General features: G+C 33.5%; 4 protein-coding genes and 1 pseudogene across 4 annotated transcripts; all 5 read left to right on the forward strand.

Annotated features, from left to right (window-relative positions):
• The first annotated feature begins 38 nt into the window (after nt 1–38).
• LOC134246174 (receptor-type tyrosine-protein phosphatase T-like) lies at nt 39–4,720 on the forward strand. Its single transcript, XM_062728503.1, has 10 exons — nt 39–240; nt 402–715; nt 1,293–1,380; nt 1,812–1,888; nt 2,032–2,068; nt 3,130–3,230; nt 3,554–3,670; nt 3,889–4,037; nt 4,176–4,311; nt 4,478–4,720. The coding sequence occupies exons 1-10, from the start codon at nt 39–41 to the stop codon at nt 4,565–4,567; spliced, it is 1,311 nt and encodes a 436-aa protein (XP_062584487.1). The 3' UTR covers nt 4,568–4,720.
• Nucleotides 4,721–12,725: 8,005 nt separating this feature from the next.
• On the forward strand, nt 12,726–13,778 carry LOC134246170 (3-[(3aS,4S,7aS)-7a-methyl-1,5-dioxo-octahydro-1H-inden-4-yl]propanoyl:CoA ligase-like; the record flags this gene model as incomplete). The annotated part of the gene is made up of 1 exon (XM_062728500.1): nt 12,726–13,778. A coding segment is annotated over one exon (636 nt), but the record flags the coding sequence as incomplete, so codon positions are not given.
• Nucleotides 13,506–14,210, forward strand: LOC134246171 (uncharacterized). Its single transcript, XM_062728501.1, has one exon. The coding sequence runs from the start codon at nt 13,506–13,508 to the stop codon at nt 14,208–14,210; it is 705 nt and encodes a 234-aa protein (XP_062584485.1).
• Nucleotides 14,211–16,737: 2,527 nt separating this feature from the next.
• Nucleotides 16,738–25,164, forward strand: LOC134246172 (receptor-type tyrosine-protein phosphatase T-like). Its single transcript, XM_062728502.1, has 11 exons — nt 16,738–16,786; nt 17,612–17,708; nt 18,044–18,317; nt 18,445–18,532; nt 18,647–18,723; nt 19,095–19,131; nt 19,285–19,385; nt 19,561–19,689; nt 24,027–24,175; nt 24,656–24,791; nt 24,902–25,164. The coding sequence occupies exons 1-11, from the start codon at nt 16,738–16,740 to the stop codon at nt 24,977–24,979; spliced, it is 1,215 nt and encodes a 404-aa protein (XP_062584486.1). The 3' UTR covers nt 24,980–25,164.
• A 35,800-nt stretch (nt 25,165–60,964) lies between these two features.
• On the forward strand, nt 60,965–69,495 carry LOC134246173 (receptor-type tyrosine-protein phosphatase alpha-like; annotated as a pseudogene).
• Nucleotides 69,496–72,089: the final 2,594 nt, after the last annotated feature.

The raw sequence follows: 72,089 nt of genomic DNA on the forward strand, positions 1-72,089 counted from the left end.
TGTTTTGTTCAAATGAATCTTACTGTGACGACTGTCACATGGATTGGGAGGGACCACTCTGTCGGTGTAGTGTTCACTGTGAGGGAGAATGCTCTTACCAGGGACACTGCTCTGGGAATTGTTCTGAGGGATGGTTCGGCTCTAGCTGCCATCAGAAATGTTCTTCCCATTGCAAGCGATGTGAGGAGTCGCCATACAACTGTACAGAATGTTATCATGGATACCCTCCCCTTTGCTCGAGTAAGCATGCGCGTATCTTTTGAAATTCGAATAGTATATTCTTTTCCATTAAGTAAACTTTACATTCTTATATAACCTTCTTAACATCTTTTATCAAAGTCTTCATTTTTAAAACCCTTTTAGATATGAATAGTGTTGATGTTGATATACTTCATTTTAAGGCGAGAAGCTGTATATTTCTGAAGAAACAATGACCATGATGATGGCAGGAGGAGGGATAATCCTTGTACTGGTGCTCATAACCATCTGTATCATCATCATAATCAGAAAACTGTGTCAATCTTCCAATCAAGGAGACACATATGGTTTCATTGAGACTCAAGATATAGAATTGGAACCGATGTCACAGACCAATCCCTACGCCGACCTGGAATCAGCCCAGTACATAAATGATTCCAACAGAATGACAGTAGATGAATTCATACTAAATGTACATCATAAGAAACTTAATCATGCATTTCGAAGAGAATTCAAGGTATTTTGTTAAATACATTATCGATCCCTATATAATTTTTATTGTCCAACTTATTTTTGTGCAAACAACTGCGAAATAAAAAAGCAATTGCATTTTAGTTTGAAAACTTGATAATGAAACATAAAAGTTAATAGAAATTTAAAGATCAAGACAAGAAAGGATGAGTACCTATTTGGTTCCAGGGATTTTTGTGTCTCAAATGATGATACACTGTACAATAGCTACTTATAAGAAACATGTAGCTCTTGTTAAAGAATCGGTACTGATAATCAGTTATTGGATTCAAAGACACCAGAAGAAGATCAAAACGTTTTTTTTTATTGGATTTTTTCTCTTTTTAAAAATGTTCTTATATTTTTAATAACATTTATTTCTAAGAAACATAAAGCATAAGCTTACATTTTTACTAATTCTACATTTGCCATGCATTTGTTTTACATGTAACGTTCGGAAGGTATATCGTTATGTGTGTTGAATATACTGAGCTGGGGTTAAAAGAAAAAGGAGTAGAGTAATTTGAATAGGAAAAAACACAATTGTCGTATAATAATGAATACATGTAACTTCTTTATTTCAGAAAATTCCATACCGAATGAACGAGTCATATTATGCAGCTATTGATCCGAAGAATAAATCTAGAAATAGATATAAAAAAGTATATCCATGTAAGTAGATGTTTAAATATGTGTTTTATTGGATTTCTTTAAATCTTTTGGAAATATTTTCCTTTTTGTTTAAGTATCATAAATAAAGATAACTTTCACAAGTGCATAAATTTATGAGACGGAAATTTTGAGGATATGAATTTGAACGAGTAAGATTTCTGAGCAAATACAGTGCATTTTTTATATATAGAACTGAATACGTATGGTGTTTCCTCTTACATGTACATGTTTAATTAGCATTTTTGTAAAATCTACAGGAAATAGCAGGATTAGCTATGCAGAATTTTTATCTTTCCCATAATTAATTGAATACTTATAATATCTATATTCACTTCCAATTCTTTCAATAAAACCTGAGATTTGTATCAGTTGTAGAGATCAATGGTACGAGAAATAACCCCACATGTATGCTATTCTGATTGTTTTTGTAGATGATTCCAGTCGTGTGGTCCTTGATACTTCCGATTTTCCAGGAAGTTCTGATTACATTAATGCCTGTTTTGTACATGTACGTTTCAAGCTTCATTAAAAATATTTATTTACCATATAAATGAAAGTTTTATCTAGAAACAGATTTGATCGTTGTACAAAACCTAAATCTGTGACAAATTCCTTCCCTGTGATATGTTTATTGTCTGTTTTCATTTACAGGGTTTTCACAAACAACGGGCATACATAGCTTCACAAGGTATCAAATGTGTTAACTTAAAAAAATGTATATAGCCTAAAAATGATTTTTTTTTTCATTGACACCACTTTTATTCATCCATTTCAATTTAAAGATCATTTGAATACATTTTAAAAACAGAATCACAGAATGCAAGTTCGTCCAATAATTTAATAAGTTTTTTTCTTTAAATTCATATATCTATTTGTTCATCTTATTATAAACATATTACAGTGTGAAGTATTTCTTTTAACATGCCATTCGCTCTCAATTTCTCACTCAAACACATTCATTTTGATACGTGGAGGCAAATTTGTTCTTATATTTCAAAATAAAAAAGTGAAAAAAGAATATAGCCCAAATTAGTGTTTCATATTATAACAGATTAAAGGCTTGAACGAAATTGCGTTTCCAAAAGCAAAATGTTGATTTGATGATGAAATATGTGGCGATAACGAACGTATTCTAGCTCAAGAATTAAAAGTACAAAATAGGAGCAGAGCGAACAAGGACCTTCAAAACATCAAAGATGGGAACATGTTGCCATTGAGAAGTGAGCATCCCCTGCCGATCGGCCACATCCGCCATGTGCTCCTTATTATGTTCGGGAAAAGAAAATAAACGAAAAAATCCGCGGAAAGCTCGGTGTATAAATAATGGCCTAATAATCAGTATGAAAAAGTCAGCAAGCATTTGACTTACTGATAAAATGTATTTGCTTATATGGATGAATGAATTAAATTTTCTTTGATAAGCTGTCGTAAAGCGATATTTCGTTACTAGAAAAAGTGAATGCACATAGCATTCACATATGTGAAGGGTTCTTTTAACAAATTACTGATAAAAGATAGAGGATGCTTATTTTGTATGCCGGAGACTTTGAAGATTCTAACTGGAAAAAGCATCTCTGCAGTAAATAAAAAAGATAATTGCGCATACGAAGTCACTAGTTTTTGGACTTTTGAGCATGAATATTGTTCGAAATGCATGTCCAATACATGAAAAATTGTATCGTATAATATTTATAATCAATATAAACCTACATTTCCTACTTTTTGCTAAAGAAATTAATTAACTTCTAGGTCCGTTTACTGAGGAGACAGTTTTAGATTTTTGGAGGATGGTGTGGCAGATGAGAAGTGTGAAGATCGTCATGTTAACAAATCTTACAGAAGAAGGAAATGTAAAATAACTTAAATACTACATATAGGAGAAATATTTTTAAGCTTTATTGCATCATTGTAAATGTATTTATGAATATTCTGGTTAATTATAATTTAGTTACGCATTATATTTATTGAGGTTGTTATTTTCACCAAAATTTAGAGATGCGTAAAATATATATTGTACACCAACTTATTGAAAAATTGAATAAACTCACACATATTATACATTTGCAGTACCTGTTTTTTTGGGATTTTTTTTTTTTTTTTTTTTTTTTTTTTTTTTTACATTTTATAACATTATGAATGAAAAATAATAAAATATATGCATATATTTTTTCAGATGAAATGTTTAAAATATTGGCCAAATACCGAGGCTTTAATAGGACCTTTCCTGATCAAGACTGAGAGACAAAACACCTGCAGAAGATACATAATAAGACATATCAAACTTAAATTGGTAACGTAACAATCCATTTTACAGATTTCGTGTTTGAAAACAGACATGCCATTGATAAAAATTAAACGTTAAACATTTCTCAACAATTTGCATTTGGGTTCTAGAATAGAAAGGATTTTTTTTTTACATTTTAGCAAACTTTAAGGTAAGGTCTATCAGCACTACAGGAAGTTCTTATGTGCATTTTTTATGAAATAAAGTATATTTGAACATTTCAGGGCATTGAAGAGAGAGTGGTAAAACAATATCAGTATACAGCGTGGTACACAACAAGGGTACCCAATAACGTCGACTCTCTCCTCCTCTTTAGAAATCTCGTCATGAGCGATGTTTCTGATGATGACGGTCCTATCATCGTCCATTGCAGGTAAAGAGTCTTTAAATGAAGGTTTACTGACATATATAATACAGAAAAATACTATATCTACCATATGTCATAACCCTGAAGCAGAAACTTTATTATGTTGTTAACTAGTGTTATTCTATTGCACCTTTTACTCATCAGTGCGGGGGTGGGGCGCACGGGGACATTTATTGCCCTGGATTACCTCCTAGATGAGGGAATATCGACTGGTTACCTAGATGTTGTTGGCTATATCCAGATATTGAGGCAGCAGCGGGCCTATGCTGTACAATCTACAGTATGTCCTCTCTCTTTCTCTTTCTCTCTCTCGCGCGCAGACATACATAATTACACTCATTTTACCTAAGTGTCAATAACGAGAGAAAAAATGTATCTTTGATACGAATTGTCTTAAAGTGATTTAAAACAATTGAATTTACTTTAAATTCTTTTTTCTCATATAGGATGAGTACATTTTCCTACACGACGCCCTTGTGGAGGGATTTACGAGTAAGCATGAGAACAGGTCTATAGAAATTGCCGACGAATTGTGAACAAGTGTTTGCAAAACAAATGTTATATTTCATATGCCATGGAAAATGCTTTGAGTTATTCATTTGTTATTAAAATTTCAATCAAACTTTATCATGCGATGTTTAATATTTATTTTAAGTTTAATATTTAAAGTTCTGCTATGACTAAGACATAGGCTGTGAAATTTTTTAATATATTCTAAGTTGTACAATTTAAGTTTGATTTCAATTACATGTATACAAATTCAGTAACAATTAAAATCTCTACAATATATTTCATTACATTGAATAACCATTAACACTGTTTTTTTTTCATTCTTATGTCGATACGATATATCTTAGTGAGCTCCAGATAAAATATACCACAGATATACCGCAGAGTCTGACACATCTGTTTCGCATTTGGATATTTTACTTGCAAAAGACGTTAATGGTGATTTTACACGTGATGACTTTTCAAGTGCATGTTCTACACATGTACAATTTCTAAAACGATGTAAATTATTGACAAACAAGTTGATGAAACAAGAATATCAGCAGTCTTGTTTAAAGTCATCATTTCGTAAGTTTTATGGTCGATACAATGACGTTGTCAGCAAATACAATTTATCATTGAGTCAAATGCTGACTGACGTTTTTCATTCCAATTCTTAGGCCATCAATTTTAAAGTGGATTGACGACGGATGCTCTGTTATTTCCAGATCATGACAAGGAGCGCACGGCGGGTGTGACCGGTCGGCAGGGGATTCTCATCCCTACATTGTACCTGGTCCCACCTCTGATGTCTCGGAGGTCAGAGTTAGCTCTGCTCCGATTTTGTATTGTTAAATGTACTTCTGAGCTTGAATACTGTTCGTTATATTCTTATATTTCATTGATTTGCTACATACAGTGTCTCAAAAAATACTTTGTATAGAAATTCCACGAAATTCTTGATCAGTTTGATTTCTATATTAGTATTTGTAATTTGTCATAACTTTAAGCATGAAAGTGCTTGATAAAAAAATCTACAAACAACACAAACTTGTTACCAGAGCATCTACACAGTCCCCGTGAAAATCCAGAGATTAGATGTTATAGCATGAGTAATCATCTCCTGCTGACAGACTGGTAATACCTCCGTGAGCAAGGTTTTGATCAATTTGAGGGAACATTTCATAGTCGAATTAAAAGTAAAAAAAAACCATCATGCTTTCAATAAAAGCCTCTCAGAGACCATTCACGTCCAACTTGCCCTTCATTGATAAACTTGTATTATTTCTACAATGATGGTTTTCACTAAAAGTACAGCACAAAACAGATGAATTTTTTAAAACAACAATATCCAAATTTTTTTTTATATATATAATATTATTTACTTTAAAAATATGCACTTAAAGTAATTGTTTTCTTAATATACTTTCTTTCTGTTAATTAATGATATATTTATACAATGTAAAAGTTTTAACTTTATACCTCACATAGTTGTGGAGAAGGGTATGGAGATAACGAACAGTATTCAATCTCAAAGTCCATAAAACAATACAAAATAAGAGCAGAGCAAACACGGACCTCCGAAACATCAGAGGTGGGATCAGAGTGCCATGGAGGAGTGAGCATCCCCTGCCGACCGGTCACCCCCGCCGTGTGCTCCTTGTCATGATCAGGAAATAACGGGAAAATTCGTAGTCAATTCAGTAATGGACTAACAATTAGTATGAAAAACGTCAGTCAGCATTTGACTCAATGATAAACTGTTTTTGCTGACAAGGTCATTGTATCGACCATAGAACTTACGAAATGATGACTTTAAACGAGACTGCTGATATTCTTGTTTCGTCAACTTGCTTGTCAATAATTTACCTCGTTTTAGAAATTGTTCATACGTAGAGCATGCTCTTGCGTATCGAATCAACTGAGATATATATACCGGTACTCCGTATGCAGGTGATGAAGGTATATTATTGCATAAGTAAGGGAAGTTGACAATAGAAAAGTTAAAGTCATCACGTTTATCATATAGCTTGGTTGTTAGATTACCATTAGTGTCTTTTTCAAGTAAAATATCCAAGTATGAAACAGATGTGTCGGACTCTGTGGTATCTTTTATCTCAAGCTCACCAGGATATATTGTATCGACGTAGGAATGGAAATTACCATTATTAATTGAAAATACGTCGTCGATATATCTAAATGTCGAGTTGAAGGCCACAACAAGTGTTTTCTTCTTTTCACGCATAAGATTTTGCATAAATTCTGCTTCATATGAATATAAAAACAAGTCTGCTAATAAGGGAGCGCAATTTGTACCCATTGGAATTCCAATAGACTGTTGGAATAAGTGGTCTCCATAAACCACATAGATGTTGTCAATCAGAAACTCACGCATCTTCTTGATGTCAACTTCAGAGTACTTATGTGTGCAATCAGAATCTGTTTTAACAAAATAATTTTGCAAATGACCAATGACGAGATAAGTAAATTTACGAGTTCCATTTTTATTGAAGAAACAGCTGTCAATGATATCAAAAAGCCTGGATTTTGAATTGTCGTTTGAAATTGTTGTGTATAAAGTTGAAAAGTCATAAGTTTTTAAGCTGTTGATTTTTGTAAAGTCTTGTGATTTCAAAGTGTCCAAAAGCTCTTTAGATTTTTTTAGTATCTAGGAGCTATTGTAAAAATAATTTTTTGATATGCTGACCTTCTGTGAAACCTTAAAGTATTTATTTACATATTTACATAATCCAAAAAGAAACACAAAAATACATCTGAAAGTTGAATTTATGAAAAGGAGAGAGAGAGAGAGAGAGAGAGTATTTAGAAGATAGTGAGTGTGCGATGAATGCTTATTACAAGTTATGAAATACAACATATCATATTTGTTCTTCAAGTTTTATTAAAGATAAATGATATTTCTACTAAATTATTTGTTGATTAAAGGAATATTCTGTGGTCAAATTTAGTGCAAAAACAAAAAAAAAACTATCAATAGGTATGAAAAATATCAGCCAAAATACAAACAACGAAATGTGTTTGTAAACATGGCCATTATTACACCCATATTATACAATTAATTACCCCTTGTGAGGTCAACATGGTGAAATAAGGACCCGAGACCTGGCCCACGAGGTGACCTGGCCTGACCGAGGCCGCGAAAAGTATAAATCTCTTATCATTATAAATTCTTTCTTTGATCGGGATCGGGATTCGCTACAGACCGGATAGTGAATTTGTTTACATTGACGTCTGCAAGTCGTGTAAGTTTTTGCATTGACATGATTTACTGATTAAAACAATATTTAGTTGATAGCGACATACATTGTTATAACTAACGATTACTTTTCCTCTACACAGTCAAAATCTAACACAGAATTCATCTCTTTAAAGAGCCGCCTCTACATTCTATTGAACTGAATTGTAACGATATATTGAAGCGATAGATATTTTACCGTATTCTGTATGGTAATGCAAAACAGACCACGCACAATTTTAAAACATGCTGTTTTTTTTCGAATAATTATTATTTCATGCATTAACTTCACTCAAAATCGAATTTTTGATTAAGCGGTCATTTTTAGCGATCATTTAAAATAATGACCGGGTTATTATATCCCACACGCAACGATTCCTAGGTCAGTATTGCTGTAAACAGTACCATTTGGAGTCATTGTTGTGTTTTAAAGTTTTCTTACCAGCCAATCAAATTCAAGTATTATCAATAGAGGTATAATAAAGAATTTTAATGATGCTGACTTTAAATGCGGTTGCTGAAATCCCAGTAGTATATGAGTATGTTGTCCAAACCAATCGGAGAAATTGTCGGATACATAACAAGTATTAGAGATAAGGAGCGGGACTTTGGCTCCAATGATAGAATTCCCTCAAAGGAATATTAGTATTCCAGAGTATTGCGAGGAGGAAGCCGGTGTAACAACGAAAAGTGACCCCAATACAATATTGACCAGGGGGTCATTTTTCTACGTAGGAAAATGACCCTCGGTCAATATTCTACGACAAATAGGGTCATTTTTCGACTGTAGAAAAACATTCCAGACCAGTAATTCCACGACTCCACACACGTTGAAAAATGAGTCCTACAGAATTTTGACCCCCTACTTTTTTATACAATAAAACCTTATATATGTGTCTCCTGATATTCTTTCATACTTTCTAATGCAAGTAGGGGGAATTTTTTTTATGCACTTTAATCCTTTCCAACATATATTTGATTGCATATCTTAATAAAAGCATCATTATCAATGTATCTGGTATGGATTTATTTTTGGCTTGCAGAATCCCAATGAATAATTATTCATTGAGAAGCATAAATGTATTCTTATATTTTTGATTGTTTTTTATCATTCAAAGGTTTTGTTCCGAAAATGGCATGATATGTTTTCGATAACTATAAACTTTTTTTTACAAATCCAAAAACATAGCATAGAAGCACGAAAAGCAAACGTTATCTAACTATATAAATTCAATTCCCTTAGCTCTCACATTTAAACTTAAATTTACATCTGTATGAAAGAAGGATATGGAGATAACGAACAGTATTCTATATCAATGCAAAGTCCATAAAACAATACAAAATAGGAGCAGAGCAAACACGGACCTCCAAAACATCCATCGTCAATTCAATGTAAAAATAATGGACTAACCATTAGCACGAAAAAAGTCAGTCAGCATTTGACTTAATGATAAATTGTATTTGCTGACAAGGTCATTGTATCTACCATAGAACTTACGAAATGATGACTTTAAACGAATATTCTTGTTTCATCAACTTGCTTGTCAATGATTTACCTCGTTGAAGAAAATGTTCATATGTAGATCATGCCCTTGCGTATCGAATCAACTGAGAGATAATTACACACTTCGTATGCAGGTGATTAAGGTTTATTGCTGCGTGAGTAAGGGAAGTTGACGATAGAAAAGTTAAAGTCATCACGTTTATCATATAGCTTGGTTGTGAGATTATCATTAACGTCTTTTTCAAGTAAAATATCCAAGTATGAAACAGATGTATCAGACTATGTGGTATCTTTTATCTCAAGCTCTTCCGGATATATCGTATTGAAGTAGGAATGTTAATTGCCATTGTTAATTGAAAATACGTCGTCGATATATCTAAATGTCGAGTTGAAGGCCACAACAAGTGTTTTCTTCTTTTCACGCATAAGATCTGCATCATATGCACAAATTCTGCATCATATGAATACAAAAATAGGTCTGCTAATAAGGGAGCGCAATTGGTACCCATGGAAATTCCAATAGATTGTTTGAAGACCTGGTCTCCAAAAATCACATGGATTTTTTCAATCAGAAACTTAAGCATCTTTTTAATGTCAACTTCAGAGTACTTGTGTGTGTAGTTAGAGTGTGTTTTAACAAAATAATTTTTCAAATGACCAATTACCAGGTAAGAGAATTTACGAGTTCTATTTTTACTGAAAAAGCAGCTGTCTATGATATCAAAAAGTCTGGACATTAATTTATCGCGGGGAATGGTTGTGTATGAAATTGAAAAGTCGTAAGTTTTTAAGCTGATGATTTTGGTAAAATCTTGTGATTTCAAATTGTTCAAAAGTTCCTTGGAATTTTTATAGTATCCGCGTCTGATTCACACTACTTCTTAACTAGTATATTGTTGCACAGTACTCGAAGTTTTTTCTTCATTTCTGTCAATATCTTAGTGAGATGTTACGAAAGAGAGGCATGGTTGAACATTTACGGGAACCCGCAATGTATCTTTGTTTGTAAGGATTCTTATGAAGTTTCGGGATTCAATATATATATAGGGAGTTCAAATTCATTTTGGCTCTGCGGAATATTAAAAATATTCAAAACTTACATATTGTTCAATAATATGATTTTGAAGAAGGGAAGTATGAGTATAAGAAGGATTACCACTTGTAGAATTAAATCCAAGTTCTTCTAATATATAATTTGCATAATGAGTCTTACAAACGAAGACAATATTGTTACCTGCTTTGTCGGCAGGGACCAGTACGTACTGATCATGTAATCTATCTATTTCTTTTTTCACGTCTGAATTATTGAACACAGACGGATAGATGGTTTTCATATTGCCCCTCAGTCTTTTAATACGCGACTTAAATATGGATCTGATACATTTAATCCATTCTGACAAAGTGTCAACGTCTTCTTTTTCATATCTGTTCCATTGTCTGGCGTAATTTTCAACAGATCTGTTGAATCCATAATATTTATGAAATTTCAACGCCAGTTGAAGGAGCAGGGTTATGCATTCTGCTTTAAAATACACACTTTTTAACTACCTGATATAAAGTACTAAATTTTTTCATGTATATACAGGAAATACCATACACATCGAGAACATTCTTATGATGATATTAAAAAATCCTCCAAAACTGGCAAAAATTTACATCTGCGTGAATAACAGTTGAACCTTCAGAGATATCTATAAATTCAAAAAAATACTTTCCTTTTCCCTGACCAATGGTGCTGTTACACCCCCTTTCTTCTGAGATTTTATAGACATTACCTTTGCAAATCAATGAACTCTATTAGTCTATCATGCCGTACTTCGATATAGAGTCCTAGCACATACCGCCCAAAAGTTAATGCTAACGTAAAAGTGTGGAATTTGGGGTAAAAGTGTCTCAAACTCCAAGGTCAATGTCATAAGGTCAAAGTTGGTTGTACACAAAAAAAGGGTCTTATCATAAAGTTACAACTGTGAAATATGAAAGCCCTAGTCCCACTTGTTTCAGGAATTCATATACCTATGTACAGACAACACTGTTTAATTAATCAGTTTTTGAGGTCTATTGATTGATTGTGGAGAATAATTTTTGAATTATTGAAAGGAACTGAATGTGAAATTCGATGATAAAGAATTTAAATGAAGCTCAAGTGTCCATTTAACCCCCTTCCCCGCATTCACGCATTTTAACGCACATACCATTTTCTATTTCTAACGCAAAATCATGCATCTACTGTTTCCCGGCAATCACTCATTTTCACGCACTTTCAAAAGTATATTTAATTTTTAATTTAATCACAGTTCCCTTCCATTTTATACTTAATAAAATCTCATTCAAAAAGAAAGCTATATTCCTATCAAAATATTACACGTCATAATTATTAATGCTATACTTTTGAGGAACGTGTGTATCACGCTATAGGGTGCTTGCGGGGAAACGGTAACGTCATATTTCTATGACATGAACATAAAATGTATGTTGCGTCGCAGTTCAGTAAGTTGTAAAAAGTTAAAGGATAGAAAAATTACAAACTTCTATAAACATGAGAGCTGGATTAGGCACCATTGAGGAGTAAACAGCCCTTGTTGACCACTCATATCCGCCTCATGTTTCTTCCTATTATAACGAACAGAAAAAATCGTAGAAAAATTCAGTGAATAAAATGTCTTAACAATTTGTGTGAAAAATGTCTGTCAACATTCGATATATTTTTCTCTTTTTTTAATCTTCAAACTCACTTCAAACTGACTAAAAATATGTTTCTTCATTTCAAATAAACATGGACTGTAAGATTCAAACACCCGATAGGGGTCCCAAGGAATGTCGATGCCATCTTTGTAGCTCTCAAAATTTTGTATCTTTTGTACGCGTTTAAATTTATCATCAAACAAACTCGAAGGTCGTCTGTTCACGGGAATTCTTTTAAAAAATGTTTTACAGTAATTAAGGATGGTTTTCAAAATGATTTATGTTTGGTATCAATATCTTTTGAACTCTTTCCGTAACCTATAGCAGAATCAAAGTTTAAATTGTCATTACCACACTCACCACTCATATACTTCACATTCTTTGTCTACTTCATCAATTAGAGAGATTTTTAACGAATTTTTTTGTTTTTATTTAGTCTTCAAACATTCACGTTTCTTTTCTTTTTTTAGAAATATTTAGTTTGATTTCGAGTTAAAGTGAATACAATGTACGCACCCGTTTTATCTCTTACTTCCAATTTCAATTGCAATTTTTAGCGTTCGACACTTGTTGGCTTCCATACTCAATATAACAGTAAAAGAATTCGAAGGCAAAGATTAAATTCCTGTACATAAAGTTGTGTCGAGGCACGTACCTTTGGGAAATAAGTGTGAGATCATGGAGGTGTCAGAAATGAATTTGGACCAAAGCTATCTCAGATCTAAAGTAACCCCAGGAGCACCGTAAACGACACTGACTAAACTTCTACAAAAGTGGGCAATTGAAGTGCCAGAACAAGAAGCGTGTGTTTTTTTATAACTTTGGCAAGCCAAGAACTTCTATCACCTATGAAAAACTGTACCAGGATGCAGTATTGCTGGCAAAAGGACTTTTGCAGCTTGGAATAAATAAGGGCGACGTAATAGGAATAGGTGGAAACAACACTATTGAATGGCTAGTGAGTACGTTTGGTGCACAGCTTGCAGGGGCGTGTCCCTTACACTTCAATTTTCATGACAAGTCTGGGGAGAGCAGAAAAAGAATTATCAGCAAAGTTGGAGGCCGTAAAATGCAAATTTTTGATCCTGGAGACAATGACGTTCACTGGGAAATATATCAAAAATTCCTACAAGTGGATCCCAAAATTGGTGTTGTCGGCTCTGATCTACCATCTGTAAAATGGGTCGTGTTACAGACACCTCTGCAGTCTTCTGACGCTTGTTTTACGAAAGAAGATGTTTATGCCACGGAGAATATGAAGTTACCAGAAGTAGACCCAGATGACACAGGTGCTAGTATTCTTACATTCGGGAGTACAGGATTACCAAAGGCTGTACAATATAGTCATCATCGTATTATTGAATATGTATATAATCTACTACATGCAGGTGGCTGAGATGGTAAGGAAGATGGACAGTTTTCATTGTACAATGATCGGCCATTTTATTGGATAGGGGGATACCCGAGTGTAGCTCTTGTAAGAGGAGGAAAACTTATAACCCAGCAGAATACTCTTCTATTCCCAAGTATTGCAAAGGCTATGGAATACACCTCAAGTATAATAGAGGAAGCAAGGCCCAAAATCGCTGTTATTGTCGTTCCTTTCCTTATGGAACTACTAATGACAGAAGATGTTTCTTGGAAAATTCCAACAGTTTTCACGGGAGGTCAGCCTGTCCCGGCCTCTTGCTTATCAGCCATCGGGAAAAGATGCGACGCCCTTTTAGTTCTGTACGGCTCAACAGAAACTAGTTTTACAGCTGGAAGGCTGTATACCTCGCCTAATGACAAATGCATTGGTCTATCGCCGTTACCTGGGGTGGAAATGAAAATTGTAGGGAAGAACGTAATGACGGTTCCCCTTGGAACAAAAGGAGAAGTGCTTACGCGCAGCTGTTTACCATTCCCAGGTTACATCAATGAAGTCGAAAAAACCGCGGTTGTTATTACTCCTGTTGGATGGTATAAAACAGATGATTTCGGACAAATTAATTCTTCTTGTTACCTTGAAGTATTTGGCAGAGTGTCTGACGTTATGGAAATCCCTGGAGCTAAGGTTCTGCCATCCTTTCTCGAAGAAATTATTAAAAGGAATCTCGGTGTTAAGGAAGTGGTGGTCTTCTCCATAAAAGACGAAGTACACGCTGACGACATTCCTTGTGCAGCTGTTGTTAAGAAGGACGGGATGACCTTGACTGAAGAATCCCTCAAAGATTTTATCAAACAAGAGCTCAATGTTTCTTAGGAAGCTATATTCATGGAATATAAATATTTAAACTCATTTTCAGTCAACTTATGTAAAAAAAAAGTTTCTTCTTTTTGGAATTGGATAATATTTTATCTACTTTTTTTTTACTAACTTTCTGCATAATTGTTTTTATAGATTTGCACGCAGAATTAAAGCATTTTAATACTAGTAATAACTGGTTATATATTTTTTGTGTGTGTTTTCAAAGGTTTTTGATTTCCTTATATACAATGAAGGATATGGAGATAACGGACAGTATTCAATATCAACGTCCATAAAACAATACAAAATAGGAGCACAGCAAACACGGACCTTCAAAACATCAGAGGTAGGATCAGATGCCATGGAGGAGTGAGCATCCCCTGTTGATCGGTCACATCGGCTGTGTGCTCCTTGTCATAATCCGGAAGTAACGGGAAAATCTGTCGTCAATTCAGTGTATAAATAGTGGACTAACAATTAGTATGAAAAACTCTAGTCAACATTTCGTTAAGTTGTATGGTAGATACATTGATATTGTCAGCAAATAAAATTTATCATTGAGTCAAATGCTGACAAACGTTTTTCATGCTAGTTGATACTGACAAAGGCATTGGACAAATAAATCCTTACAAAGACGCACAGCGGGTTTGGTGTTCTACCAAGTCCTTAGTCTTCGAAAAATATTAACAGCAGTAAAGGAGACACTTCAGGGATACTATTCTACAATATATTCGAGAAGTGTTGTGAATCAGTTATGGATGCTTAAGTTAGAAATCACAAATTTTACCAAAATCAATAACATCAACATGTATGACTTTTAAACACTTTATTATGAAATTAATCATTCCCCACGATGTTTAAATAAAAGTTCGGGCCCTTAGACGTCCCATACAAGTCATTTTTCAATAAAACATCTCTTTAATCTCTTTCAAATGACACCAAGATCATCGACCTTGAAACCTTGACTGTGATCTATATACTTCATATGCATACTCCAAGTTCTTTCAAATGACATCAAGGTCAATGGCCTTGTGACCTTTACTGACCAATATTCTAAAAATACCTTTTTCGAACTTTTTTGCCGCCGAGCGCATAGTATTTCACAAAAACATCATGTTATTCTTGAAAATAGTCGTTTTAGTCCCCGGTTGGTTCGCACTCAGAATGAGAATGCAATATTCTAAATATACTGCATGTCTCCGATACACCATCACAATTTTATGCGCCAGGATCGATAGATCGGAGGCATACTGTGTTTTTGTCTTGACTCAGTTTGTCTGTCTGTTGTCAACGTTAACCTTCACCATAACTGTTGAAATGTAAGAGATAGAAACTTCATATTCGGTATGCATACTCCACCAATTAATTATTTTTAAATGACACCAAAGTCAATGACCTTTTGATCTTGACTGTGGCCTATATGCTAAAAATAGCTTTTTTCGAACTTTCGCCATAACTTTTGAACCATGTATGACAGAGACTTCATGTTTGGCATGCATACTCCACTAATTAAGCATTTTTATGAGACAACAAGGTCAATGAGCTTGTGACCTTGACTGTGAACTATATGCTAAAAATGGCTTTTTCGAACTTTGTTGCCGCCGGGCGCATAGTGTTTCACAAACACATATTGTTTATTATTCTTTAGGATGATTTTCTCCTGATACTATCCATAAACCCTATACATGCACTTAAAGTAAATAAATGGTATTCTAATATATACTTTTTGTAAGTGGTAAATCCTAGGGGAACTTTGGAACCACACTATGATTGATTGATTGATTGTATACTGTTTAACGTCCCTCTCCAGAATATTTCACTGATATGGAGACGTCACCATTGCCGATGAAGGGCTGCAAATTTGGGCCTATGCTCGGCACTCAGGGCCATTGAGCAGGGAGGGATCTTTATCGTGCCACACCTGCTATGACACGGGGCCTCGGTTTATACGGTCTCATCCGAAGGACCGCCCCATTTAGTCGCCTTTTACGACAAGCAAGGGGGTACTGAGGACCTATTCTAACCCGGATCTCCACGGGACGGAACCACACTATGAAGGCGAAGAAGGGGACTAAGGATTAAATTGTCCATTCCAATCAATTATTTATAATTCACATCAGAAGCGTTACCTTTCATAGAGGGTTATCTCTATAATTTCTTTATCTTTTGTATTTATAAAGTAAAATGTGCTTCAATTTAGTTCTGATATCTGATCGTTGTATAAATGATCCCATCTCTGATGTTTCGGAGGTCCGTGCTTGCTCTGATCCAATGTTTTATTGTCTATTGGACGTTTGAGCTTGAATACTGTTCGTTATGTCTATATATTTTATGTATATTCGACTATTTAGTCTACTACATAGTATACTACCTTGTAATTTTACATATTGAAGTATACGTACTCACAAATACTTTATCTAGCGCCAGAATCAATGCATGACTTCCGCATTGATGGATTGTAACTTTAAGAGGAAACAATCGCAGCTATGTGTAATGGCTACACATTCTGAACGTTTATACAAAGAACAAGATTATTATGACAATGAGTAGTACCATTAATTCTTCAGAAAGCACAACGCTACCGTGTCCAGGTAAGAAGACTTTAAACACCTTGTGTGTTACTTTGTTATTCAAACATATTGTCATAGGCGTCGGAGAAAGGGGGAAGGGGGTATGCCTTAGCAAAGATAAATGTAATGCAGGCATCAAAAATTAGAGGTTTGCCCCCTCCCAAATTGTTTTTTAATGTGAAATTACTTTAGTATCCCTTCAATATAATTTTTGTGGGTTGTTGTTTTGCTCCTTAAAGAATATCTCATTAAAGCAAATGATCAGCAACATGTTAAATACATGAAAGTGCAAAAAAAAGAGGGGGGATGATCTTGTGTGGAGAGATTTAGAAACATTGTAAACGTTATCAGGAGATGTAGACTACTTATGACATACATATATCTAATTATATAAACACAAATATATCTTAGTGAACAGTAATATTCGTTTTAAGCTATACAATGAGGCAATCTAATTTGCCTACAATGAGGTAAAATTTTGACCAAAAGTATGAAGAAAATAATGGAAAACAACCTATTACAAAAACGACTTTTTATTATACATGTTCATCTCATTCCTCACTTTTCATTTTATCATATCTCTATTGATTTTCTTTGCAAATTATCTACATTTATAATCTTCATTATTTTTTGTGATTGACACTTTATGGAAGAAAATAGGTATGAAAGCTAAAATTTGTACTACAATGTAGTCTCTATCTAAAATAATCGACAGACAAAAACCTATCCAGAGGCCATAAAAGAGATTGAAAGAGACATGAATTAAAGTTACTTTATGATGGAACCTAACCGAGTCCCGGGTTGTAAGCGTTTTCTAACGATAAGATTTCATTATATTTAATTCAGTAACTGATGCACCTTCCCAAGATGAGACTCCGCTGGTAGTGTTCTTGGTCATATCTTCTATTCTAGTTCTTATTTCTGGGGCTCTGCTACTTCACAAGTAAGTACCATTGAATACAGCCTCAAATGAGAATCAAATCTAGCACTTTCAGAAAAGCGCAAATCAGATCTATACTGTTGAAAATATATTTACAGTATTGGCGAAGTGTCAAAAATTTTATAACATCTAAACTGTAATCTGATCAATTCTTTTTTATGGAACTGATATACTTCAGTTGAATTTGATATTGAAACAACAAAATTGTAACTTATTTTTCCTAATTTCTTACTTTTTAAAAAGTGCATTAGTTAGAATATTTTCTTATTACATTGACTTTGGATATGATTGTCAAAATGCTTCTTATCATCAGACAACACTTTTCACATTGTATACAGATTATGGAGTCTAAGAGTGCTGAGGAAAAGCGAGATAGACATGGTTGTGACCTATGCTTCTGCAGAGGAGGGCTCCATTATCGATCTTCTCCCGGAAAATCTTAGGAATGGTAACGTTATCTATGAAGAAGAATTGGGCGATAATGATGTAGAGGAAGAGGAGAATATAACAGTAGAGTATTCGAACCTTCAATCAATGAGGATTTCTGTGGAGGAATTCATACGGGGCTTTCCAGAGAAGAAATCAAACCATTCCTTGGAAAAGGAGTTTAAAGTAAACAAAGACATAATTTTACACACAATGAAAGATTATTTTGAAATATTTTGGCATATGAATACAAAACTGTTGAAATTGAATCATCTTTTGTTTTCAAATGGACTATGTTAAAATTTATTGATAGGATTTGCCTGACGGTTTATTGGAACCCTACTCAGAGGCTCTGAAACTTGTCAACAGAAAGAAAAATAGATATAAAACCATCTACCCTTGTAAGCATTCATCGTTACCTTAGATTTAAGAGGCTTAACTCAATGAACTTTTGAGTACAAAACTTTTATATTTTGTAATGAATAAAAAATGTTATTATTTTATCTTTGGTACAGATGATCACAGCCGAGTGGTACTGGACAGAACGGACGACCCAGAGAAATCCGATTACATCAACGCTTCCTACATAGCTGTAGGCTTTTTCTGAAATCCACTTTAAAATGTATATAACAAGGAAGGATTAAATTTATAAATAACTTGTTTAATTGACTTTTGAACTATAGAGAAATAATTAATTATTGAAATTGTTATTTCCGATATGTAGAGAAGAGTTTGCTTTTAATTTATATTTTTAGATTTTCGTTTCCGTTGAGATAAAGTCAATTTCAAATACGAAAAAGGACAAATTGTCAAATTCATGAAGTCGAAATAGTTTCAATTACTATTCATACTATGCATATTTACAATTATCCACAAGGTTAACTATACATGTATCTAAATCAATATTGCTCGATTAAAACAATATCAAAAATTATTATGAAATATTAATCTATTATAAACAAGGGATACAAGAAAGAAAAGGCCTACATAGCAGCACAAGGTAGTGTCTTTTCTTAAAATAAACTTCTTTCAAAAATTACATACGAGTATCTAAAATATAGAATAGTCTAGCACGGATAGAGTGATATTTCTTTCTTATTAAATTGCCATGACTAAGATAAATCAATGGCCTACCTGTTTTAAATATCTATAGGCCCCTTTACAATGGAAACTATAGAAGATTTTTGGACGCTCATCTGGCAAACCGATTGTACTAGGATCGTAATGTTAACAAACTTATATGAGGGAGAAAAGGTACTTATGCCATGTGTTCGATTGCATGCTTCTCAAAGGGAAAAAATACAGAGAAACCATATAATTTGTATCATGTTTTGCTTAATACTCTTCAAATACATTTTACAACTGGCTTTCCAAGTAATATATAATAATAATGATCCTTTCTATTTGTTTTTGATCTGATAATTTTCAGATGAAGTGTCTGAGGTACTGGACAGAAGACACAGAAACAGAAATAGACATCGGGCCTTATCACATCAAACTGGACACATTGGATGAATATGATCGCTATACTATAAGATATCTTATTGTCTCTAAAGATGTAGGTGACACATCATTTTCTGCCTTTTCAAAAAGTCAAAATCAGTATATATTATTTTAGATTTCTTTTGAATATTCATAAGCCTACAGTGAATGTAAGTTGTTCTTATCACTACCAAAAAGCAAAGGGCACAGTTAATTCATACATTATACATCTTAGACAATTTTTTGACCATCATTGAATTATATCAAACGCATGCATTTTTATCCAAGATATTTTACTTGAAAAAGACGTTAAGGTAACCTAACAACCAAGCTATATGATAAACGTAATGACTTTAACTTTTCTGTCGTCAACTTCTCTTTCTTATGCAGCAATATACCTTCATCACTTGCATACGGAGATTATATATCTCAGTTGATTTGATCCGCAAGAGCATGCTTTACGTATGAACAATTTCTAAAACGAGGTAAATTATTGACAAACAAGTTGATGAAACAAAAAATTTCAGCAGTCTCGTTTAAAGTCATCATTTCGTAAGTTCTATGGTCCATACAATGACCTTGTCAGCAAGTACATTTTATCATTGAGTCAAATACTGACTGACGTTTTTCATACTAATTGTTAGTCCATTATCTATACACTGAATTGATGACAGATTTTTCCGTTATTTTCCGATCATGACAAGGAGCACACGGCAGGTATGGCCGGTCAGCTGGGGATGCTCACTCCTCTATTGCACCTGATCCCACTTCTGATGTTTTGGAGGTCCGTGTTTGCTCTGCTCTTATTTTGTATTGTTGTATGGACTTTTGATCTGGAATACTGTTCGTTTTCTGTATATATTTCCATTTGCAAATGTTTTCCTTTATATAACACTACTGAAAGCAAAGCATATCTAAAACCTATAAATACAGGTTTCTCGAACGTCATAAACGTTCGACGTAATTTCTTATTCACCCATTCTCAATATAAGGGCGCAAATGCCTCTCTGATTTTTAAAAAAATCAGTTCAAGATAACAATTTTTCTATCAATTACCTTTGAAAGAAAGTATCTGAAGATTTTGTTTCCAGATTTTTTTCATCAAATTATAATACATGAAATAATGACAAGACGATAAAGTAGAGGGTAATTTTATTTAGAAATGTAGCTTGAAATGTACGTTACTCTTTCTTCAATGTCCAAAAAAATATGTCAAAAAAATGTAGTCATTAAAATCACAATTGGAATATCTCATCTTAACACCAGCACATCCTACCAACTTTGTCAGCAACATATTTTCTCGGCATACGAACGTGCGTTTGATTTTTCCTTTCAAAAAACAAAGGTTACTTTTTGATCCAGATGTGTAAAAACATTTTTTAAATATATGCTTTAAATTCTTCTCTCTGTTTTGTTAAGAGCGATCAGTTTGGAATCTTGTCATTTTTAATACTGTTCGTTATTTCCATATCCTTATACTGGAACTTAATATGTACATGTAGTAAAATTCTATTTTGTAGTTACTATCTTTTTTAACATATATCCATGCCGATTTAGAAAACTATGTAAATGTAACGTACATTTCAAGATATATTTCTGTTTAATGAAAAGCTTAAAATTCATCTAAAATTCATCTAAAAATTCATCGTTTTGTTTCAGTTTATTCCAAAAAAGATTCTCTATGTAATCACATTGTGTTATATGTCACAATCACCACTATAAAGACACGATTGCCTCAGAATATGAGTAGGTAACGTACATTTCAAGCTTGTAATAATATGTTAATTAGTAATAAGAAAATATTGAAAAAAGCAATTTTTGACATAAAAATCATATCAATGAAGCGTTTTAAGGCAGTAATATAAGAAATCATAATGTAACAAACGAGGTTATTGTCATCAACTACATGAATGTCACGTCACTTCGGTAACGTTCATTTCACATATTATTGGGGAGTCCCCTCCACCTCAGTTCATAACCATTCTTTTGTGCTGTTTCGCTGAAATTGACACCGGTCGTAGCCTAGTTACTTCTAACTGTGTGAAAGGTTACAGACAAAAAAATATAAGAGTCAGATGTATTTTGCTATGATCTAACAAATGTTCGTGTTTGGCCATTGAAACTTAACATAAATCTATTCCGAATATATCCATCGACAGTCTTGTTAACAATTTCATTTAGTATGTTGCAACATCGTTTTTCAAAACACAAACATACGTGCTTTTCAGCAGATCTGGAAAAATATAACCAAAAATGCAATGATTCAAACAAAACTGAGTATTCAGTATTTGAAATGTACGTGACCGTCTTGTCTTCTGGGTTTATTTGTTTTGTTTCTTTTTCTTTTCTTTTTTGTTCTGTTTTGTTTTTTTTACCAATTATAAGCCTATGCATACCTTGTTTTAAATTATCAACAACAATTCAATTAATATTGACGAAAAGTCGCACATGAAAAGTAAACAAACTGCAAAAAGGTTGCCAAAGATGAATTTAAGACACTTAGAAATAAATTTTCTAGCATGTGGTAACAGTTTAAAACATTTATGGGGATTGGGGTGCATTTAGATGTGGCCAGTTGTCAAATGGATTGTAACGATAATTTTGTTTCGCTCGTGTAAACGCAATTCATTGACTAAATAAAAAAAAATGTCAGTTAGAAATACATATTATGTACGTTACCATACGTAACGTACATTTCAAATATAAAAATCAATTCTCTTCCACAAGCACACGTTAGACGCGCAATATATTGATACTATTTGAACCTGCATATCATAAGAAATGCATCATACAGGTTTCGTATTCAGAAATATATACCAGGTATCAAAATTATATTACATAATAATTGACCTTAATATATTTTCTTCCTCAGCAGAGACGTTTCTTTTCATTAATTTTGGGATTTAGCCGACCTCCAACCTTTGAAACTTTCCTTTGTGTACACATTCGAGTGTGTGAAAGTATTAGAATACATGAAAATTCGTGCGAGATTCACTTAATTCGAATTTCATGGTAACGTACATTTCAGTCACGTACATTTCAAATGATCACTTTTCATGTAAAAAATAATTTTTAATTGTGTTAAGCAAAACGTCTTTGCCAGTTTACAGGATACAAGGGGTTGCTTATTCAGAGTCGTCTCATATTTTCTACTTAGTATGTATTCTTAATGGAAGAATATAGGTAACGTACATTTCTTTCTTATCTCTACGATTGAAAATGTCTTTCATTCCGAAAGCATATTTATAAAAGTTGCTCAAGTTGTTCAATTTCATGTTACATTATCTAAGTAGGAGTAATTAATCCTCTGAAATTTCAAATTTAGCCCATCAGTAAATAAAGGAGAACAAAACTATCAGGTGTATAATCTTTGTGTTTGCTTGTAATGTGGTTGAAATAGAATTAAGCGACAGGGACATTGCACAATAAAAATTATTTATTATCACAAAGAAAATGTATTTATTGTTATAAAAAGAAATATATATGATACAAGGTTTAACTTATCAGAAAATTTTTACTTGAGAATCAAAACTATATATTACACAGAGGGGATTCAGAATAATATTTGCCTCGGCGACAGTAACGTACATTTCAAATAGGCTACTATATTTGAATTTGGAACTCCTTAAATACCCTTTCAGATCGATAATTATATGAATTCTTATTCATTGTTATATGACTATTTATAATGTTGATTTAAAAATTACATCAGTGGTATTTCTTTTAAATGAAAATGAGGCGACATCATTTGAGCCCTTATATTGAGAATGGGTGATTGACGTCATTAAGGGTCAATATGCAATCAATGGATTTCATACATTTCGTTGGGTTTGAAAAATAAAACATTTATTCGTTAAAAGTCATAATCAGACAAATATTAAATATGAATAAGTCACAAATGTAAATATAAGTAATAAGGTATACTTTTAAAACATTTATCTGGCTATAAATACGGGTTGGTACGAGATCAAATTCAATATTAAAGCCGTTCGGTCGTCATGGAATTTGATCTCGTGACCAACCTGTATTTATAGCCCGATAGATGTTTTGAAATGATACCTTATTTCTTAAATGTTTCATTGATTGATAATAATGTTTAACGTCCCTCTCGAGAATTTTTCACTCATATGGAGACGCCACCACTTGCCAGTGGAGAGCTGCAAATTTTGTCCTAAACTCGGCACTCAGAGCCATTGATCAGGGAGGGATCTTTTTCGTGCCAGCTCCTACTATGACATGGGACCTCTGTTTATACGGTCTCATCCGAAGGACCGGTCTCCATGTCCCACAATGGGATTCGAACCCGCGACGAAAGGATCAGCTCCTTTCTTCGCGACTTTAGAACAGACGCTCTAACCACTGCGCCACGGGTTTTAAATTTCTATGCAAATGAAATTTCTTTTTATTACTTAGAATGATGAGGTGAAGCGAGTGACACAGTTCCATTTCACGACGTGGTCTGATAACTCCGTTCCAGAGGACTTGGCCTCTCTAATTTGTTTCCGGAACTTGGTGCGAAATGGACTGACAACATCTGATGGTCCTATTGTCGTCCATTGCAGGTAACAGAAAATTCTTCATTTAGGAAACTTTAAAAGTAATCTTGAGAAAAATACACTAATATTTGCTCTGTTTAAACAGGAATTTCAATTCATGTGTTGTTGAATTAAGCCTACAATTCAATTTTGATCAAGAGTTTGAAGATAATTTAGTTCTATGAAGAAAATAAATTAATGTATTCTATAACTGTAATATTTCTAGCTCTCTGATTGGCTGAGATCCAATATTCCAGAAACCATACTAAGTTATGTTCACCTGCACCAAATCTTTTAAATCAACAGAAAAAAATATCTTCATTAGATAAAGAACTAAACTGATATATGCATTAAAGAAAATTTATTTCACCATTACCCTACACTTTTAGGTGAACAAAATATTATTTGCAATCTTGAGCTCAATGAATATTTTACTTCTCTGGTGGGTTATATATTAATCATCGCATTAACCTTTTATTTAACAAGGTATTAAACTTTATTTTCCAGCGCTGGGATCGGACGTACGGGGACCTTTATAGCGCTGGACTACATGTTAGATGAGGGGACAGTGGATAATTACGTCGACGTCAAGTCGTACGTCGCCTCCCTTCGCCAGCAAAGAGCAAAGTGTGTTCAAACATATGTAAGTGTGTTATTAGATTTGATGTTTTACTTTCTCCTTATCCCTATGACATTTTTCTGATTTTCAATTAAACGAAGAATTTACGTAGAATCATTGTTTTTCATTTTTAGGAACAGTACGTTTTTCTTCATGAAGCTCTTATCGAAGGATTGCAAAATTCCAGACAAAGTTGTTTATCAATATTGTAAAACATCATCAACATGAAATGGACATTAAACTTCAATAAAAAAAATTGTAAAATACATATCAAACTGTAAAGACAAATAATTATTCCTGTAGAAATATGACTGGGAGTCATTTATTCGACGTCCATAACGACATTTCAGCTGTAGAAAAATATGAATACAGTAAACAGTTGGTAAAGTTAAATCAAAAACTAGTTTTAAAAAAAAAACCCTAAACAGCTATTTCTTCTATCATAAACTGGAATTCCATTTTAACATCTTGTGATTGTTTTCAAAGAAATTACTTCGCTAATGTCTCCCTTTTGTATAATTATAACTCTGAGGTTAATTTTAAAAGTATGCTGGAGTTCCTGATTGACAACATTTATGCAGTCGTCGGAGACACAAGTATTCCAATAAACCGTTTAAATGCTATGGGCACTTATTGTGCTTCTTTAAAGGGCGATTTTTTTTTCATATTTCTATGAAGCAGAATTTATTAAAAAACACTTGCATTGGCCTTCATCTCGATATTAAGGTCAGGCGATATGTTCCCCCAATATCTGTTTTGTATATCTCCATTAAGTATGAAAAATACACAAAATTTTAATATCTTTATGATTTCTAAAGTGGTTCCTAATTGTGTTTAAAAATTTGAAGCAATGAATATGTGATTTTGGCAAACTAATTTTTTTTCCCTAAAGAATTATATAAGAAATGTCATCCTCTTGAATCTCGCACAAATGCCTGGTAAGGTAATTTTTTTGTGAGTAAAAATGCTAAAGTAGAAATTGTTCAATGGCAAAATCTTGGACAAAATTATATATTATTGAGGAACGTCTCGATTGTCCTTGATATATTGACGAAGTTCATATATCGACCCCATTTTATTATTTCAGTTATTTTGAAATAACAGACAAAACAGAATCTACCATACTTGCTTCGATTTTCCATGTGTTAGTGGCTATATTCGACAACGGCCAGCTTACAACAACATTTTTTGACAATTGAGATGACTTCAGCTTTTTAACGTCATTTATCTAGTCTATTCCGCCATTACCTGCATATTATGCCTCGCAACTTATTCACAACTCCGTGTTCTGAGTACACACAATTTTTTTTTAAATAGAGGCGGTCTACTCACAAATACGTTGATTTTAAAGGCATTTCAAAAATTTTGTTCAAATTCAAAGTCCTCGTTTCGTTGATTTAATGGTTTTTATAAGGACCTTTTTAGGAAAGGAAATCTATCACTGGGTCGTATTTTGACTTACTTGTTTCGTACAATTTGCTCACCCTTAAAGGCCTTTGATTGGTACTTAATTTGACCACTAGCAGCGCTAAAGGGATGGGATTACCTCACAAACTTTTCCTCATAAATCATTTATGTAAAAATATATCATAATCACCTTCAACTTTAACTGTTATCATTAATATAATGGTCTCTGTTGAAAATTGTACAAGGCGAAGCGCAAAACATGAAAAAGAAGACCTTGACATGTTGTCAGAATGAATAAAGAGTATCAGATGCATGTTTATGTTCTCCAGTGTAATTTAACTAATTTTACAAGTTCACTGAAGCTAGTTATTTGCACACATTTCTAAATTTATGTATTTATTATTTATTTAATTGAATATTTTTCCGAAAAAATAACAAAACATGTTTTTTGGATGATAAAGGCCACAGCTTTAATAATTGTTTCAATGACAAATGTCAGACAAGAATTTAACAATCATTGGGTGCCACACACCTAAATCGGTAACGGGCGTTATGGCACCTCGCCTTCTAGGGTAATCCATAGCAAGGCGTAACAATATGTATAAATCGACTCCTAGGGTACCCCTTAGCGAGTCAGCTGGGATATGTAATTGCCTCCTAGGGGATTCCTTAGCGAGGCACCTGTTATACCCGTTATACCGAACAGGTAAGCCCACTATACAGAGTAGGGCAAAAATAACCACCGTTATACCGAACGGGGTACGAGGTTACTGTTATACCAAACAGATCCCTCACACAAGCTTCTAGTGCACTCCATAGCAAGCTTGTATTGGCTCCTAGGGTAGCCTTAGCGAGCCACCACATGCTCTACAAATCACGTAAAATAGATAATCATACATAACAATAATTAATATAATGATGACAAATGTCTCTGCTTGTCTGACATATCCGTAAAGCTGCGACAGCAACATATCGTCAGTCCTCAGTCCCATTGCCTGTAGATCACAATCTTGCGCAGATTAAAATGAAACATCCATAGTTAATTGTAACCTGAAAAATACAAATAAACAGCAGAAACAACAGCATCTCAAATTCTTAACATGTTTAAGGTAGCAATCTATCAACAACTAAGATTTAATTTCTCATTAAGTGGGAGTGGGGGGTGGGAAACAATTATCAAAAGTGCAGAAACGCTGGGAAAGCTATCGAGCGAGAGGAGAAAAACGCCACGTGCGCCCCTCTTTTATACTCGCGGCAATCGGGGAAAGTGTCAAAAGACCTACCCCCTGTGTTTTTCGGAAATCAATTAAATGCGTTTAATTAGCGATTGCTTTAAACGACCTTAATTGAATATTTTTCCGAAAAAATAACAAAACATGTTTTTTGGATGATAAAGGCCACAGCTTTAATAATTGTTTCAATGACAAATGTCAGACAAGCATTTAACAATCATTGGGTGCCACACACCTAAATCGGTAACGGGCGTTATGGCACCTCGCCTTCTAGGGTAATCCATAGCAAGGCGTAACAATATGTATAAATCGACTCCTAGGGTACCCCTTAGCGAGTCAGCTGGGATATGTAATTGCCTCCTAGGGGATTCCTTAGCGAGGCACCTGTTATACCGAACAGGTAAGCCCACTATACCGAGTAGGGCAAAAATAACCACCCGTTATACCGAACAGGTAAGCCCACTATACAGAGTAGGGCAAAAATAACCACCGTTATACCGAACGGGGTACGAGGTTACTGTTATACCAAACAGATCCCTCACACAAGCTTCTAGTGCACTCCATAGCAAGCTTGTATTGGCTCCTAGGGTAGCCTTAGCGAGCCACCACATGCTCTACAAATCACGTAAAATAGATAATCATACATAACAATAATTAATATAATGATGACAAATGTCTCTGCTTGTCTGACATATCCGCCACTCAGAGATGTCTATACATCTCTGCCACCCAACAAATAAAATTTAAGATGAGATAAAGCTTCTATAGCTGATTAAAAAGTGTTTGTTGTAAGTCAGACATATGGACTCCGTCAGCGCGGTAAAGCCCCTCCTCCGAAAACTCAATATCAGGGTGATTAATAACTCTGCCGTTTACTGATGCGACTGCCCTATGAGCAGCTCTATCAACTCTTTTTCGCTTCCGTTCGACGGAACATATGTCACGACCCCCTATCCCTTTTCAGCGCGGGAGTATATCAGACCATATCATTTTGCAACTTGGTAATCTGTTTGTCATTAAACATATGTCGTGCTCTATTCTGGTACATAATACCTCGCTCTTAATTGATGTGATATCATTCCCCCCTAGGTGTATAATTAAATATGCGGGAGGACTTTTGCTCGATAGAGTCAATGAGCTCCCCCCCCCCCCAATTCCATGCCCCTTTTGCCAATCCAGGTTACCTGAACGCCTAAATTTTACAAGCGTAAGTTAGTAGTCAGATTTGTAGCCGCCTATCTACATGCCTAGTAAACAATTGAAGATCCCACAATCCATACAAGGTGCTCTAAGGAAGCAATAAATAATATGGTAAATACAACTCATCCACAAAGCTTTTATCATATCTATTCTGATATACTTTAGGAATGCGCTTGATTTCCAGCGTCCCAATAATTGGATTTTGTCATGTGATACCGCTTTTAAGGCAGGACACGCTGCACCTCCAATTCTAAAAGAATGTGATTTGTAAGCAGAAATTGGGTGATTAATTTTCGAAAGGGTTTTTCTCAAGACTGCGTTAAACTGATATCTAGTTAGCGGGGATTTATTGCTATGCACGAATAATGAACTCTCAACACGTGGTCTCACTGCAAAAAATTTCTTCAAGTTATTAAATGGGCAAATGTTTCTTTGATGAATAGATGGTAATAAAATATTGATACCTTTTCCTGTTTGATCAGTTTTAGAGAATCGTACAGAAATAGAGGCGCAAGTAACGCTCATTGACGTACAAAATTTTATATCCTTAATAGTTAAGGGTACGTGGGCACAATTCTCCCAGGTATAAGCTAATTCCCCTACCCTAAATAGGGCTTGGTGTAAAATGCGGAGGATGGAGTCTCCACAAAACTCCAAAATGGAGGGTCAGAGAGTGCAAGGGGTGGAGCCTCTTGTGTTAGATGATGCAGGAGGTGGAGCATAGTGCTTGTCGTAAATTTAGCACGTGCTTATTAGATCTGTCATCTCATTTTCTGATACTCCGTGAGAATGTGTTAGAGTGTTACATTACCCAAACAATTAAAAAAAATAATTTCATTGAAGTTGAGTGAATGAAACTCAGTTATATCTCGATCCAACCTGATTTTGTGATGACCATTTGACAGTATCTGATGACATTTGTTTATAAAGTCCATAAAATACTAAATGAGAAACAAAGAAACAGGAAACAGTAAAAAAAAAAAATAATGAACACCACATTTCAACGAGGGGAACAGCTTTGCTGATTATTTAATTTTTAACGATAACAGAGACTGACTGAAACAGAATAGCATCAAAATTATTATCTTTTGGTGATATTATATACAGATATATATAAATAGACTGATATGTATATAAAGGTGTCAAGGAATATCGGCCTCATTACAAAACACCTATTACCATCTGAAATCTGATTGCTGTCGAAGACACTGTCCGATGTTGGAAATGTGCCGTGATGTCATTATTCACTCAGAAATATTATCCCATTTTAGAAAAATTAAAAATAATTAAATAATAGATTCAGTAAATGAACTGATTGTTTTATTAGAGAACTCTGGCCATTAACTGTTTTTATTTTATTTTATTTTTTTTTTTATTTTTTTTTTTTTTTGCTCTAAAAAGAATGAGAAACAAGCATCATGATAAAGAGACAACAAAATGAGAATCGAAATGACCTACAGATATGAGAAACAAATGAGGGGCATGCAGCCCGTGCTTGTGATTTAAATTTTGTTTTGCGATATCACAGATGCTAAGTGCAATGGAAACTGTCTGATTCACACTGCTATCTCGCAGTAACCCATGAGGTCTTGACAGATTTTATTAGTATAGGTATCAAATATCTGAAGGGCCAAATGTTAAAATTGCTAAGGGCTAGATTACCTAAACTTCTAGGGAAAGATGACAAAAAATTGTCCCCTCATTTGTTGTTGATATAATTGAAAGTCATGTTATCTTTTTTTGTGCTAAATTTCATTTTCAGTTGTAATTTAATTGTATCTTCTTTTTGTGGTTTACACATACAGAAGCTTTTGCAGCTTTTACAGCAATGTGAAATATACTTTTAATTGTTGATAATTTGCAGACAAAGTGATCTGCGATGTGTTATGCATGCATGACATAATTATCTGCAATAAAATTTTTGGGACATACCAGTATCTAGACTCAGTAATTAATTCTGACAGGCACTTTTTATCACTGATGGAGAGCTCTACAAGCAACCCAGTTGTATCCAGCTTCTAAAATGATTGAAAGATAAAACGGGCAAATGTATAAAAATTGACACAAGAGGCTCCACCCCTTGCACTCTCTGACCCTCCATTTTGGAGTTTTGTGGAGACTCCATCCTCCGCATTTTACACCAAGCCCCCTAAATAGGCCGTAAAAGGCGAAGGTAAAAACTGATCTAAACAAGAATGTTTCATATTCCGAATAACACACTTGATTTAGAACGCCACAGATTTTAGCGAGAAGCTCCTCCGAAATAGGTGCTCTTTTGTCTTTTGTTCTATTTAATCTTCGCAACCCTTCTAAAGATTTCCTAACTATGAATAAATCTGCCGGATCGGTCCATTGTCTCAGTTTATGTACAAAGCTAATACCCGAAATATAGGATGAAACTGTTGAAGCTGCTGAGCCCTTGCCTGAATAATATGCTATATATAACAGAATATGGTTTGAAGGGACTGGTCATTTATCAGGTAGTTTTGTCAATATTCTGAAATCTTTAAAATTCTTTAAGGCTTGTAAGTATACAGCCCTGGTGTTTGCTGAAATGCTTGCATCTAACAATCGAGTGATTTCGTCTTGAAAATAACCCAAAGTGCCCCTGAAAATGGTGTCGGCTGACTGTCTGCGTCCGGAGACAACTTGTGAAATCGCTGATATTGTAAACGTAACAAACTGTCCGTCAATAAGTTCTGAACGCCCAAGACGTGCTGCGCTTTAAATGAAATGTTCAACTGCAAGCGTTTTAAAACGATTTTGCGCAACATGATCATTACTAATTCTGATTTTGATGTCATCGAATTTACAATATGTACCACTGATTGATTATCGGATCTAACAAAACTTTTTTGTTGCGCAGCTTTTCTCCCCATAAAAATACTGAAACAAGCAAGGGAAAAAAATCCAACACAGTGATATCCTTAGTATAGCCCTTATTGAACCAAAACTCTGGCCATACACCGTAGGTCCATGCACCGCTAAAATAAATTCCCAAACCATTTCCTCGACGCGCCGAGCTATCTGTAAAAAAAAATTCTAAATCTATGTTAGTTACTCAAAACATTTCTTGGAATACCACAAAGCCGTTAAATTTGTCAAAAAATTCCAGCCATACAAGTAAAACCGCTTTTATCTCTTTTGTTACTCTTAAATGATGATAGGGTTGAGAGAAACCATGCGTTGCATTCGACAGCCGCCTGCAGAAAGTGCGACCTGGAGGAATTGCTCTGCAGGCAAAATTTAGATATCCTATAAGAGATTGCATGGTTTTCAAGTTGGTTTTCGATTTCTTCAATATGCCTTCAATAATCGTAAAATCGTTGACGGAGTTATTGGTAGGGTATGAGAGGTGATGAATTACCCTGAATTCCCCCTCCGCTTTCTTGGGCACTACTCCCAGTGGCGAAACTCGCAAATTTGACATAGGTCGTGATTTAAATGGGCCAGCCATCCTTCCTTTATCAATTTCTTTTTTGATATTGACTCTAGCGACATCTGCATGTTTATAAAAAAGAGGTCAAATTAGGGGCTTCTGTTTTTTCTCGAGGACCCCAGTAATACAATCGAAAACCAAATTGAACACCATTTATAAGTTCTTTTGCTACTTCCAAATTCGAATAATTTGTAAGAGAATTTTTTAAAACTGCAGTGTTTATAGAGGAATTTGTTAATTTAAACGTTTTGACCTTTATTGGTTGCAGCGGTGCTGTTTGAGGCTTTTGAGGTACGAAAAGTATCATTTTTTGCATAACTTGATTTTGGGTGCTTTTCTTTACAAAGAGAACCTAAATGCGCATACTTGCAATTGGCTGTAATGCAAGGGCCCTGGCTGTAATGCAGCAGCCTCTATTGTAACTGAAGCAGACAAAAGTTTGGTTTGGTGCATGCGGTGCAGCGAGGCTAAATTCCGTCCTGGGTGGGACAGCGATCAAGCGTAGCCATAAATTTAATTCTTACCAATTTCGGTAAGAGATTGCTTGACAAACTCTAAACTGCTCGTCGTAATTTCTCCATCCCATGCCCGGAAATTTCCTCGCTACATCGCGATTGACAAACACATATTACTAAACCAATTCAGCTGCCCTCACTGGGTGCCTTTGAATATATATGTGCATAAATAACAGAAAAACATCAGTCCATCTATCGATGATTGTTATCTTGATTCAAAACTTTGGGCTTAGCCTCGAGTTCCCCCTATCATTTTAGACAAAATTACTACCCGCAGTGAACTGCTGCAGTTCAGCGCTTCCCTTTGTAAGCAGGGCTAAGTTTATATAGTTCCCCGCCCAATTTTTTTTGTTTTAAAGCGGTTGGAACATGATTGGAACATGGGCACCTATAATTATCGTCCCCAGCGCAAACCTCCATGTTTGGCATCGCCCCGAAATTAACTGCCGGTGACAGGGCAACTTCCGAAGTAGAAAAAACTAATTGCCTACCCTTATAGTTAGTAGTGAGCGGCACATGCTCCTCTGCCATTCCCGTGGAGGCATGAATATCCTCCCAGGTCTGGGTACTTGTACCAATCGCAACCCGCTCGATCTCAGGGTCTGCCCTGGTGTCAGCGTGGTGGACAGCGGTTAGGTTTCGTCTCCCCCCCTCTGCCCTGCTGCTGCCTGGCTCCCTTGGTCCGCCTGCTTGCCTTGGTGGACTTAGCATTGGCTTGGGACTTTCTGGCTCTAATGGATGGCATGATTTCCGATTTTTGCTGAACCGTTCTCGGAGGCTTAAGTACTTCAAAACAATTATCAAAGTGCAGAAACGCTGGGAAAGCTATCGAGCGAGAGGAGAAAAACGCCACGTGCGCCCCTCTTTTATACTCGCGGCAATCGGGGAAAGTGTCAAAAGACCTACCCCCTGTGTTTTTCGGAAATCAATTAAATGCGTTTAATTAGCGATTGCTTTAAACGACCTTATTTTACCAGATTTATATACCACTTTTTTCATAGACATGTTCAAGAGTGCTTTACAACAAACAAGATATAGCAATACAATACAGTGATAAAATTAAAAACAATAACTCTAAGTAAGACTAACATACACAAATATATATATTTAAAATTACCAGTCATAAAAATCTAATAAGACTATAGGAATTAATTAAGCACAGATATAACATAAAATAAGATTAAGACTACTTAATACAAGTTTAGATGAGTTTGTAATTAAAAAAATTATATTCCTTTAAATTGGAAAATTATAAGAACGATAAGAAATTAGGTTATGAAGTTTACATGAAAAAACAACATAGCAGAAAGTAAAAACTTAAAGAATATCACATTTTAGCAACATTTTCTACTCAATATATCCAATGTCTTATGATTGTTAATACCTCCAGTTACTCAACATAATAGGAGCGGAAAAGGTATGTTTTAAGCTGTCTTTTGAAAGCGTTAAGTGTCTGGGCGTTTCTAACTGAGTCTGGCAGTGCGTTCCATAACCTTGGTGCAGCGTGGCTAAACCTACGGTTTCCAAATGTCACAAGTGTTAAAGAACTGCTAGAACGAAGGTCTCTAGATGGTCGGTACACACACAATAAGTCTATAATGTACTGTGGGCACCGTCCATGGAGAGCCTTGTAAGTGTACAGTAGGACCTTGTAATCGATCCGTTGACATATTGGTAGCCAATGAAGTTCATTGAGCACTGGTGTTATATGGTCATGACGAGGAGTTTTTGTGATGATTCTGGCAGCTGTGTTCTGAGCTCGTTGTAGTTTATTCACTGTCAATTTTGGAATACCGAAGAGCAGCGAATTACAATAGTCAAGCTTTGATGTTACTAGACAATTAACTAATGTTTTTGTGGCATCGGTTGTAAGGTATTTCCGTATGCGTCCGATGTTTCTCAGCTGGTGGTAGGCAGATCTACAAACAGTGTTGACGTGTTTCTCCATGCCCATTTGTGGTGTGAAGTGAGCACCAAGATTTCTGATGCAGTCATTTGATGCTAAAATAGATGTCTTACCAACCGTTATAGTCATATTTTCGACATGTTTGAGATTATTTTTGGAAGAAAACAACATCACTTCTGTTTTCTCAGCGTTCAGTTTTAGCATGTTTCCATTCATCCACATAATGATTTCCGTTAGACAGGACTCTACGCGGTTTATTGCTTCAGATGTTTTAACACAATGTCTATGGGTTTAAACGAAATGTACAGTTGTGAATCATCAGCATAAAAGTGATGCATTAGACCATGTTTACCACAAATAGCACCTACTGGCTTGGTATACATTGTAAAGTATTTCGGCCCCAATACGGATCCCTGTGGAACACCAAAATTCATAGTAACTGGATCAGATAGCTCTCCTTCAACACAAACAGTTTGTTGTCTACCATTAAGGTGTGCTGAAATCCAGGAAAGGGCGTTATCTTTGATTCCGTATAGGTTTTCCAAACGGCTCAGTAGTGTGGTATGATCTATCGTATCAAATGCTGCTGATAGGTCAAGCAACACAAGAACAGTGACACAGTTATTGTCTATTGACTGAAGGATATCGTTAGTACCTTTAATTGAAGGATATGTAGACCATATCACATCCATATTAAAGTAACGCAAACATGTTTAACATCTCGCATTAAGCAATTGAGGGGCAAAATAAAAACCAACTATCCTTCTGAGTTCAGTAACTCGGAAGTGAAAAAAATAATTAAATAGATATCACTTTCATATGTCATTGTCCTTGCAGACAAAGCAGGTAACAACATTGTCTCTGTTTGTAAGGCTGAATATTTTTTAAGTGTATTTTAGAGGAAATGGTACTTAAGCTACTAATTGTATACTCACTAGTAAATTCTTCAATTTTTTAAAGATAAACTAATTTCTGGTTTTATACTAGGCACAGTGCTCAGTTGAGCGATATGGCTCATGGGCCTCTTGTTTTTTTTTTTTTTTGGTTTTTTTTTTTTTTTTTTGGTTTTTTTTTTTTTTGTTGTTGGGATATTTAGATATTTGTTACACTTTAAAAAAGTAAAATAACCAGTTAGACTGTGCAAATTCAGTTTCAGTTGCAAAAATAAAATATACATATTTTTAAAGTTTTATTTCTTAAGTGCAATATGTGACCTTTTTTGACATCTTGTTTAGGAAAATTTTCGGTTGCCATGGTAATGAAAAAAATTTCAATATTATTAGTTAACAGGAAAAAAATAATTGTGTATTCTATGCTTTTAAAATTTGATTGGTATTTAATGATTACAATTGGAAAAAAAATTAGATTTACTTTCGAATTTTGCTTACTTGTGCCCATATTATACAGACTTTGTCCAAAACGTATTAGCTTTTAGCCTCGGTCAATCAATACCTCACCAGGTCTGCATCGTCAAAAGTACAGGGGTATTCCTCATCAAAATTATATATATCTTTTTTATAACCAGATTGCTATATTATTTAAACTTGTAGAAATAAGACTGCTCAGTTTTGTTGCAGATATTGGTAATGATACAAAAATTTCAGGAATTGGCAAAATTTTGACGGCTCAAGAGTCTCAGTGACTTGCAGTTACTAGCATGAAAAGTAGGTCAATGATTAACTATTTGAGAGTGATAAAAAAAATAAATACTACAGACATAAGTAAAGTAATTGATTTTTCATTTCAATAAGTGTATTGTAGAATGGTTTGTTTTTTTTTAACAAGTTAACTAGTTAACATCCAAAAAGACACAGCTTTATGTTGAGAAATTGATATATACTGATTCTATTTAAAGGTATTTGTTGCTATGTAGAAAACTTCTGTTGCTATGGATATACTAACTTAAAATAATTTTAAAACCTGGTTTGACAATGCTAATCCCGAGAAATAGGAATAAGAATCAAATGATCTTTTAAAAACATCGATAATTATGTATTAAAAATAACTTACAATACCTCGTTGCTAAGGAAAATTTACTGTTGCCATGGAGATAGCTTATTGTAAAATAGTCATAGGTACACAAGGAAGACTATTTTATATTTTATTTTTTTTAATTGATTTTGGTACTCAGTGATTACAATTTATATGATTTTTTTACCAATGCTTTAGACTTTCACCATTTTCAATTTATCAAACCATCCATTTTTGTTGCCTAGCAACAGGTAGTAAATTTCAAATTTGCAAAACTTTTTATTTTAAATTCTAAGAAAGCCTTTCCTGTAGTTTTACAGGAAATAGATTAAACATTTGTACTAAGGTAGTGAAACGAATAATATTGACTTGATTTTTGCTAAAAATCAAGCAAAATGCTGAATCAGCAAAAAACGGGAAACATGTGTCTTTAGCTGTATCTATAGTAGATATATTAGAGAATGTAATTTCTTTTTATTACGTTGTCATAGCACTTCATGAGTGTATCTTTCTTGTGAAACTAAGGAAGAAAAGAATCACTTTTTAAATTTTTTTGTACAAAGGCTTCAAAATGGGTGAAATTTCGTAAATATATAAAGAAAAATTGGCCTGTTGCTAAGGAAATTTCTTTGTCCAGGTTTCCATAGTAACAATGACCCAAATTATTTTTCCTTCCGCATACATGGCTTATACTCCGAGAAAAATATGTGAGTGAAAAATCATTAATTTCTGAGAACCTCGTGTATCACCCCCTGCCTGATTCTTACGTGGACCTGTACTTAAGACTTGTTTTCTAATACATTCTTGGTGCCCACGACATGCGATAGCCAGTTCACATTATGACGTCATATTATGACGTCATCGACCTCTACGATACAAGTTTATAAAAACATCAACAAAATGGATTCGGCGCAAGTTATTGACAAAATAGTTGCTGAAACAGGAATATCTTTTAAAGTATTCATTTTGTAAGTTTTATGGTCGATACAATGACGTTGTCAGCAAATACAATTTATCATTGAGTCAAATGACGTTTTTTATACTTATTGTGACGCGATTATATACACACTGAATTTTTCCATTATTTCCCGATCATGACAATGAGCACACGGCGGGTGTGACCGAACGGCGTCTTCATGGCACATGATTCCACCTCTGATATTAATGCAGACTTACAAAGTTCGTCCTACAACCAGACGTACAATCAACTTTCAAACAGAGGAAGGTTGCTAATTACAAGTTGATGTTCTAGATCTTTTTTAAAACACCTATAAAACCAAATTTGAGAAAAATTCCTTCGTCTTTAAATTGGGTAAATTCCTTCGTCTTTATAAGTCGCCCGCGTGGCGCTGAGGATAGAGCGTCTGGTCTAGAGACGCCAAGTAAGGACTTGATCTTTACGTCGTGGGTTCAAATCCCACCGTGAGACCGGTCTTTCGGAAGAGACCGTATAAACCGAGGTCCCATGTCGCATTAGGTGCTGAAACCAAAAAGATCCCTCCCTGCTCAATGGCTCTGAGTGCCGAGTATAGAACAAAACTTAATATTTCAGCTCTACATTGGCATGTGGTGGCGTCTCCATATGAGTGAAAAATTCTTGAAAGGGACGTTAAATAATACACTGAACCAAACTTCTAAGTGTTCACTTAACAATTTTAAGTTTTAAAGAACAAATACATGGAATAAATAATTCCTTTTATTTGTGGTTAATGATACATATTTCAGTTCGATGTTGCGTAAATTTCATGTAGGCGGACATAATTTTAAGCAAAGTGTCAAGGACATGACGTACCCTCAAAATGAAAATTTACATGAATTAATCTCTATGAAGTAAGACCAGCACTGGCTCCAATTACTACAAGACATCCTTTTCTCATAGATACCATGTACCCGTGAATAGGAGATTGACTCATCGGTTGTAATATCTACTGCTTGGATCTTTCTTAACCGTTGAAAATGTGTGGGAGGTGAGGGGGCTTTGACATTCATTATAAATATCCCAAATGTGCTCAATGGGATTCAGATACGGGGATTTAGCAATACATCATCACACAGATGTCTTTTGGTCAATATCCTAGGACATTTAGCTTGTATTTGCACCGATTTAAGGATGATTCAGACTTTTTGGTGATATTAGACTGCCATGAGCACCAATTACTTATAATTTTCTTACCGTTGAAGTTGTTAGTTTTAATGTTTCTAAAATTGTTTCTGGACAATGTAAAATCTTTTAATTAGTTTTTGACTCGAAACCTTTGTCTCAGACAGAGATCCAGTTTATTTCAAATCTTTGATAGATGGCGATTAAAATGACGTACAAACTCTAGAAACATGTGTTTAAGTGTGTTTTTATACTGGTTGTTAATTTTTAAAAGTAATATCAAGGACAAATAAACACTAAAATAAGACTGAGTAAAATGTGGTGCAAGGATGAAACAAATATCAACGTTCCAACGGATCTCCTACCTTTCTAAATGGTTATTATGCCAATGTTTTGTGTTTTTTAGCTAAACTAGTTTTTTGAAAATTGATAATGGTCTCAAAAAGATGCTTATCAGACAAAACACGTGCAGCAAAAAACAGATTTACTGCTTTTAAGCTTTATCACGGTACATTGGTTTTTATCGTTGATCACTTATTTTCTTTCGACAATTGTTGAGAATATTGATTGGTTATAATAATTTCAAAATATTATACCATTCAATCATGTAGTTTTTAAATAAATCGTTTATTAGAGTGAACACTTAGAGGTTTTGTTAAGTATATACAATCATTCGTCTTTATAATGAATTTATGACCATGACCTTTTACCCTCAAAATCAGTATGGATCTTGCTTAGGCCAAACGAATTTGTGTAAAATTCCATTGTAAAAATTTAAGCTCACAAATTTCTCGAGAAATGGCACGAATACAAAAGTGTTACACACGGACAGCTTAACGAACCGAACGAAATTAATTTCCCCCACTTTCAGTGAAAGCGTCAAAAAGCGTAAGAAAGCAATTTTCTTAGTGATACATTGTATTTGCTGACAAGGTCATTGTATCGACCAAAGAACTTTCAAAATGACGACTTCAATATGAAACATAATGGAGATAACGAACAGTATTCAAGATCAAAAGTCCATACAACACTACAAACTCGGAGCAGAGCAAACACGGACCTCCAAAACATCAGAGGTGGGATCAGATGCCATTGAGGAGTGAGCATCCCCTGCCGACTGGTCACGCCTGTCGTGTGCTCTTTGTCATCCGTCGTCACTTCAGTGTATAAATAATATAATGGACTAACAATTAGTTTTTAACTAAAATGATTCACAAATATTATTTAAAGTAAATATATTTGACGTTTTGAATGATAATAAAAATTTATGTTAGAAAAATATTTTTATAGACATTTGCTCACTATTCACACAACCCATATGTTTAGAATTTTATAAATATGAAAAATATTATGCAAAAATATATGTTCAAAACAATAATCTTAGAAAAGAAGTGTTGCCATTTATATAAATATATCAAAGATGATATTCACATTATAAAGGAAACAATAACTCTATACACTGCATTCTGGTAGTTCACGATTTCTATCAGCTTGTGTCCTCGAGTTCTTCCATTTTCTGACATATGGCTGTCTTTCAAAAATGAATACAAAAATATTATTAGTATTGCTTTCTCTTTGTCATGAATTCATCAATTCTTTATTATTTATCTAAAATGCTGATTGCTATATTATATTGAGAAAATTTTCATATGTGACAGTTATATAAGATACACGTAGCATTGCATGTGAGGGTGTGTGTGTGTGTGTGTGTGTGTGAGGGAGGGTGTGTGAGGGTGTGTGTATGTGTGTGAAAAGACAATTTACTGATTGCTTTACTTGTACATGACGTGTATTTTTAACAATTTTTAGTAATTTATATTCACTTCCATGTAAGAAAATAACCCAGATCTATTGATGGAAAGCACAACGACGTATCCTAACGGATGAATAAGAAATGAAGACAAAATGTTTTACTCCTTTTTCTCTCAAAGACAAATGATAATAAATGAGATTGACATAAGAAATAATATTTTAAAATATTGATTTATATTTTTCAATGCAATTTTTTTTTAAACAAAGGATTAAATACCTTTCTTTCTTATTACAGTGAATCCTCATACAGGCCTTACAACAAAACCTACCAAGAAACAATATTAAGTTTTATAACGTGTTTGAAACGGAGACAAGATTCATATTCAATTCTTATTTCTCAAATCATTTTTTTTATCAATTTACCTGTAAAGAAAGAAAGGGGTTATCAACAGTATAACAAATCCACTTGTAAACAGCACCAAGAAAACTATGCTTCTTACATTCTTTCTCACTTGTGTCTGAACTGTAGAAAGGTAATTTTTCTCCATAAGAAGAAGAGGGTATAAAATCGGAATGAACAAAATATACATTATACACATAAGAACTTAAACACAACTCATGGTATTTTACCTGAGCAATTTTCTCCAGAATGGCCGACATTACACTTAAGACATGTGCCATTGTTTATTTCACAGCTTTCGCAATCAACATGACAAACATACTGGCAAAATTGACCATATCTGGACTTTTTACATCGGTACATTTTTTATTCAAAATGTTACATTCGGTACATGCTGAGGAACAATTTCTACATGTACAATTTTCTGAAACATGAGACAAAAATGAATTTAAATATAAGAGCAAATCCACTTTCTTAAACGTGTCGATTTTATTTCTGTTTGTGTTGAGCTTCTCGAATTAAAACCATATTATATTACATGTCGATTCTTCGATGTATCCTGGTGAGCTTGAGATAAAAGATATCACAGAGTCTGACACATCTGTTTCATACTTGAATATTTTACTTGAAAAAAACATTAATTATAGTCTAACAACCCAGTTCTATGATAAACGTAATTATTAGTACTTTTACTTTTACTTTACCCTACTTATGCAGCAATATACCCTCATCACCTGCATGCGGAGTTTATATATCTCATTTGATTCGATACGCAAAAGCATGCTCTACGTATGAACAATTTCTAAAAAGAGGGAAATTATTCACAAACAAGTTGATGAAACAAGAATTTCAACAGTCTCGTTTATAGTAATTGTTTTTAAGTTCTACTGTCGATACAATGACCTTCTTTGCAAGTACAATTTATAATTGAGTCAAAAGTTTACTGACGTTTTTCATACTTATTGCTAGTTCATTATTTATACCCTGAATTGACAACGGATTTTCCCGTTATTTCCCAATCATGACAAGGAGCACACGGCGGGTGTGACCAGTCAGCAGGGGATGCTCACCCCTTCATGACACCTGATCCCACCTCTGAAGTTTTAGAGGTCCGTGTTTACTCTACTCCTATTTTGTATGGTTTTATGGAATTGATATTGAATACCGTACCGTTATCTCCATATCCTTCATTGGAGATAATAATTATCCCTAGTCTTACAAAGGTTTTGCACGAGAACGGAAATTTATATGAGATTGATAAGGAAATAATAATTCTCTTTTTAAAAAGTTTAACTTGAATTTCTGATATTAAAAACTCATAAAATACAGCTGGACATAGGTTAGGTAGAGGGGATTTTACCAAACTATTCCCTACCTTTCCTGTTCCTAGATTCAAATTAGTGATTGAAATGCTTCTTTTAAAAGCTAATCCAATTTATACTTTACACTGTCATTTACTAGAAAATTGGCATTGCTTTCCATGGAACCCATCTTTACATCTCAACACTCTCCTGTCAGCTCATCACATGATCCAGGTACACATCCGGAAGAACACTGTTGTTCACACCAGACCCCGTAATGTAATCCATCACAAGATTTACAGCTGCTTGATGGAGTACACTTTGTACAGGGAATACCAAGGTTGTTAGACTCACATACTGCAAGAAATTGCAGAAAACATCACAAAAAATAATTATTAAACAAAGCATATAAAACGTATTTTTCAATTACTTCGATTTTATAAAAAAAAAAAAACAAAAAAAAAACAGTCATCTTTTCCAAAATGTGTCTCTAATCGAAATTCACATTCTAAATTGAATGATACAGTTAAGATATTCATACCCTTAAGATTAAAGTCACACAGTTTCAAAATTCCAAAACTTGTCTTCTTAACGATAATTACATCTCCGTGTAGGTCAGGTTTACATGCGACAATGATATTTAGTGTGGAAAATTCAAAGGGCAATTGTATATGACCACAGTCTTGTCGAATGGAAGTATCCGAAGCATTTTGAACTTCTATAGTGTATCTACCTAAAGGGATTTGAAACCTAACAATAATTATTGATAAATTATAAATAAGAAATTACAATGTAATATGTTCAGATAAATATTTACTTGCCTCCATTTAACCGAAGATAGACACCGGCAATAGTCAGGGACTGGTTAAACTGTATCCTCCAATACTCTCCAATGTCCTTATTCGTCACGGCACAATTCTGTTGTCATCATCAATGGGACTGTGAGCTCCATTATAGGCCAAAGGAACACTGCTTTGTGAGACTTTATATCCAACAAAAGAACATACCCCTGAAATTCACGTGCTGTGTCGAATTTATCAATAGATAAATAATTTTTATCTAAAAATTTTACAAGAGGCACTGACTAAAAACCCCACTTTAGGGAGGCGACTGGTTTTCTTTTATGGTGATAAAACTACAATAGAGAAACTCTTTAGTTTTATACATTGACTTCGGTCCACATGCCAAGTTACAGGAAAAACTACTTCGGCAATTTTAAGAGACCGTCTCAAAATAAGATACATTAACCATATGATGATATAAGAAAGTGCCAATATTTTGCAATTTAAAGCAAATTATACAAATACTGCAATGGACTTGCTATTTCTTATAACATTTTCACTATTTGCTTTTAATTAAAAAATTATATGATAAATAATGCTTTATTGTACATTATGTTTAAGAAACACAAAATTGTGCCGTCTTGTTTCCAGAGAGGCCAGGCATCTCAAAATGTCAAAATTACTACTTAGTACTTCAAATATGACAGATACAAAGAATTTCTACACAAAATAATTTTCAAAAATGATTAAGAGATTCTCAAATTTCTATGTTTTAAATTTCAATTACTTAATATATTTAATATTTTTTCAGTTTATCATAAAGTCAAAAACAAACTATTTCGACGTCAATCAACCTACCATTTTTTAAAATCCAGTAATATAAAATTGTAATTAAAATTTTCGACATTTGATATCTTCATTTTATTTTAATTTTACTAAGTTTGTGAAAATAGTTGCTTTTAAACCGTAAATACGATTTATTTAACTCTGAAGTATATACAATATAAATCCTAGTTGGCCCCTTTTACAAAATGTTGCTTGCTAAATCTCCATTTAAACTACTCGACATACATGTATTTATGTTATATAACAGAATATGGATGTGTCAAAAAAATCAAGTTCGAAATTGTTTTTTCAGCTGGTCCAAAAAATAGAAAATGCATACCTTTAAATTCATTGATGAACAAGAACAGAGCAAGTGTACATTTTGAAGCTATCTGGTCAGTGAACCGAGTTCCAGACATTTCCTCCTTTATTTGCTTCAAACGATCTAACTATTGTGTATTTATTATTTCTTTGAATTTATATGTTTCTGAGTAACCCGGAAATATTTATGGATTTTAATTTAATTTACTTCAAGGGTTAACAAATTTTGCAAGAAACATAGGTGACATAGAAAATATTATGGTGTTATCGTATAAATGACAAAGTTTTATTAATTTTTGATACACCGAAAAAAAGAGAGAGAGGCGTGTTCATAGCAATTTTTAGGAATGTAATGTCTGTGTATTATTATATAGATAGAACATTTCAAATTGTACCTTTCTTATTACACTATATGGATAAATTCACTATATTTACATATAAATAAAAAGTCTGGAACATTTGTGAATCCATTCCGGTTGCAAAGCAGATTCTTCAGCCAGGTTTCCGTAGTCGCCGGTAAAACTAAGTTTCGCGACCGTTAAATCAGCATTAACGGTAGCAAATATTAAATTAGAAGATAGTTATTCCTGAATTTGCATTTCTCTCTGTTTTCTCTCACTATGAGCTCTATGATAAACGTGATGACTTTAACTTTTCTATCGTCAACTTTCCTTACTTATACAGTAATATATCTTAATGTATCTTCATCATCTGCGTTAGGTGTTTATATATATATGGGGCGGAAGTGAGTATCCTTATAAAAGTGAATTTGTTTGTGCTTTCTATATTAATATTTCTTCACATAGGGCAGTTATATTAGTTTATGAGTTGTTGTAAATAATATTGTGCTTTATAAATAAAATTAATTTAATCACAACATTTATTGGTAACGATCCTTGAAAAATGAATGTCCAAATAACTGTATCTCACTTCTATTCCTCAATTACCGTGTAGTGTAGGGCAGCGTTGTGATACTTTAATTCGGCATCGAAAGCAAGTTTTTTAACTTGCCTAGATAGCCGAGCGGTCGACAATGTGCTTGTTCCTGCACTGCTAGGAGACAGATTCCGTAGGTCGTGAGTTCAACCCCGGGCTGGGGTGAAGTGAGTATCCTTATAAAAGTGAATTTCTTTGTGCTTTCTATATTAATATTTCTTCATACATAGGGCAGTTATATTAGTTTTAGAGTTGTCGTAAATTGTGCTTTATAAATAAAATTAATTTAATCACAACATGTATTGGTAACGATCCTCTAAAAACTAATATCCAAATAACTGTATCTCACTTCTATTCTCAATGACCGTGTAGTGTAGGGCAGCGTTGTGAGACTTCATTGGCATCGAAAGCAAGTTTTTTAACTTGCCCAGATAGCCGAGCGGTCTAACGCGCTGTTCCTGCACTGCTAGGAAAGACAGATTCCGGAGGTTGGAAGTTCCCCGGGCTGGGGCGGAAGTGAGTATCCTTATAAAAGTGAATTTCTTTGTGCTTTCTATATATATATATATATATATATAAATATATATATATATATATATATATATATATATATATATATATATATATATATATATATATATATATATATATATATATATATATATAAGAAACTGGACTCTGACCCTACTCAAGAATTCTCCACCGCCATTACCAAAACTCTTGACGATATGTTTGAGAAAAATGAGATTGGTATCAACGTCTAAGAGAACTTAAATCCTATTGACTGTAGATCAGGACAATTCTATCTGCTTCCTAAAATACACAAAGAAGGCATGCCAGGTTGCCCAATAGTCAGCGCAATTGGACACCCCACGGAGAAAATTTCTGAATTCATTGATTTACATCTCCGTCCACACGTAGAGAATTTGCCATCCTATCTCAAGGACACCATGGACTACATTAACAAGACGCCCTCTACTCGGCCTCCCAGATCATACCCTCCTCGTGACTATGGACGTCACATCTTTGTACACCAATATTCCGCACGATGAGGGTATCGAAGCCTGTAGAGAAGTCTGGATAGTAGATCCATACAAATTCCTTCTACAGAGTCCCTTGCTAAGCTCCTTGAGCATGTTCTCAAGTTCAACAACTTCATGTTTAATGGAGAACATTACCTGCTGGTTAATGGCACTGCTATGGGTACGAAAATGCACCTTCTTATGCCAATGTCTTCATGGGTAGACTGGAACGCAACTTGTTACTTCAAGGCACCATTTAGGCCCCAGAGCTGGTTGCGTTTCATTGACTATATAGAGATGAAGTGGGTGGAATGTCGCGAGAGCCTCGAGGCATTCATTACGTTTGCCAACACCTTTCATTCGTCGATCAAATTTACAGTAGACGTATGTAATTCGGAAAACGTATTCCTAGATACTACATCTACCCTGATCTGATGGTGAAATCGAATTTAGTCTCCACACCAAACCCACAGACTCCCACCTATATCTTATGCCCTCTAGCTGTCATCCCCCACACACTTTTAAGGGAGTGCCTAAGGGTCTAGCCACCAGAATTCGACGCATCTGTTCGTCCCCTGCCTTATATCAGGAGCAAAGTGGTCATCTTAAGTCCAACTTATGCAAAAGAGGCTACAATGCCCGCACCGTACAAACAGCTATTGTTGAGATGGCGGGACTTGACAGGCAAAACCTATTACGCTACAAGGAGAAAGACAATAGCGGCAGGGTCCCTCTGGTAACCACATACCATCCCGGTCCTTAAGAACCTTAGCGGTATCCTTCAAAAGAACCTACCAATTCTCCATTCAAACAAACGAATGGCAGAGGTCTTTAGGAACCCCCCCATTGGCTGCATACAGACGCCCAAGGAACCTAAAGGACATGGTAGTAAGAACCAGACTGGACAACCCATTATCTAACGGGGGCTTTAGAAGATGTCTTCTTTGTAAGCACAGCACTTACACAGACAGTTTTAACAGCCCTGTTACAGGCCGCAGCTACAAAATACTAGGGAATTTGTCCTGTAAGACAACTGCATTTATCTCATCAGTTGCAAAATTTGCTCCAAACAGTATATTGGTGAAACAGGAGCCCAGGAGAGTCAATAACCAGACCATTAGGACCAAAAAAACTCAATGAACCCGTTGGGGAACATTTCAACCTTGAGGGTTACAAATGGGAGGACATGACAGAAGTGGTGATTGACCATAACCCAAGATAGACAGATGCTCAGAGAAAAAGCAAAGAAAAGTTCTGGATGCACAGATTGAAGTCATTCCGCCCTAATGGTATTAACAAACTGAATGACTTCACCAGAATGAACGTAAACTAGACCAAATCCCTGATGATACTAAACAAGATATTCTCTCAATTTAGTGTAAACTCTAGAATTAATTTGCGTTACCAACTCTCGAACAACCCACATAATTATCTATTGTTTACGTGTTTGTTAATTATTTTTTTCCCGGTAATAAGTCCCTAAATATTTCAAAATTTATAATTGATCATAATTCATATGTTTAAATATCCCTGCTATATTATTTTTCTTTGATTATTCTTTATTAAGTAAAGTTATGCCATTTTGAGAATGAAACAATGTACGATTTACTGATTGTCGTTATTAATTAGCATAATTAATTCGTTCAATTATGTAAATCGCACTTCACCCCAGTATCCCCGATAGACCGACGCATTTCATAGCGGTCCGGATTTCTTTCTTTATTAGTGTTCTTAAAAATTTCCAATTAAACATGTAATTAATTATGTAAATATCTAGTGTTTAGTAGTAGTGCTAGTTGTTTTTGTTTCTCTTTTCCCTTTGTTCTTATGACTTTGTAACTTTTTTTTTGTCCTGAGGGAAGGACAGGGCTCCCAAAATTTGACAATTTTTTTGTTGTGTGTTGGTCATTTTTAGTGCATAATATATATATATATATATATATATATATATATATATATATATATATATATATATATATATATATATATATATATATATATTGTTATGGGTCAGAATTACCCAAATCCCAGCAAAGATCAATAACAAAATTTAAAAACTTAACAATAATTTATTTACAGTAATATAAAAAAGATATAAACATAAAGTACACACTTAGCAAGAATCTAAGGTACATACATCAGAGTGTCCGTTGCTGCAAAAAATCCCCCAATGAAAAATATCCCAGTTATATCTAAATAGTGCTTATACGACAAAGTTTCACAATTATTGTATGCATTGAATTGACAGGGTATTTATACATTTCATAAATCTAGAATATTTAGAAATTGTTAAAATATTATATTACGGGAACAATTGGAATACACAAAATTTAAGAATGTTCTAGATAAAATGCCCAACATATTGACCACTTGGAAGTTCAAAAAACTTAATGTTACTAATTATATACATAATGAAACAATACACATCTCACAACACCTCCCCCCTTAAACAGTTTGAATGTCAATGAAAAACTTAAATTGTAAAACATTTACATTAATACAAAATTAATTTGTTCATGATACTCTGGACAAGGCATCTGCAATAACATTATCTTTGCCTTTGATATGCTTAATTGTTATGTTGTATTCTTGTAAGAACAAACTCCATCTAGTCATTTTGATTCTTGTTTGACAATTTATGAAAAAATGTCAGGGGGTTGTATAGTATACACAAGAATTGGATGCAAAGTAACATTCAAATAAACATCAAAATGCTGTAAGGATAACAAAAACGAATGGCTTTCCTTTTCATTGGTGTATTATTTTTGTTGACATTTTTTATGTTTCTTTTAAAAATAAGAAACAACTCTATCTACATTATCACTTTTTCTTGAAAAAAGGCCCCCCCATTCCAACATCACTAGCGTCAACAGTAAGCTTAAATTGCTTAGAAAAATCTGGAGTTGACAGAACTGGGTTCTCATCAGGATAGATTTGTTTTTATGAAAGGTTTTTTCCCGTCCTTTGTCCTTTCAAAGTTAACCCTCTTTTGAAAAATTTTTGTAAGTGGACTAACTACTGAGGAAAAATTTGGACAAAATTTTCTGTAAAACCCAGCCATGCCCAAAAACCTCATTAATTCTTTCTTGTTTGTGGGAATCGGGAACTTTGAAATAGCTTCCACTTTAGCCATTATGGGTGTAACATAACCTTGACCTACTTTATGACCTAAATACTCTACATAAGCATGACAAAATTCGCTCTTCTCAAGATTCACAGTTAAGTTTGCTTTAGCTAAAATGTCAAATAAAGCACCATGATTCAGTGTTTGTCCCATGTGTTGCTATTTTGTCGACATCATCAATGTAGGCCCCCATCCCTCAAGGTCTTGAAGAAGGGAGTGAATATCCTTTGGAATGTACCCGGTGGTTTTTATCCAAAAGGCATTACTTTATACTGGTAAAGTCCATCTAGTGTAGCAAAAGCAGATATTTCTTTTGCTCTTTCTGTTAACGGCACTTGCCAGTAGCCTTTCAACAGGTCAAATTTACTGACAAATTTCGCGTTTCCAATGTTGTCAATACAGTCATCGATTCTAGGTATTGGATATGAATCAGTTTTGGTAACAGAATTCACCTTTTTAAAGTGTAATAATCGGTACGAACCGTCCTGTTTTGGTACAAGAATACACGGTGAGCTCCAATACTTTTTCAGGTTCAACAATGTCATTGTCCAACATGTACTGCACTTCCCTTCTTAGGACTGAATTTTATTGGATTCAAAGGTACATTTGTTTGATAGGCGAACGTCATCACTATGACATCATGACAAGCTGCATTAGTTTTTTTGGAACATCCGAAAAAATTTATGATACTCATTCATCAAGTTTTTAACTTGTTCTTTTTGATGAAAGTTTAAATGTCCAAGTTTGGCATCAAAATCAGCCAAAATTTCTAGTTTTTTAAGCGGACACTCTGATTACAATCTTTCTATTATTTCTACACTCGTATCACTTTCAATACAATTTTGAAAAGTCTTAGCATTGGCTAAAGTGGAAACTGGTTTTACAGAATTTCGTACACCTTTCAAAAAATCTTTTTAAAATGTTAATGTGACAAACCCGTTTTTCTTTACGTCGACCTGGTGTCTTAACTACATAGTTTACATCACTAATCTTGCTTTCAATTTCATAAGGGCCATAAAATTGGCCTGTAAAGGATGACCAGGAATAGGTAAAAATAAAGAACCTTATCACCTGGCTTAAACACCCTATTTCTAGCATCTTTGTATACCACATTTTCATTTTTAACTGAGAACTCTTCAAATTTTCTTGTGCTAATTTACAAGCATTGTAAAGTTTTTCTTTTAAATCAGACACATAACTAAAAAATTAAAATCACAGTTTCAGTCAGCCACTTTTCCTTCAGCAATTTCAAAGGACCTCTAACTGTATGACCGAACACCAATCCAAAAGGACTAACCCCAAAACTCCTGGCTCTTCTGTGCAGCAAATAGCCAAGTGAACCCCCTTTGTCCCAGTCTTTTTCATACTGGTAACAATAGGTCTTAGCATTGTTTTTAAGGTTTGATGAAAAGTTTAGCGCTCCCTGAGACTCGGATGATAAGATTATTATATTGCCTTATACCCAAATCATGCATGACTTGCTGGAACAAATCCGACATAAAATTTGAGCCTTGATCCGACTGAATTGCCTTGGGTGCTCCTACAAAACTGAAAAACTTGGTTAGGGCCTTAACTATGCTCTTTGCCTTTATATTCCTAAGAGGTATGGCTTCAGGAAAACGAGTGGATGTACACATAATGGTAAGTAAATACTGGTTTCCAGATCTGGTCCTAGGCAAAGGTCCTCACAATCCACTAATACTACTAAACGGTTCTTCAAAAGCTGGAATGGGTTTGGAGAGGAGCAGATGGTATCTTCTGATTTGGTTTACCTACCATCTGACAGACATGGCATGACTTGCAAAACTTCGAAACATCCTTTTTAGCAGGCCAAAAAAATGACTCAAAATCCCGTTATAAGTCTTATTGACACCTAAATGCCTGCCATAGGTGTATCGTGAGCTAAACTCATGACATCTCGATGATAAGCAGTGGGGCCCCTTTGGTGAACAAACCCCCACTTCATCTGGAGAAGCGTCAGGTGGTCGCCATTTTCGCATAAGGATGCCATCTTTTATATAAAGCATTCTCCAACTTTAGTAGCCTCTTCTGGTGGAATCCCTTTCAATTGGATGATATATGGGTCTTTATGTTGTTCAGAGAGTAAACGTTCTCGGCTGAGGATGTCCTTGCCTTGGCTAACTAATGGATGGAACTCATCATCCTCACCACCAAATTTTTGGGAAAAGTTCTTTTTTCTCTTGCTTCTTATATTGTGTGGTTCCATGCTGGTTTGGTGCCATAAGGTCAGATAAGAAAGTGTCATTCAAATCAATATCAAAGAGGAATTCGTCTCGTCAGAGGCTTGAGTATGGTCTGCCTCCCTTTCTGTCTTCTGGCCATCGCTCTAGTAACAGCACAGGCTGGATAAATGTCATCATCTTCATCATCGCACATGACATCTGGATTGATTTTCTCAAAATATGGGTCAGGACAAACCTTCCCACCAGCTAAATCGTTGCCTAACAACAAAGAAATGCCTGGAACAGGAAGAGTAGGTGAACACCTACGATAACAGGTCCAGTAACTAAATCTGACTTCAAACTAATTCTATGCAGGGGAACATCAATAGCCTAGCTCCACACCCTGTAATAAAACTGACCCACCAGTAGAAGTCTGCTCAGACAAAGGAACACGCCCTCTAACAACAAAGTCTTTCAGCACCAGTTCTCTCAAAATCTGGACAGGTTTTATTTCGAGAATCACCGAGTGAAACTATCCCCGAGACATAAAGGGCTTATAATCCTCCATAGAATCAATAGAACTGGACTGTGAACCCTGAACATCAGGAGTGTCAGAACAAATGAAACTAAAGGGTTCTCTATCACCTCTAACTGCCGCACAAGCATGTGGTTGAGTTTTATCAAAATCATTTTTTCTCTTAAGTTTAAAGCATTATGATAGATGACCCTTTTTCTTCAAAATACAAGTAGGAAGCACCTATTAGAAGATCCTTCAAACGTCCTGGACCGGACTTAGAACCACCTTGGGATGGAGACTGGGAACTTGTGAAAACGAGACCTGAACCACTCTTTTTATATGTGTCTGAATTGGTAGAATTACTGCTAGTCTGAGATCTTGATACAAAATTCTTTTTAGGACAAGCATAAGTATCAGATATGACTGCTGCCTCTTCAAGAGTTTTCACATTCTTATCTTTAAATGTGTTTTCAAATTTGAGAAACACATTCCTTTAAAATCTTCTACCAGGATGACTTGGGCTTCAAAAGTTTTATAATTTCTTGGGTCTAAACCAGTGATCGAATAAATCTTCTTTTCTCGTGAAAATTAACAAATGTTTGATTATCAAACTTTCTATACTTTCTAAACTTTTGTCTATATGCTTCAGGTACTAATTCATATGCTTTTAATATTGCTGCTTTGACCTTCTCATAGTCTGAACTCTCAACTACCCCCAGTGCAGAGTATCCCCAGCCCTTTTCCAGCCAGTACACTTTGTAACATTGTTGACCAAACATTTCGTGGCCATTTAAATTCTCTGCGACCTTTTCAAATTGGGGAAAATATTTTCTACAGATTTTCCTTGAAATTTTGGAACTAATCTAATATTTTTTGCTGCGTCAAAATTTAGTTTTGACAACTGATGGTTCTGGTTGGTTTTGTAATTTTAATTTCTCTAATTAAAGTTCATTGCACGCTCTTCTCTTTCTGCTGCTAATTTGTCTAATTCAAATTTTGTTCACGCTCTCGTTCTTCTCTTTCTCTTTCTCGCTCTTCTCTTTTTTTTCTGATCTTCTCTTTTAATTTTTCTCTTTTTAATCGCATTTTCTCTAACTCTAATTGAAACTGATATTCTGCCATTTTGTAAAAGAACTTGATTTAACTGTATATTCTGGAAGATCGTATTTTTCAAAGATGTTTTCTTCTACTAGTTTGTTTGCAACCTTAATTCTAATGTCTTGCTTTCTCTGAGAGGATTTAACATCTAACCAAATGCAAACCTAATGCAATCAAGTATCCTTTTTTAACGTATCAAAAACCTGAACACTTTGGGGAACTAAGAAAGTCTGTGACCGAAAATACCATGTTGATTTTTGCTGGCTTATAATCAAATTTAACGGTTCAATGAACAAAATTCTGACAATAAACTGCAAAAGTGCAAGAAATTCTTTATCCCGGACGAGCCCCCAAATTTTTATGGGTCAGAATTACCCGAAATGCCAGCAAAGATCAATAACACAATTTTAAATTAACAATAATTTATTTACAGTAATAAAATAAGTATATGAAACATAAAGTACACACTTAGCAAGAATCTAAGGATACATACATCAGAGTGTCCGTTGCTGCACAAAATGTCCCCAAAGAAAATATATCCCAGTTATATCTCAAAATGCTTATACGACAAATATTCCAATTATTGTATGCATTGAATTGACAGGGTATTTATACAGTATCATAAATTAGAAATTTAGAAATTGTTAAAAAATTTTATTACTGGAACAATTGGACATACACAAAATTTAAGAATGTTCTAGATAAAATGACCAAACATATTGACCACTCTGGAATGTTCAAGAAACTTAATGTTACTAATTATATACATAATGAAACAATACACATCTCACAACAATATATATATATATATATATATATATATATATATATATCTGTGCCCTACGTATGAATAGTTTCTAAAAAAGTTATTGACAGACAAGTTGATGAAGAATATCAGCAGTCTCGTTTAAAGTCATCATTTTGTAAGTTCTTTGGTCAATGACAATGAATATCAATAGCTTTGCTGGGATATTCCATATGCCAGCAGAGTATTTGCTATTCATAACTCCAAGTTCACTTAATATCGTTGTTTATTTCTGAAATAATGACGTAATTTTTTGGCTAGTCAATTCATTATGATGTCACTAAATGCGTCAATTTCCACATACTTTAAAGGTCTACAAAAACTGCCAATTTTTACAGCTATTTTTTTTCTTTTCAACATTTATTTCCCAGACTTAAAACAATGAACAGCTGATATGTAGGGCAGCTGCCAGGGATGGGGCCCTGACTAAGCTCCCTCTAGAAAAATACAAAATAATAAGCCCTACCGCACCACGCAGAGTGTTTTACTTTTTAAATACAAAGTCACACGTAATTTTACATCTGATACAATGAACACGTATAACAATCAAGTTGTATTGCATATTAATCAATTAATATATGTTTATATATAAATATGGATTTTGGTGAGAATGTGGCAATACATTGCACATGTAAACTTGTGAAAAGATTACATTGTTTTTTATTTAGATTTGTAGTGAGGAAAACAGGTAACAGTTAATCGAAGTCTGTTAGCATATCTAATGTTAATTTTGAATTTCTGTTGTAGTTGCTCTTATCATTTCTTAAGAGTTCTTTCTTGAACTCTTTCCAGAATATTGAAGTAGTAATATTTTTATTTTCATACTTGATTCTGTTTCTTGTTTTCCATATTGACCACTTGTATATATGTAAATCAAGGTATTAATACAAATTCGAACATTTTTGGGTTCTCCGACGAATCCCAATAAAACAATACATACATCAAATTTGATTGGATTCACTACAGGAATTTTTAGCAGTATATTTTGTACCACATCTAAAAGTGGTTTGACATGTTTACATTAAAAAGATAAATGTTTCTGACTCTCAATATTTGATTTACAGAAGAAGCATTTACCATTTGATAAACCCATTTTGCTTACTTTTTCTTCAGTTTATAAGATGTTATGCAAACATTTCCATTGAAATTCTTGAATCTTTTGTTTTAATCTAACTTCATGAATTGAACCCCAAATTCTTTCCCATTTAATTTCAATTTGCAGGAATTTCTCTCATTTTTCTTGTGATTTTGGAGGGATATTTTTGTCTAATACTCTTTGTATATCTTTTAGTTTTATATCTTAAAAAATTATGAACGTCTTTGTTTTTCTTACAAATAAAGAATTATCATACAACAGAAATTAATTATTTATTTCATTATCTATTCTAAATGAAGTATTTCTCTCTTCAAGAATGTCAAGATATGTTATAGGTATAACAGCTTTTATTTTACTGTATTCAAAATTCCAAGTCCTTTTATCAAGAAGTCTTGAAAATATGTAACTATTAGTCTTAAATGTCTTACTATCGTTATCCCAAATATTTCCAATAGTTTGTAAGCCACATTAAATAAAATACTCTGTATATATGCTTTCCTCGAAATTGTATATATTTATTTTCAAAAATCTGACATTTCAAAATTTCATATTTGTTTACTGGCTGAAACTGTGATCTAAATTCATTGTAGGCTAATATTGCATTTTTATAAAATGTGGGTAGTTTATTAAAAGATATGTTCATATGGTCAGAGCAACTGCAAATAAAATATTCCTGTTTTAGATAAATGTCTTTACTTTTTAGCCAGAGCTTTCCTATAGCATTCCAGTTCAGAGCGCATTATTTTGTAAATTGTTTTAATTTGTTTGCTTTTAATAAAAATTTTTAAAAGTAAACAAATAAAACAATATACAAATAAAAAATTTATTATGTCCAATCCTCCCTCAGCTTTACTTAGGCAGCAAACATTTCTATCTACTTTGTATACTTTCTGATCCGATAAATGGACATTTTCGGTTGGGTGAACATTTACAAAATAGCGACTACAGATCTTGAGTATGGAGCGCATTATGCGCAAAAAATATCCTAAGTAAAGTACATAAAGTATTTTTAAATTAATTTTTACACCTTGAAAGGGATGTCGTCAAACAAGTTTTTTTTTAAATAAAGATGAACTACATACCATATGTAGATGAAGTACATACCATACAATCTTGCCTTCTTTAAAAAATAAAATTTAGTTGGGTTAATAAAATAAAATTGGTCCAAGAATTTCGGACCCTTTCCAGTTTGAGGGCAGAACCAAGCATTTTCGGTGAACACCATTAAGAAAAATTAACCTTGCGTTGTAGCATGGCTTTTTAAGTGAAGTGGGGGTTAGAACAGTCTATAAAAATCTGATGAATTCGAGAAACCTCGACAGGTAAAATAGGTTTCAATATCAATGAGTTTCATAACTAAATGTTATTCATTAACTACAACATTATCCTATTTAACTCTACCACAACAAAAATCTGGAAAGGGAGGGGCAGCAGGGCAATGTTGATTGAAAAATTTCAACAGTAAAAAGGTTTATCTTTAAATTGGGGGAGCAGGTCCCCCTAGGGAGGTCAACATTACCGCTACATTGCCAAGAATTTCAACTCATAACCGCTACATTTTTTCAGATTTTCGACCGATCATATCCGCTACATTTTCCCGGCCAAAAACAACTCATTACCGCTACACATTGAACAAGCCCAAAACAACTCATTACCGCTACATATCGATTTAGCCAGGTGAGTTCTAGTCACCAGAATTCACGCACTATTTAATCAGAATGAGTTTCGTACATGTATATATAAATAACTCTGCAGTCGAAATTTAATTATTTAGCGTCATTTGAACATTATGGCCACCATTGAGAAGTTTGTTACAAATCGAGAGCTTTAATGTTTTTGTGGGGTCAAATTTTCATGCTTTGAGGAAAATCCCTTGGTTCATGGGGATTTAATTTCGTGGACCAAAACTTACGAGAGTACTTATATATGTAACATTTTACATTTCGTGGTGGACATGAATTCGTTGGTCTCTTCATACCTCGAAAACATCGAAAATTAAACCCCACAAAAATTTGTGATTTCCTGATGCTTTAGTTTCTATTATTTATTTTATATTGCATTATTATATAAGGAAGGGGGCTGCACCACTGCCCCCATTTAGGTTCATAAAACCATGAATTTGATATGTCATTCTAGCTAACATCTCGAAAATTTTGTGGAATGCATTTCAATTTTCAGAGTAAAGCTCACACCAGCTTTTAGCATCACACGTGGTTTTTTTTTTTTTCTATTTTTTGTGCCCCGGGTGAAAAGTGGGGGATATTTATTTCGGTCTGTCTGTCTGTCCGTCCGTCCGTCCATCTTTCTGTCTGTCTGTAACGCTTTCGTTTCCACGCGATATCTTGAGAACCCTTTGAGCTTTCGCAATAAAATTTTGCATATCAGCTCCCTATGGAATAAAGAAGAAACTTACAGATATTGAGGTCAAAAGGTCAAAGGTCAAGGTCATAAATAAGCAAATTCTGTCTGTTATAACACTTTCGTTTCCACACGATATCTCTAGAACCATTTGAGCTATTGCAATGAAATATTACATATCAACTCCCTGTGGCCTAATGAAGACCCCTATTGAGTTTGAGGTCAAAATGTCAAAGTTCAAGGTCGTAAATTAATACATTCTGTCTGTATGTAACACTATCTCTTCCGGGCGATATTTCAAGAAGATTTTGAGCTCTTGCAATGTAATTTTATACCAAAACTCCCTAGGACCTCTCTCACCCCTCTCAAAGCCCCCCAACCCCCCACCCCACCCATTTGTTTTATTACTCTTTATTTATTACATGTCGCTATTTTTAGCACAGGGGTATGAGGAGAGTTATTACGTATAATACAGGTTCTCGGCGAACTTTATATTATTATTACATCTATTAGAACTGTTTAATGAAGGTTAAATTAGACACCATGCATTGTGTAAAATTTTGACAATATCGAACGTGAATATATACATGTATGTGACTTCATATTTGCATATAATTTTTGTTAGTTTCAAGCGGTTCCGTGGTGCAGTGGTATGTCTCTTGCTTCACATGTGAGAGGTCCCGGGTTCGAATCCCGGATGATCCATTTTCTTTTTTTTTTTCGAAATACTTTTTTTTTTACTAAATGATAGTATTCAGCATGTGAAATGAAAAATTTATGAGGCCTCCAAATTTCTCTTTCGAACTAGCCAATTCCAATATTGATAACCTACTTGCAAGATTATTATATTATTTTCAAGAGGGTCAGAAATACTTGGTTCATACCGGGGTATATAAAGAATATATTTTATATCATTGAGTAGTATTGAGTTTTTGGTACTTGCGCAGATGTTACATGATATTATATGGAATACTTTTTTTTTTGTTTTGAACCATTAAAAATGAAGAATCGAATGTGTCTAATAACCTTTTTAAGTGATTAGATTATATCATTTGTTTGTTTTAGTGGTTTCATTTTGGTACAACATGGTTTCCAAAAATTCTTTATCCATAGTCGCAGACAGCTGTAGAAGTTCACCAAACTGAAAATGTCTTTTTGCTGTAAATATTTGGTATGCCTCTCATCTCAATTTTATATCCAATATAGGAATTACAAGGTTTTTAATTATTAATGTTTTTCCTTTAAATGACAAATTTCTAGTTGACCAAACATGAAGGCAATTGGTTATTTTTTTTTCTCTATTTTTTCCATCCATATAGCTTTAATGTCAATATCATATCCGTGGTTCACACCTAACGTTTTAACATTTGTTGTGGTCCATTGAATTTTATTAAATTTAGGTTTTTTACCTTTTGATTTTCCAATGTATAAGCCCTTTGTTTTAGCAAAATTAATTTTTGCGCCTGATGCTTTTCATATAAAGGATTCTTCTATAGATTTTCCGTCTTTATTGAACAACTGTGTATCATCAGCAAACATATTGATTTTGCATTCATATACTGAGTATTGTCAGGAATATGTATACCTTTAATTTTTGAATTTTGGCGTAAAGCACAAACCAATGGTTCTATTTGTTATACATAAAGCAAGAGAGCTATGAGAAACCCTTGTCTAGCTGATCTTGATATTGTAAAGTATCAATATAAACTGTACACATGTCAAAGTTTTACAGCAGGTGCGTCAGCCTTATCCATCAATCAATATTCATCAATCAATTTTCAATTCGATCAATTAATGTTCAATTCAATCAATGAATGCTCAATTTGATCAATAATATTCAATTAAATCAATCAATGTTCAATCAATATTCAACAAACCAATTCATTAAAATCAATGTATTGTAGTATGCTCATGTTAAGCAAATCAATATTCGAATAAATCAATCAATGTTCGATGTAAATTATGTACAAGTTCTTTGTGTTCCATTCCAGAATTATCCACGTAATCATGTTCGAGTTGCGAAATTAAAAATTTGAAGTTATCCCGTCTTCCCCATGTGATTTAATGGCATAATTGCTTTATAAATTTCTTTTTCATTAAAGCTATTTTTCAATATTTAATATAGAGCACGAGACCTCTAATATAAGATAAACAATCAGTAAATGATAGAACTGTTTCTGAGAATTACAAGACATGTTTATTTTTTAGATCAGAGGGTGCGCTCACGTTATTTTTCTTCTTGAATATACTCCAAAATACCTGTTAAAATTCAAGAACATTGCAATTCCATAAAGCCATTGTTCAAAGACCTGGAGTTTAAGGAGAAAAATTTTAATAGGTAATTAAAGGACTAAGTCTCTACTTTATTTTGATATCTAAAATGGAACATAAAGTGTTAGTCGATAAATTAGTATATCTACAGGGCCGTTTTATGCATAAAATGAACCGAGCTCTTAAAAGCCCATTTAACATTACAAATAAGGAGCAGAGCAAAGACGGCCTCTACATTATGAGAGGTGGGATCAGGTGCTATGACTTAGTGAGCATGCCATGCTGACTGGTCACACCCGCCGTGTGCTCTTTGTCATGATAAGGTAATAACGAAAAACAATTCAGTGTGTTAATAATGGCCTCACAATTAGTATAGAAATGTCAGTCATCATTTGTCTTAATACTAGACTGTATTTTCTGACAAGGTCAGTGTATCACCTAGAAGTTGCGAAATGATGACATTAAACAAGATCGTTCATCAACTTCGTTGTCAAATAGTTACCCCGTTTTAAAACATTTTCGTATCGAATCAACTGAGAGATGAAGTGTATTGAGGCACAATAAGGGAAGCTGTCGTTTGAAAAGTTAAAGTCATCATGTCCATTATATAGCTATATTTTGAGATTGCCATCAACGCCTTTTACTAATAAATATCCAAATATGAAATGATGTGTCAGACACTGTGCTTTCTTTTATTTCAAGCTAACCGGGATTTATCGTGTCGACTTCAGAATGGAAATAACAATTATTAATTGAAAGTACGTCATCAATATATCTAAATGTTCAGTTTAAAGTCACAGCAAGTGTATTTTCTTCTTTTTTGCGACCGTCAAGGTAGCTCAGTCGGTAGAGCGTTCGCTCCGTGTTCCGAAGGTAATGAGTTCGAATCTCGGCCGTGAATAAATTAAATCGATAATTTTAATAAGCAATTACAGTATCGACCAGACCCAACCTGACACAAAGCAGTCCCAGAGCTGTCCTGGGCTGCTTTCTGGAACTGCTAAAGCAGTCCCAGAACAGTCCCACAGCAGCCCCACAGTGATCCCAAAGCAGTCCCGGGGACTGCTTTATGTGACTGCTTGGGTGTCAGGTTTGGTCTAGTCGATACTGTATTCCTTCGCCATAAGCTCGGCAGCTTGAAGTAAAGTTGTGGGTCCTTCGGATAAGACCTTAAAAACCGAGGCCTTGTGTCAAGGTAAACGTTGGCACACGATAAAGAACCCACACTGCTCAATGGTCGTAAGTGCCGAGTAAAGGTCAAACTTTGAAGCCCTTCCTTCACACGTCTCAATATGAGTACTATCAACTTCAGAGTACTTGTGTGTACAGTCAGATTGTTTTTAACAAATTAATAATGCAATCGACCAATGATAAAGTAAGTAAACTGAATAGTTCCATTTTAATTGAAAAAGCACTTTTTTCTTTTTTCTGAGAATTCAGAATTGCTATCTTTTGCCATTCAAATCGGTGACACAAAAATTTTATCAGTGTCACCTACTTTGTGTTTAAAATTTTGTTTATGTTTGAAGTGAATTAAAAATAATCCATAAATATTTCCGGGTTAGACAGGAACATGTGGTACTCAAAGAAATAAATACATAATATTCAGATCATTTGAATCAAACAAAGAGGAAAATGTCTGGAACTCTGTACAACGGCCAGATAATCTCAAAATTCACACTGATACTGTTCTTGTTCATCATTAATTCTAAAGGTAATTACACTTTATAATTTTTTTAACTACTAAAAAATTCTTTATGAAACATATGGAGATAACTACAGTATTCAAGATAAAAGTCCATAAATAATACAAAACAGGAGTAAAGCAAAAATCGACCTCGAAAACGTCAGAGGTGGGATCAGGTGCCATAGAGGAGTTACCATCCCCTGCTGACCGGTCACCTGCTCCTTGTCATGATCGGGAAATAACGGAAAAATCCGTCGTCAATTAAGCGTATCCCGGTATCTAAATGTCGAATTGAATTTTTCTATAATACCTATATATGTCGTGAATTCAATGAAGATTTGAATGAGCAACATTTTGTCAAATGGATTTGAAGTCAGTGTCTTTTGTTTCATTTTTATAAAAAAGATTTACGTATTGAAAAGTTCTTTAAAACACGTGAATTTCAGGGGTATGTTCTTTTGTTGGATATAAAGTCTCACAAAGCAGTGTTCCTTTGGCCTACAATGGAGCTCATAGTCCCATTGATGATGACAACAGAACTTGTGCCGTGACAAATAAGGACATTGGAGAGTATTGGAGGATACAGTTTAACCAGTCCCTGACTATTGCCGGTGTCTATCTTCGGTTAAATGGAGGCAAGTAATAGATATTTATCTGAACATATTACATTGTAATTTCTTATTTTTAATTTATCAATAATTATTGTTGGGTTTCAAATCCTTTAGGTAGATACTCAATAGAAGTTCAAAATGCTCGAATACTTCCATTCGACAAGACTGTGGTCATATACAATTGCCCTTTGAATTTTCTTCACACAATGTCAATATCACATGTAAACCTGACCTACACGGAGATGTAATTATCGTTAAGAAGACAAGTTTTGGAATTCTGAAACTTTGTGACTTTAAATTAAAGGGTATGAATATTTTAACTGTATCATTCATTTTGAAATATAAATATCAATCACAAACTCCTTTTGAGAAAGATTAATTTCTGTAAAAACTCAAAAGGGTTGAAAATAAAACATTTTATATAGAAAAGTTAAACCATATATCTTCCTGAGAAGTTATTCAATATGACTTGCAGTATGTGAGTCTAACAAGCTTGGCATTCCCTGTACAAAGTGTTCTCCAAACAGCAGCTGTAGATCTTGTGACGGATCACATTACGGGGTCTGGTGTGAACGTCAGTGTTCTCCCGGATGTATACCTGGATCATGTGATGAGCTTACTGGAGAGTGTTCGAGATGTAAAGATGGGTTCCATGGAAACCAATGTCAATTTTCTAGTGAGTTAATGAAAATGTAAATTTCAAATAGGATATTATTTAAAGTGCACTGGTTTAGATATTAAGATTAGATTTTTATGTACTGGTAGGTATATACCCAATAAAAGAAAAAAAACTTTAAGGTAAACAGAAGAATGTTATAGTAAGACTTTAATGGACGAGCCTTTAGATTGAGTAATGGTTCGAGAACATTTTGTGTACCATGCGTAACTTCAAAACATAGTTAATTTCCGCTTTTTAAATTGATATACACTGCATGGTTTTGTAGACATTATATAATTTGTTAAATTTATAATTTGGTATGTCAGATATACTATGCATTTACATATATTTAAGTTACTTTTTCATTTAATAATTAATAGTAATTAAGAAATGACCATACAAATCCGACCTTTCTTTTTCATTTATGGCAAACAGAGCATGGCCATATCGGGCTCCAAGACCATAAACTTAGAAAAGACTTAAGTCTAAATTTCAAACCGATAAAACGTTTGAATTAATTTTGAAATTAAATTAAATTCTCGTCATGAAACATGGGGATAACGAACAGTATTCAAGATCAAAATTAAGTCCATAAAACAATACAAAACAGGAGCAGAGCAAACACAAACCTACGGAACACTAGAAGTGGGATGTCTGATTTTAAATGTTAAAAGAGAATGCAATTTTAGGCAAATACATTAATTAAAACTCAAGATATTCAAAATCATTTGTTTACTTACATCTTATCTCATTTTATGGTCTTGGGGCCAGTTATCCATTAAATATTATCTTTATAATTTTCTTATACTGACATGTATATCATGAGATTGATCATTGTTCGTTCAGGAAGTGAGTTTAAAATGCGCTTATAATTGATTATCTTCTTATACGATGATAATTAATTTTCATTACCTATACAACCAAAATGCAATATACATGTACATGTTAATTTAACTTTCATTTTATATATCTAACGTTTCAGAAAATTGTACCTGTCAACTGTTCCTTAGCATGCACCGAGTGTAATATTTTGTATCAAGTGCCCCCATGTAAAGTTTCCAGATATGGTCAATTTTGTCAGTATCAGTGTCCTCCTAACTGTGATGATTTATATAAACAACGGCACGTGTGGACATGTAAAGACGGTCATTTTAAAAATTGCTAGGTAAAAATTATGCATAAAAAATATATAACAATAATTTGCTGATTTTTTCTGCTTTTTTTCATGGAGATGTATTAACGGGTCGTATCAGTATTTATAGTTATATAATTTGAATAAAAAGCATTGACCATCTTTTCACAGATAAGTGAGAACGGACGTGGGAAAAATATTTTTTGGGTGTTGTTTCCTATTGGATTTATCGCCGTTTACCTACCCTTTTCTTCTAAAAAGTAATTTTCAACAAACAGAATTAAAATTAAAATTTGAATTTGGTAACTTTTTTTCTATATGCAAATTTTTAATAATTCTATATTTCTTCCAGATTTGGTAGACGTTTTTTATGTTCTAAGTCCTTTTCATTCTTAAACATACAAGAACACCACCCCAAAAATTATCCAACAGGCAATGATGCACGTAACACACTGAACAGAAGCCGTGTAATATTAGAACCCGAGGGAAATAGCCACTCCTAGACGACCCGTACGATGGTGTAGTACAAGTCGTAGTGACCTTCGTAACTCAAAACTAAAAGTTTGTCCATAGAGCAGTTTGTAAAACACCCCCCAAAAGATGATGGCCAATAATTTTAGAATTCAAGGTTACTGACAAAGAATGATACATTTTTAACACACTCTTCAAGTGAGAGATCAAAAAAAGAAGAAAAATTCATTTTTACTATGTCTACAAATTTTTACTTTCCTATTTTTATCAAAATAAAAAAAAAAAAACCTAAGGAAAATGAGATAATTAACATTCACCAAATATGACAAGAAAATTCCTCGTCATTATAATTTTAAATGTTAAAATATTACACTTACAGATTCTGCCGAATGGCCTTATGAATTTGCACACAGAAGCTTTGAAAATGGAAAATGTGAAAAAAAGATTCAAAAAAAAAATTCCTTGTGAGATTTTTTGTTTTCTTATAAGAACGATACATCAATTTATTTATATAAAATTCAATAAATCCTAATTCATTTCATTAATTGTTTTTTTTATTCAGATGATGCAAACAGAGTAATATTGGAACCTATTGGAAGTCTTTTTTCCCGGGAATTACATCAATGCCAGTTATGTTAATGTGAGTCTACATGTAAATATACAGTTATTTTATTTTTTTGGGGTAACTATTAGCTTTTATTTAAAAAATCTAGCTAGTTTAAGATGCAATTAAATTTCTCCTTTCCACTTACAGGGAGTTTACAAGGAAAACGCCTACATTGCAGCACAAGGTAATGTCCTTGATGTACATCTCTTCGATCGAGGTGTGGGGCGAGACCAGAGATCTGCTTTTTTTCTGCTTGAGCATAAAATTTAATATTAAACCCTTTAAAATGTTAGAATCAAACACATTTTATTTTTTAAGGTTGCAAGTCATGTATATAAAAATATGCAAAATAAAATTTTAATTCTAGATTTTCAGTAATGCTTAATTATAATTTTTTTGTCAATGTGTAATTTTAATTTCAAAATAAGTTTTATGGCACTTTATCCATCTCTGATGTTTTGAAGGTCGTGTTTGCTCTGCTCCTATTTTGTATTGTTTTATGGACGTTCATGTTTCATTTGTTTTAAAAAAAATAGTTTTGTAATTTATATAAACTAATTAAACTTGAACTCAATGATGCATTGCAGTAAAAGGGGGGCATGCTTTTCTATACTATATAGTAATTTCAATATTATTTTTTTAAATTTTAAACCTGTTTGTTTTGGGCCGTTTACTCCGCAGACCATTGTGGATTTCTGGAGAATGGTCTGGCAAACGCAAGCAAGAGAATTGTAATGCTTCACGATTAACGAAGGAAATGCGGTAGGAGAAATTTCCCTCATCATCATGTTGAAATACAGTCAACTTATTCAAAATATTAGAAAAAAAGTCATTGATCATGTAAAGAGGTTAAGCTGATTTTCTTTTTTCACTTTGAATGTGTAATGAACACTGAAAAATGCATTTTTTATTTCCTGCTAGAAAAGTCATTTTCTGAAATTGTTTTGTTGAATCGAAAAAAAATTACTGAATAATTGTATTTCCACTTTTTTTCATCGTTTTTTCCCCATAGGAAAAATGTATGCAATATTGGCCGGGAAACGCAGGGGAATTTGGACCTTTCTCAATAATTGTCCAAAAAGGAAAGATAGCATGGATAAATTTACAATACGAAAATTTATTGTTAGAATGGTAAGTGTAGAAAACAATTATGTAAAAAATGTTTCTCTTTAATATGAAACTGATAAAGAAATATACTACTGATATACCCCCTTAATAGTTACATGTATTTAATTAAACTAATTCTCACAGATTAGTGTTTTAAAATTCTTAAAAACTAAAATAGCAGTACTTTTGTTCAGTTTGCAAATGAGTATTGAAATGTTTTTCCTACATAAATGTTTTGTAAATTCTCCTAGACAGGCGTGTCAAACCATCCGAGAAAAACATCCTTCTCTTAAATTATTTTTCTGAAATTTATCCTAAAATAGAGGAAATAATAGTGAGAACAAGTGCGATCCCCTTTTTAATGTTCAAACACGTCAGAGTGTATTTGATGATTTCACACGTAAATACCCGGAAAGTGTATATGTGAATCTGACTGAATGTTGAAGTGGTGCCAAATCAAATGATTTCCAGTTCAAGAACAAACTGGTACCACTTCATGAAAATAAATGTTTCCTCTTTGTATCAGATATACACTTAAAGATCAAGTTTAAAGTGCAAAAACTGAATTTTATTTCCTGTATTTCATATATGCTGTAACATAATTGACCTATCGCACTGCTTCACTCTAAAAAAAGTTTTACTTGTTGTTTTTAAAATAAGATATTAGATTAAGAAAAACTAGTAATTATTAGTAATCCATTTAGTCAGAATAGCAAGTAAATGACTATCATGGTTAGTAATTGTAAACATAATTAGTAATAAGGATGAATTCATTTACTTATAAAATGATTTACTAAGTATCAATAGAATTACTTAAATTATAGGAATTGTATTACTTAAAGTTAGTAAATGAACTACTCATTTTTGTTAAATTATTATTACTTAATTTAGAGATAATATGCTTTCTATTTACTAAATTTTATGAATTATTACTAAGTAAATGTAATTCTGAAATTAATTAAAATCTAGAATATTATTACTCAAAAGAATACTAAGTAAATGAAATACTTATCATATTTACTAAAATCGACATTATTTACCAGAAACAATGCAAGGTACCGACCCTCTGACATGTGAGTACTACTCACAGATTTCTTTATCAGAGTTCCCTAATTGGGCCCTCTGAATAGTTTAATAGAAGAAATCTACTCATGATGGAAACATTTATACTTTCTATTTCTTTTGCCAATTTCTTTGTAATTGTTTTATTGTATATAACAATAAAACATTTGATCCAACTTCGAAAGCCTTAAAAATTGAATAAGTTGTATCTTTTTAAGGACCATTTTAAAAATGGTTAAACATTTCAAGTACTTAATATCGCATTTTTATTAGTGTGATTTTTTTTTCACATGAAGGAATATTTAGAAGAAAGATAACTCCTCCACACAGACAATCAGTGATTACACTACCATATCTAAGTAATTACTGATCTGAATTCTCCTAGATTTAGTAAATAAATTTTTGTTTTAAGTAAATCAATTAAATACAATTCAAACAAGATGTGTTTGTGAAACACCTATGCCCCTGTATGGCAACATTTCAAAGGTTAAACTTTTCTTATATACAAATTTAAATTATTGGGATTTCTTGATATCTCCAAGGTCAAAAGGTCAAGGTTATAGGTATCTAATGAAAGGTCTTGCCAAAAAAAATACATATGTGAAATATGGAAACACTTGCCTTAACCCTTCAGAAGTTATGGTCAAGGTTACCAATTTTGAAATGTAGGTCAAACGCCAAGGTCAAAGACAAAGGGACAGATTTGGTGGTACCCAAAGAAAGGTCTTGTCACAAGGATAAACTATGTAAAGTATGAATGCACTAACCCTAATCCTTTTAAAGTTACAGTCAAGGTTTGCTTTTTAAAAGTGGGTCAAACTCCAAGGTCAAGGTCAAAGGGTCAAAGTTCTTGGTATCCTATGAATGGTCTTCTCAAAATGATTACATATATGTAAGTATGAAAGCACTATTCCTTACCGTTCAAACGTTATGGTCAAGGTTAATTTTTTTTTTCACAAGGATGGAAATCTCCAAGGTCAAGGTCAAAATTTCATAGTTGTTGGTATTCAATGAAAGTTCTTTCAACAAAAAATATATATGTGAAGTATACATGTCCTGGTATTTACTGTTCAAAAGATTTGGATAAAGAATAAGTTTGGATTTTTTGTGTAAAAGTGAGTCAAACTTCAAGGTCAAGGTCAAATTTGGTGATACTCAAAGAAAGGTCTTGTCACAAGGAATACACGTGTGAAATATGAAAGTCATAGCTCCGCTAAATCAAAAGTTATGGGCAAGGTTAAAGTTTCTGTGGATAAACAGACAAACAGAGAGACAGCTAGACAGACAGCTAGACAGACAGCTAGACAGACAGCTAGACAGACAGACGGACACGACAAAAACTATATACGCCCGAAACTTCTTTTGGGGCATTAAAATATTAATTATATAGTAAATAGTGGTAAAATGTAAGTAAAGACCAAGTAATGTTATTACTTATATACACAAATTTAAGTAAATATAAATTACTAAGTAAAACTTTTTAGTGTGTAAGTAAAACAATTCTTTAAAATACAAAAATCAAGTAAAACATTTGAATCTAGTAATTGACATATTTTTTCAGTAATTGATTTAAAATTTTAAGTAAATGCTTAGTAATTATCTATTACTTATCTTTGTTATTTCAAGTAAAAAATGACTACTAAGTAAAACATTTTTAAGAGTGTTGGAATACTACACAGAAGATTAGAGTGATTGGTGATTTTAGGACGTATAAGAAAATATCTATTAAAAACAATTTAAAATAATTGTATTTCAAATTAGCGAACTTTAAAAATTTTTAGCAATATAACCAATAGTGAGCAAAAAGTATTCCTCCAAATTAAACATTTCAGGGGGAAGAGACCAGGCGGGTGACACAGTACCAGTTTACAGTCTGGCCTGATACAAAAGTCCCACATAACCTCGAGGCGCTTCTTTGTTTTCGAAACATCTCTAAAAATTCAATAAGTCCCAACGAAGGACCAATAATTGTACATGGAAGGTAAAAAAAAATGATTTTTTTAAATTTTGCCTTTTTATGTCCATGATAATTACTATTTTGAGCTCGTCCTTTCATGTCAAAGTATTCAATGCTGTCAAAAACAGGAAACAAATGCTCAGTAAAAAAAAAAAAAAAGGAAAACTAAACACTTTCAGAGACACTTTTTTTGAAAACAATCATTCTTTCTCTGAAATACACTGTCATTGTTAGCCTTATACCTCTTTCTGATTTATCGTTAGTAACACTTTAATTTTAATTTCTTTATAATACTTTAACGTAGTGCGGGATTGGTGCACTGGGTCATTTATCGCCCTGGACTACCTCCTAGAGAAGGGATTTAAGGAGGGAAGTGTTGACGTCAAGAACTGCGTCATCAACCTGAGACAACAAAGAGCTTTCTCCATCCAGTCCGTTGTAGGTTCAGATTTCATTTCTATCTTTTAAAAAAAATATTGGTAATGATAAACAGTTCTGAATTTTAAAAACCCCAAAGTTTCTTCAAGATTAAAATGATCAAGTAGTATTCTTTACCGCATATCTAAAGGACAAAAGTTTACTCATTTTTACCTAATTATACTGTATTCTTGTTTTTGAATCAGTATAATCGGAATATGTTTTAGTACACTTATTTTTTCTGATAATGATATACACTAATAAATAAGATATATTTTAAACTAATGATATACATTATATAACAAGAGTTTAATTCATCCTGTTCCTGTTTCAGGACCAGTATATTTTCCTGCATGATGCACTGGTGGAAGGTTTGACAAATCTGACATTAAATTGTGCGCTTCATGTGGTGGATGAAATGTGATTTAAGTACTTTGAAACCCTAGTAAAATCAACCGTTGTATGAAGTTAAACATTGTATAACAGTTGCATTAAAGTGTGCTGTTTATTTTGTTATTTTAAAATTTGATTAAATATATTAAATTATCAAGTAACTCTTTGATTAAAAGAGCGATTGTGCATAAGAGTTGAATTAAATTATCTATAAGTCAGGGACATATGATGCTTTAAAAATATATTAAAGAAAGTGGAAAACAAATTGAAAATTATAGATGCTAAAATACATATTATAAACAAGAATTTCCATCAAACCAACCTTTTATATTTTTTTCTTTTATGTAACGGTATATATAAATAATATCGATATTATTTGCAAAATCCTTTTTAAAATGGAATAACAATACAGATAATGAACAGTCATCAAGCTCAATGTCCATTTAGGAGCTTTAAAACATCAGATGGGGATCAGAGCCACGGAAGAGTGCGCATCCCTTGCCGACCGTGGTCCTTGTCATGATCGGGAAAATACGTAGACAATTCAGTGTGTAAATAACAAGAATTAGTATGAAAAGTCAGCATATGACAAAATGATAGGTTGTATTTGCTGACCATTGGAACTACTAAATTGCAAAATGAGAAAAACGAGAAGATTAATTTTTTTTCAACAACTGGTTTGTCAATACCTTGCCTCGTTTAAGAAATTGTTCGTAGGTAGGACATGCTATTGCATATTGAATCAATTGAGACACATAAACTCCATAGAAATGTGATTATATAAAGGTCAGGGAAGTTAATGATTGAAAAGTTGAAGTTCTTACGTTTATCACAAAGTGCTGTCCTAATCCAAGTATGATGTGTAAGACTCTGTAGTGTCCTTTATTCTAAGTTCTCATGGGGTATATCAAGTCGACATATGATTAGAGGTAACAGAAGTAACTACAGTATCGTTAATTGATAATACTTTGTCGATATGTTCTTAGCAAAAAATCTTACCTCTGGAATTTCCAGACATCCATGTTTTATATCCTCCATTCGTTATTCTTTTAATTTTTACCATGTATCAAATTAATTTATTGAACAAAAAAAAAAACAACAAAACCTAAGAAATCTGCTTTTAAAAACTATTTTCTGCGGAATATGGTTTCATATGACCTTGAAATTGTATGAAAAAAATATGTTTCTATCCTTATTTGTGTTACATGCAAATTAATTATACTAGACTTTTTCATCGCCTTTTTCTAAGATTTTGTACATAATCAATGTTTAGATAATAAATGTTTCAGAGAAAAGTACTTAATTTTTTCTTATTTTTGAAATTGAATATAGATTACTACGGAAGCCCATTTAGGACCTATCAAAAAATAATATTGAATTCGTTATAACGAATTTAATTTGTAATAACAGATTTATTGAATTCGTTATAACGAATTTTATTTGTTATAACAGATTTATTGAATTGTTTTAACGAATTTTTGAATTGGTTACTAGTATAACGAATTCAACAAATCTGTAATAACAAATTAAATTCGTTATAACGAATTCAATAAATCTGTTATAACAAATAAAATTCGTTATAACGAATTCTAAAAATCGTTATAACAAATTCAATAATATGGTTAGGGTTAAATGGACTTCCGTAGATTACGACTTACAATTTCTTTCATATAGATAAAATTGTTGTTTTTTCTATCAAGAGGTTGTTAAGTGAAATAAAAGTACAATATTGTGGTGAATGCTTTATCAAATTTTATCAAAACTATCTAAGCTTCATTTTTTAAAGAAAGTGTAGAACGTACATGGATTCTTAAAATAAAATATATACCGAAAATTTATTCCAAAATTGTTTTAAATTGTCATCTCTTTTTATCGTAGTGCATAATGCAATAATTGTAATAATGGCTAGTTGTGAAGAGAACTAGGTAAAGTTAAACTGTAGTATCTTCTCTGAATTTAATTTACTAGTAAATGTATTTGGGGTCTTCAGATCTTTATTTGCATTTTTCAAATTGACCTTGAATTTTTATTAGTAACTTTTACATATTTTTTCATGACATCTAGACCTCATTAAAACGTGTCACTTATATACAAATACATATGTTTAAAAAGCAAAAGAAAACCTTAGACCCTGAGATTTTCTTTCAATCAGAGAGTTATTACCGGACGCTAGTTTAAGATCTGTTATATGAATTTTGAAGAAGTCTTGTGTTTGTGCGAAGTTACAATATAAAGTGTTGTTGAAAAATACACACTTTTTTAAGCAAGCTACTGATATGTAAAGTTTATGTTACGGGAGTTCCAATATCACATAATTTCGTGTATCTCTTAATTATAAAATGGGACAAACAGAGATCAATCTCATAAATAAAGTAAACAAAACAAATGGTAAACTGTGCTAAAAATACTGACCCCTAAAAAACGTTAGAGGTTGGATCAGTCCCATGTTGACCAGTCAGTATTCACCATGAACCCTATGTATCGAGCAGTTAAGAAGTATTCTGAAGTCAAATTTAAGCTGAATACGATTCGTGAAAGGAATTTGACAGCCATATTCGATTGATCTTACTATATCTGGACGGCCTATGAAAGGTCGCTGACTTAGTCACTGTTCGGTGTAACTAATCGTCACTGGTGTAAAGCGACGTATTCTATACA

Source organism: Saccostrea cucullata, unplaced genomic scaffold (assembly GCF_032062105.1).
Source record: "Saccostrea cucullata isolate Sc308-1 unplaced genomic scaffold, CSIRO_AGI_Scuc_v1 ctg2195, whole genome shotgun sequence".
Lineage (NCBI taxonomy): Eukaryota > Metazoa > Mollusca > Bivalvia > Ostreida > Ostreidae > Saccostrea > Saccostrea cuccullata.

Coding starts and splice junctions, on each gene's coding strand:
- LOC134246171 (XM_062728501.1), top strand. CDS start 13,506: ATGGAATACACCTCAAGTATAATAGAGGAAGCAAGGCCCAAAATCGCT.
- LOC134246172 (XM_062728502.1), top strand. CDS start 16,738: ATGAGTAGTACCATTAATTCTTCAGAAAGCACAACGCTACCGTGTCCA. Junction 18,318..18,444: donor CCTTGGAAAAGGAGTTTAAA/GTAAACAAAGAC, acceptor ATTTATTGATAG/GATTTGCCTGACGGTTTATT. Junction 19,690..24,026: donor ATCTTATTGTCTCTAAAGAT/GTAGGTGACACA, acceptor TTTATTACTTAG/AATGATGAGGTGAAGCGAGT.
- LOC134246174 (XM_062728503.1), top strand. CDS start 39: ATGGATTGGGAGGGACCACTCTGTCGGTGTAGTGTTCACTGTGAGGGA. Junction 2,069..3,129: donor GGCATACATAGCTTCACAAG/GTATCAAATGTG, acceptor ATTAACTTCTAG/GTCCGTTTACTGAGGAGACA. Junction 3,231..3,553: donor ATCTTACAGAAGAAGGAAAT/GTAAAATAACTT, acceptor ATATTTTTTCAG/ATGAAATGTTTAAAATATTG.